The 61,024-nt window shown below is 37.5% G+C and overlaps 2 protein-coding genes across 2 annotated transcripts; both read left to right on the forward strand.

Moving 5' to 3' along the window:
• Positions 1 to 1,264: 1,264 nt before the first annotated feature.
• LOC108681777 lies at positions 1,265 to 11,868 on the forward strand. Its single transcript, XM_018170854.2, is given in 12 exon segments — positions 1,265 to 1,506; positions 1,826 to 3,708; positions 3,892 to 4,078; positions 4,804 to 4,905; positions 4,974 to 5,238; positions 5,566 to 5,749; positions 7,379 to 7,570; positions 8,035 to 8,124; positions 8,443 to 8,540; positions 8,798 to 8,930; positions 9,227 to 9,313; positions 9,562 to 11,868. Coding segments are annotated over 12 exon segments (4,029 nt in total). The 5' UTR covers positions 1,265 to 1,322; the 3' UTR covers positions 10,186 to 11,868.
• A 665-nt stretch (positions 11,869 to 12,533) lies between these two features.
• LOC108681766 (homeobox protein BarH-like 1) lies at positions 12,534 to 27,925 on the forward strand. The gene is made up of 2 exons (XM_018170837.2): positions 12,534 to 12,830; positions 25,125 to 27,925. The coding sequence occupies exon 2, from the start codon at positions 25,557 to 25,559 to the stop codon at positions 26,640 to 26,642; it is 1,086 nt and encodes a 361-aa protein (XP_018026326.1). The 5' UTR covers positions 12,534 to 12,830; positions 25,125 to 25,556; the 3' UTR covers positions 26,643 to 27,925.
• The last annotated feature ends 33,099 nt before the right edge of the window (positions 27,926 to 61,024 follow it).

Raw genomic sequence — 61,024 nt, forward strand, 5'->3', positions numbered from 1 at the left:
TTTTTTACAAACCTCTCATCAATTGGTAGTTAAATACCTGAATGAACACCAAAGATTGTGCTAATTCAACTAATATCGTTAACTATACTTGTTGGTTAGGGATTTCACATTACCTATTATTTGAGGCAGAAATAGTTTCAACGTCTTCGAACGCGTACCAGAAAGTTATTCAATTCACTTATACTAACAACAGAAACTTGCTCAAAACGCTACTGTATTCTTGATTGTCTAACTTTATTTGATGCTACCTTGAAAGTTTGCATGATGACAAGTTGACAACAAAGCCGACTGCAGTCTTTTTCAATTATTTGTGAAAAAAATGATAATAACGGCACCTTGTGTTGCGAATTGCTTGTCAAACTCCGCTCATGATGCAGACTTCAATTCTTGTTCCTTCCTTCCCACGATATGTTGAGTCCGTAACTTTAACAACTACTCGAAAATTTCCTCTCTCCCTATAGACCGAAGGAATTTCCCACGCAGCCCATTTCTAAAAGTTAGCTTCCTGTTCAGACTGATGCAACAACCTTCCAACCGACAGCTTTTCTTTAGCAAGCGATACATCTTGCGGCATCCTCGTTAATTACTCTGTCTTCCAGATCTCTGTGTTTAAACCTACAGCAAAATTTGTTTTACCTTTATTTGAAAGAAGCTATGTTTTCTAAAAATGCAAATTTTTTCACTTGTATGAAAGTTGTATTATGCGATCAAACACAGTCTATTAGTACTCTTATGTCTGTCAACGAACAAAGTATCCGTAAGCCTATTAAACCGGGTCAAAACGTATTTTATTTTACTTTGAAATTCCATCGAGCATCGCAGTATGATCAATGCTTCAATTTCGTTTGTAAGATTTTCTTAAATAAAAACTATGCGAAGAACTTGAGTTGATTTCGATGATTTCACAGACTATACCCGTAAATGAAAAAACGTCCACAACGTTTATCTTGCTTCAATTATTTCTAATAATTAATTACTCTGTCTTTCTAATTGAAATTGAGCGCAGTGATTTCTACAATTTATGTTTATGTTGGATTAACGGGTCCGTTATTCCTGGTACATTTGCTTTGAAGATAAAAAACAATTATTTTTTTTTTTGTTTCATATCATGTCTATTACTATGTAACTCTGACTAATTTTTTCAGTTTCTTCAATACAAATCACAGAGCATATTATTACCGTATTGATATCGGGATTAAAACAACGGTTTATTAATTGAAAAATATTAGTAAATCGTAAAATTTCTTCGAATTTTATTTTAAAGTTGAGTATTTATAAAATATAGTAGAATGAAAGATCCTTGAAAATCGAAGATTTTTGGAATGGATATGGAGCCGCACCCACCTCCTATGGTGACCCGACCCCATGTCAGCTCCACGTGTGGGGGGCTCACGCGCCCCCGATCTGTGGATGATCTGCTAAGAGGAAGTACAGATCAAAAGGAACAGGCTTGTGATCATCGAAGATCAGCCCTAGATGACCTCGCGGAGTCGGAAGTTTTTGTGGGTAAGATAATTTTTTTCCGTCGAGCATTATTGAAGATAATATAAAGCCTTTGGATTTGCAATTAGACTATTTAAATGATAATCACACTTAAACTCTGCTACAGCAGTGGCGTTGATAACTGAAATTAATTTGAATGCAGAGTTTCAATTATGTGGTCATGAAAGCTTTAGGCGGCAACACCGTTTCCGAGTCGTTATGAGTTGATAATTCATTGCCCTTTTCTTTCTATTATCCATTAATAAGTGCAAGCTTGTTTCTTCTTCATTGTAGTGCATTTTTTGATAAATAAACTGCTTACACAACTTCTTATGTATTCCAGGGAGCGAAGACGAAGAGGAAGGATTGGAGACCATAGCGTCTACGGCTGCAGTCGCTGCTCTGTCCTCCAGCAGTTATCACGACGACACTCGGCTGCCTCTGCGCGCAGTTAAAGAAGAGGTCGAGGCAGAGGCTGCCGAAGAAGCTGCAATGCGTCTCCAAATGACGGTATCTCGTCCTAGCAGAGCTGGGCCGTCTGGACCTGGAAATTTCGGCAGCTCCTCCAGTATTCCAGTCATGAGGGATTCCAGCACATCTCGTGACTCTGTGAACGCATATGTTGTGCGTAATGGAAGTGCACAATTCGCTGAAAGAATCTCTAAAGAGCGTAAGGAAAACGTAGCTGGTTACTATTTGAGTAAATGTGTTGATATTTCAGAAGAACACATGCCAAAGCATCCCTCCAAAATAATTAATGGTTCAAACGGTACTGGTATCAGTACCCCTTATAATGGCGAAGTTGATCTGACTGATGGAATCCCTAATTATGTGGACTATGTATCATCAGACGAGCTTGATAATATAGATCGCTCTCCATGCAGTGAAGGATCACCACTCTCAATTTCCCTAGCTTCATCTGTTGCCTCGAACATGTCCATCGATGACACTTCATCGTCACGTACCGACACCTCATCCTTCACTGACACCCAAGACACCGTCATTGTCACGAGCCTGAAAAATATCGCAAATAAATCGGCTCTTAAAAATTCTACCAATGGAAACCGCGCCAGCTCGTCGAAACCCCCATTAATTGTTAAAAGTCGTGCAAGCGAGTCAAACAAACCCTCGATTGCAGAACCAAACAAATCTGAAAGCAGGTTAATCAAAGCATCAGCAATATCACAACGATTTGATTCATCTTCAAAAATTCAACCGCGTGGAATCGCACGCACCGGCAAAAACAGTCCACGCCTGTCAGAAAAATCTCAACTTGACCTAAAACGGTCGGTGGGAAATTCTTCACATGATAGACGCCCTTGCCGAAATTCTGTTAATGCTGTCTCAAATGTGGCCTCACGCTCGAAAACGACGGAGTGCGAACTGAATAAAAAACCAAAGGCTGAGGTAAAATATGATTCTAACAGAGATTGTAAGCCGACTGATTATAGATTCGGGGCCCTAGAAAATAAGAAGATAGAGAACTCTCCGAGAGTCGATGCATATGAGAGCAACACGCTTGGGAGGAAGAAGAAAAAGCCTGATAAAGAAGTCAAGATCAATACTCACTCATGGCTGCTCAGCGATGGTCGGGAAGTGGAAAAGTATGGCACTATAGGCCGTAAAAAGAAAATACGTGAAGCGGGCGACGGCAAAGAGGAACCCCACACATCATTGAGCAAGGAAAGCAAAGATACTCTGGACACGTACGCGACTCTACCGCGACGTAAAGCTCGGGATATGACAGCGCGTTGGCGAGAACAAAACATGGTGCAAGGTTCGGACGCCTCTGTCGTAAATGTTCCTCGCATCAAAGTCTTGTGCTCAGATGAGAACGCCGAATTTAACCAAAAGCCTCTTCGTCGTTCCCGCTCGATAGGCAAAGGAGAAACGAGTCGCTGCGTTCAGTCTTCGTCGTCGCAATTGTGTCGATCTTCTGCCAGTTTTGCTCGATGCAGCCCTAGAGTGGTTCCTCGGGCAAGTCCTATTGCGTCCCCTCGTCTAGCGGTGGCAACTCAAACTCCTCGCAGTGAAAGGACTATAATATGCCTCGAGGTCTCCATACAGACGGCGCTCACAGGTCGAGAGGTCGCTGCTGCCATGCACGCCCTTGCAAAAGAGCGCTTCTCAGACGAACTTCACACGCATAGACAGAAAACGGAAATCATAAGAGAGTTGCCTCCACCTCAAAAGCCGCAAGAGACAAAAGTCAACTCAGCTGTACAGGTGATATTTTATGATCTTTCGTAGTTTCTAAGCTGTTAAACGGGACCGCATATTTGCGCAATTACTTCTATAGAACGTTATTTATTCTTATTGAAAATATTATCAATCGAGAATGCGAGACATACTTTCCATTTTTCATTGCATTAGGAAGTCAAAATGTTAACTATTGCTCTGTTATTGCAGGTGGACGCAGGTTGGGGGTCTTGTAATTGTGGTCTACGCCGAGAAGTAGCCCGGTCTGCCGAGGCTGAGGAACTGCACAGGCTACTGACGGAAGAACGTCTTGCTAAGGACGAGGTGCAAGGGGAACTCGATCGGACCAGTCAGAAGATCAAGGACATGCTTGCGTCTATGGAGGGCGTTGAGAAGGGTGAGTGAATAGAAATAGATTAGTAAATGATTAAACATAGAGGAATTTCTTTGAAAAAGAACATTTTACACTACGTAGTTGTAGCAGATGAGTAAATTTGTTCGAAATTCTAATAACAGCCGGAAACGGTACTACAATTACGAACAAATTGAGCTAGCGACCATCAGAAATGTTCACTATATACTGTAGGTATAAAATGAGCCCAAACTTGTTTATGAAATGTTCCATGGTAAGAAGTTATTAACGAATAATAATATGCATTTAAAAATTACTTTTTAAAGATAACACTTCTAAAGAATCCAGTGTCTCCGATGTTACACGTGTACAATGAATTTCTAATTTTGTTTTCATATATTAAAAAATATTTAATTTTTTAATTAAGCAAAATCAAATGTTCAAAATTATTTATTCTGTCAATTGATTCATGTGTTGTCTCCGACTTTACGCAAGTGTGCAAAATTTCAGATAGATTGGACAGGTAGAAGTGTGTTAAATATTGGTTATAAGATTTGTAGCAGACAGACAAGAAATGAAGTTAAAGGGAAGTGAGAAAACGCTCAAAACCGTCCCTTATTATCCAGTTTGACGTATTACTAAAAGTTTCCAGTTCGTTAAGCAAGTTCGTTGCCTAAAATATAATTGCTTTTAAATTCCGGCTTGCGAATTCCTGTCCAAATAAAAAGTCATACTGTAGTTGTCATATATTTGTCTTCTAATTTTTCCAGAATTCAACGAACGCTGCGATAGTCTCATGGTTCTCGAGAGTCAACTTCAGCATTCAACGCAGTTCAACACTCGATTGCAAGACAGATTGTCGAAGTGACAATGTATTTAAATTAGGCATTTATCTAATTTGGTGTAATATTTTTACGAACTGCCTAAATTAAAAATATAGGCTATTATATTCATGTCAATTTTCAGGAACTGACAATGTGCCAGGAGCGGGAACGTTTACTTCAGCAGCAAGTCGCCGAGCTCGAATCCGAGTCCCGTGAACTCGCCGAGTTTATGAGCTCCGAGAAAGAAGCGCTCACTGAGTGCCTGAGGGAGGCTGAGGCTGAGGGCAACCATCTGAGGCAGCTCTGTGAGGACCAAGAGGCGCAGATTCTCACCAGAGAACAGGAGGCTGCCACCCTCGTTAGACTAGCCGACGAGAGACGGTGAAGCTAGAAGATTTAGCTTCATTTCATTTAGTGAACATTAATTTTTTTCACAAGTTTGGTTTAGACTATTATCAGGTTATAAATGTTGAACGTTAATTACAGTTTCAACTGGGATTTTTTTCTTTTTAACCACTCATTAGAGATTGAATTATAGTTGCTACAATCGCCAGACTAATATAGAGACTGGTACGTTATTTTTCAAATCATTTTTTTAATAATACCTTCTGTTTGCTGATTGTTTGACCCGCTAAATCTATAAAAATGAATTTTCAGTAGAATTATCTTTTAGAAATCATTGATTTTCTAATTCTATTTCGGCTGCAGACGAGAAGTAGAGGCGCTGGAGTCGGAGCTGCAAGGTCTGCAAGGCCGCACCAGGGACATCATGGTGTGTCAGGGCGCTCAGGTCTCATCTGCCGCGGTCACGCTCTCCAACCTGGCTGTGCGTCTGCAGGCGCTCACATCACGCCTGCTGCACGACTACTGCGTCACCGAGACTGATCTCACGGTTAACTATTGTCACAGGCTGCAGTTGTGGTCAATAGGTTGAGTTGTGGTTAAAAGTTCAGTTGTAGTCAGTAGGTGGAGTTGTGGTCAATAGGTTGAGATGTGGTCAATAGGTTGAATTGTGGTGGTCACTGGTTTGAGTTGGTCAATGGATTGAGTTGTGGTCAATGGAACTGATAAGTTTATATCATGTTTCCACAGTCGGTATAATCGAGATTAGCTGTGATCATTTTTGGCGATAGTGATAATCTGTTGGGAGCTATGATCATCTGTAGAGTTGCGATAATAGGTTAGGCGTTTTGATTATCTGTAGGTGGTTGCGAAAATCTGCAGTGAGTTGCGATTATCTGTAGTGAGTTTTGGCGTGACTGTAGCACAGTGGTTAGCACAACTGTATGCGCAGTGATGAAGATACCGAGATGAGAGAAGCTAGCCGTGAGTTCGAGCCTCGAGGAGCTCAGCGCATTTCTCGGTGCCGCTGGTGCGCCGTCAAAGGTGGTGCTTCCAGCATGGCTTTAGATTGGTGTCCCTAAAGAAACTCGGGGTACTAGTTCCATGGGGGGATCTTTAGGAGGTCTTAGAGAGAGTTGTATCTTCTGAGACGTGTTATTAGTTATGCTCCTATTGTATTGTTGATAATGTTGTGATCAAGAGAAAGTGTTTCTCATTGAATGATTCAATCCTCCCGCATCCAATGTTTGAGTTCGTGTCGCTAAAGTTTTCATAAAAATGGACCGAAGCGTCTAACGTGCCTGCTTTAGTTAGATTAACAGCCAACCAGACGCAATAAGGTCTGCCTCTGGGTCAGCTAGTGTGCTCTAATAGATTAACGCTGTCAGTCGCGTCGTGCTGGTCAAGCCGCAAGGTACTTACACGAGTTGTCTGGAAATATATGCCCCGTGCTGATCTCGTCTCTGTTTGTTCCTCTCTGTAACTGCTCTGTCGAAATTTTCCTCAATCGACTTTTACTATTCAATTGACGATAGTTGGTGTATTTTAAAATGAAGCAAATGATCGTTTCTGAAGAACAAATTTCAATTGTTATAAATTTTAAACTAGATTTTATTCATCATGAGAACTCGCAAATTTGACTCTTCCTTTATGTGTCATGACGTAAGACTCATAAGTAAATACGCAGTATCGTTTTGCTGCACTCTGTTTGTTCTAGCGTTAACCATTTCCTTTTAAAAGTCGTGTCTAACTAGCCAATCATTGAGAACTAACTTTCTATGTTTGTAGTGTGCATAGTTGCATATGGTGTTTTGACGACCCCGAAAATATTATGAAAAATGTTCTCAAAATTTTATGTGTATTTTAATTGCCATATTCATTAAATTTCTATCAAATAATTTCCTTCGTTCTGCTGTGTGAACCATCCGTTGAAACGGTTGTAGTATTGGGCAATCAAGTTTAGGTTGACAAACATAGGTACTTATGAAATGTACAGTGAATTTTAGCCACAATAGTATGTGATTTAAGTCATTCCAATGGTGCGTCACTTTGCAGATTTTTTGTGAAATCGGAAGAAAAATCTTGCCAATTGTCTTATGGTATTTCAATATCTTACCATTTATATGTTTTGCTCCCTACATGTAATTTATATTTACGGTCAATTGTGTTCTGCCATCAGAATATCGTCACGCCATCAGAATCGGACAGCTCGAACTCCTCTTCCTCGACCACGTCTCCCGAGCACTGCCCCTCGTCTACCCTGACCCGCCCCCGTGTGTCCTCTCCTCGCAAGGGGCCTGCTTCCTTCATCCACGCCGTCCTTCACGCCCTTAGAGGAGGGCCCAATGCTAGGGGCTCCTCCGACAAGCAGGTGCTGAACTTGAGTCTTAAACTTTCTCTTCGAAAGAGATGGGAAATCTGGACTTTTCTAATAGTCTACGACTCTAGGATATCGTGAACGATTCATCTTAAAGAATATCTATTCAACCAACTGGAACAAATAAAAGGCCACTGCAATTTCATCATGAATTGAGTGCTCATGTGATAGAGAGATTTGTGAATAAAATCTATCAAGCTCGAGCTCGAGATTTGTCAATTTTCAGTTGGTGGTGGTGAGTTTTCCATTTAATTAATAAATTGCGTTCTTTGTGTTTGCCACCAAACATGCCACAAAAATTTAGGCGTGGTGATTTTTTACCATTCTAGCTTCTACGTGTCAACCATTGAGCATCATTTTTATTATCTAGTCAATGAATTGCGACTAATGTTTCGCTGTTTATGTTATACCCATTGTTTGCAAAACAGCTCTTGCTAACTTCTTTTTCATGTTTACAGCGAAACGATCCTAATCCACAAGATGGCTCCCAGGACAATGCCCTTGCGACTGAAACCAACGGTGAATCGTCGCCGTCGCTAGTGGACCAGGTAATTATATTGCTTGAAAAACTATATAATTTCTCTTCCTATTTTCATTATCGTAATACACTGAATCATCTCTTGACTTTAAGTTCAAAAATTTGGTTGTCATGATACAATTTTTTGTTTAACGATCAACCACTGACTTAGTTTTCCCTACTCAAAATGTTGGATGCTTTGAGAATGAATGTATAGAATTTCACGGTCATAAATGAATAACAATCTTCAACAGTGTGGGAGAATCGTTTCATAATTTTCATTATTGCGGTGGTTGAGGTAATTTACGCAGATGATAGTCCCCTGGTAATGTCGTTCGTATGTGTGCAGGTTGAAGAGGTTGACTTGTTACTATCCCGATTCTTGAAAGTTGTCTGCGTCCTCAAGAACGACTCCGATGCGACTCTTAACGAGCTTCAAGAGGAAAAGTACGTCGAAGCTATCGACTCAAGAGGAATAGGGCTGTCGAATTTCATCGCATTATCAAATATCTTATTATTTTATGAACATATAGGTTTATACTTGACCTCAATAAAGCCATGAAAGTTGAACGATTTTATCATGTGGATGAGAATCCTTGTTACTGCTAAAATGTAATAAATATGATGCTGCAAACCAAGATGATTCATGCATGCGGTTGGTTCATGCATGTTTCGTAAGTGCTGACGTTTCTATGTTGTTGCAGTGAGCGGCTGAGTCAGGAAGTGCGCAGTCAGCAGCAGCTGATCGAACAGCAGCAAGCTGACAACGAGGTGCTCGCCAGGCTCGAGACGCGCGCTCAGAGGGACCTCAAGGCGCTGTACAAAGCTACCGAGAAGGTGAAATTTCCCATTTCCCATGAAATTTCATTCTCAAATTTCCCCTAAGGAAAAATGCCTAGAGATGATTTCTCATAAAATTTTGTAATTGTCAGAAACAATGTCGCAACTCGTCGAGATTGTTTCCTCAAAGTTATCGCATTATCACGATTCACTAATGATACTTACAATGTTGTTACAATGTTTTGTATCTTGTTAATGTTTATAACTTTCAATATTTTTCTCTAAATCTTATCAGAAATTTGAGTCTGTTTTGATTTTTATCAGTTGAATATTCATGAAATTCTTTCCTTTAGTTGCAAGGGAGTGCGGATACCTCGTCTTCAGAAGGCGTCGCATCCACGAACGTCACTTCAGCGATGCTGCTGAAGGCTGCGTTGCAGGTATTATGCGGCTATATATCTATTAAACTTATTTGTAGAACGTTATAAGTTGTACATCTCGTTGGAAAGATCAAATATAACGATGATATTTGATTTGATACCTGAAGGCCATTCAAAAAATATGAGCATCAGTATTCAAGATAAATATTAGTCAAATCTTTATTATTTAATTCGTAGCATGTTTTCCAAATCTTATTACTTAACTTTGAAAATTGCATTCGAGCCATAACTCGATCATTACTTTCCAGACTCTGGAAGATTTGCCCGAGTTGGTGTCAAACCAGCCGCGACTGAAGCACCTGCTCAATAGTCTCCGCGCTCACTCTTCCCCCACGACCAAACCTCCACATTCGATCTGCTCATCAGCGAGCGGTGTTCTCGAGCTACGGATCAACGACTGCGACTCAAATAAAAGCGTTGATACGAAGAAAGTAAACGAGGCGATTTATGCGATCAGTGATAGAGATTCAAAATCTTGTGTTCAATCAAACGACGCCGTTCTGAAAGAACAAAAATCTGTCGATCACGAATCTCCGTTGAATGGAAGTGTGACCTCGCACCCTGACACATTAAACATCAATGTTAGTTTAGAAAATGGTACATCACGTACGAATTGTGTTCGAGAATATTTTGATCTTAACGCTAACCCTCCTTCCGATCCATCACAGTTGATAAGTAGCGATGTGACTGACAAACAAAATCCACCTGCTGAAAATAAACTGGTCTTGAGTCCTCTAATAGAGAATCCTTCTAATGGAATAACACCTCCTCGTAAACTTTCCCCTCCTAATGGACACACTTCACCTTTGCCTCAAAGGTCAGCTCTTAATTTGGCTCCTCAATTTTTGATTCAGGCGGAGACGCATCTGTAGGTAATGTCTGCTCCACTTATAAGGAAGCAATATTGTGCGACATTGCCGCCGCTGCAGGCCACACTTTTCATTGCAATTCTGCATCGCAAATAGAACCAAATACTTGGCATTTGAACGCCAAAATACAAATGTTGAAAATTTTATGCATTTAGCATTAGAAAAATTACATACAATTGTTGGACAGTTTTATGCTTACATAATTTTGTGGACGGATCTTGAATTTGGCGACTGGTTGAAATTTTGTGTCGGTGACTTGCAGTGTTCCTGTTGTGCGCTGCCAGCACATAATAAATATCGTGTACTGGTCCTACAAATCTACCAGCACTGCTACGTTGATAATCTACAGGAAACGATATGACATTCTGTCCCGCAGAACAGTAAAAAAATGCATAATTTTTTCTTTTCAAGCATAATGCGGTAACGGTCGTGCTCTCATTGGATATAATTTTATACGATACTCTACACTTTGATTTGAAGTGAACCTATTATCATTATGTAATCTACTAAGGAATCTCGAGCTGCAGTTATGATTGCCGATTTACATAAAAATAATGTCCTGCGTAATGATGAATGAACCCTCAATTCTCATGAAGCTTGAGATGCTAATTCGAATCACCTGAAGTCTATTTGCATCTTACAGGTTATGCCTCATGGATTTTCTTATTATAAAATTACAGAATATATAAATGTATAATTGTTCGTCTAAGCGCATTATCCATGTCTTAGAACCCTTTTGTGTTTCGAGTTAGTGCTCCTCTTCCTTGTAGTGCGGATAAACATTCCGAACGATTGTTTCGCAAATATTCAGCTAACTTGTATTCTATATCGAGGAATTTAACAAATTTTTCTTCAGTGTAGTCTTCATGTAGTTTAGAATTTACTCGTGGTAAGTGTTCACAATGATATTCGAATTAGAAATGACTTAATTGTCTATAGGAACATGGAAGTTTACACTGTCAAACTTTGAATCATTTGTCAAACTTCTCATTTTGTTAAAACTTTGCATCAAATCTTGATGTATTCAATTATATGTATGGAAAATCTGATTATCGTTCAAGCTAATATGAAAGTTTGTAGCTACTTAGTCGTTAATTAGTAAAATGAGTAACTATGGATAAGTGTATACTTTTGCTCTGCTCACAACGTTGCCAGAACTTATCCGAACTCTGTGATTGGTTGTCGCCTTCGCTAATAGCCATAAGTTAATCCATTGACCAAGTGATCCATGTTGAGTAGTGGGATGTAATGTAAAGTGATGACTGAAACGAATATTTTGGTTGTCTTGTCACTATTGCTCATGATTGTCTTCTGCGTCAGAATGTTATCTTTAGCAGCTTGCAATCGTTGGTTTGGTTTCTATTTTCGCATTGCAAAACTCGCAAACTGGACAATATATGTATTTGTTGAGTGAAATTGAAAGGGAGATTTTACTGTCCATTCATTTGTTATTATTTATCGACTCGTATAGCAACTGCTCTGGTAGACGCTTAGCAGCTCGGTTGCTGCAACTATGACAGCGTTTATGCTGAATTTCGTTTTCTGAAGCTTTAGTTCACCAAAGAAAATTGATCTAAGTACCATTCGTTACTTCTTATTTTTATCCTTTGGTTGTGATTTTATGATTCTTGGAATAATTTGAATTTTTGTTCGATAATGTGCACTAAGAATGGAAGTGATATATAATAGTTTGTTTCATTAACAACCTTTGGCTGCATTTTAAGTCTGATCTGAAAGTTCCCGTCTTCTTGGTTTACCAAATTTATAGCTGACTATGAAGGTTATCAAAAGATTTACCTATCTCCTGTGCATCATGAGCTTGCCTGATATGTCTCGTGCTTAAACTTGAATATTTTTTCCAACTTTGACTAAGATTGAAGTTTACCGTTCAAAAAGAAAATAATCAATTGTTAAGTATGAAGTCGCACTATGTATTTTCATGCAGAAACCATGTCTGTGAATACGTCAAATGAGAACACAGGTGCAGAAAACTGCGGATCTGATTTTCTTTATTATCTCGGATACACCTTTTCATGGTTTAATTAATACATAGTTCAACTATAACATCTCCTCACACCTCTTTATTTCACTGTGAACTGTTAATTAACTCATCGCTAGAATGGCCATGGGAGGTGTGACTTCTTCACACCCGAAATCTTAAAATCAATGAAAAAATCTTTACTAGAAAATATATTCAGTCGACTGCATTGCACAGTGTTGCTAGGTGCTCAGTGTGGTTTATCTTCACGTGAGCGAAGACTGCATTAGAGACTATCTATGAACAATGATTCGTTACATAACTTACAACCATGTTAGACCAGCTACATTTCTGCATCATGAAGTGCGTTGTCAGTGACCTGCTGTTTTCTATGAATTCAGATGGATTTCCCACTTCTAACAAATGAAAGAAATAGCTCTTAAACACTAATTAACTTTTCTCCCCGTGTCGTGTAGTAACCTAACTAACCTGGCCTAAGTCGTTCGGACTAATTTGTGTGTGCGCTGAAGTGAGACCTATCGAAACCTAATCGTTTTTTTTTAAGATGCTCAATAAGCTGGGTAAGAAAACCTATCCAAATTCTCGAGGTTTTATCAAGTACATCATCGACGACCAAACGAACTCATCGGGCAGCTGAAACACTTGATGAGTAAGTATTGAACTGAGCCAGTAAGGCGATTTTATTTCATGTAGTCGAAATTTCAAGGGATTTTAACTGTTATTACAATTAAGGTTTAAAATCTGGGCAACATGTCGTTCGTGAACTGTAGGGATCGTGCCGTGATCCTGGGAACGATTCAAATTATTATCGTCAGCATAGGTCATACCAGAGCAAATCTATTCAGAAGTTTATTTATTTTCATTTACTGCTTCACAAATATGAAATTATGTCAATATGATAAATCAATTCATATGGCTTCCAGTGAATTTGAATTTATTTCCGTTATTTATTTATTTATTTCAATTCACAAATAACAACGGAGTACCGTCACATCGTACCTGAGTCGTAGTCCAATAACAGGAATTTTTATATAGTCTACCTGTATTGACGCATCAAATTGTACAGCAGCAGCATAAGTAGAAGCTCCAGCATGCCCCAGTCGAATGTAAAAAGTAACCGTGACCGAAAAGCACACTGCGTTACTTATAACAAGAGGTCTGTTAGACAATGGTTTGAGGTAACACTAGGCCTAGGTTCCCTAATATACATTTTTATTCTTCGCTTCATCCGTGATATTGGTTAGAAGCAAAAATATTCGGCAGCAACCTTATCATAACGTCATTTAGATAATATATAAGCCTAACAACCTCGCCTAATCAATGAAGCCAGTCTGACGGAACACGTTTATCCAAATTCAATTAAATGCGGTGACTTGGTCACAGGTAGCTGCGCTAATTGCAAGTGTACTGCCAATGGCAGAAGTTCCTTACCTTATAATCTGGCCATGGTGCTTTTGGCCCATGTTTATTTCTTGCCTTCCCAGACGCCTTAGTAATCATATAAATTTGCGTTTGTTACATAATATGCGAGTCGTGCATCTATTGAAGGGGATCGCTTCCGTTCACGCTAATTCTGTTCCTTGAAAACTTCATTTTCCTGTTTTTGTCGTCGTTTCCTATTCTTTGTTAATTTGTACGGATGATTACGCCTCCATCTTTATCTTAAATTTGATTCTGGTTCATAAGGATAATTTTTCTTATAAATAAAAATTTCTCTTCACTTCATGCCGTACAGGTCGAATTTTTTATATCGTTAATCAGTACTGTGGCAAACGTTTTCACTTCATCCAAGTAGCCTTCGATTCGCGAAACGTCTTAGAATGGAACGTGGGCGTTTAAAAATTTATTTCAAGCTTTCATTTGTGATTTTTGGACGTCAAAAATTCTTTGATTACAGTTATTCCATGAAAATTAAAAACATTTTGCTCAGTTCAATTTCTCTCAAATGAACGAAACGCCTACAGCATGCTTGCCTAAAATCTGATTTGGCCTTGTTTTGGTTCACCTTTTTTGTCCGTTAATTTTATATAGTCACATTTTACTGAAATTTCTATGTTTCTTCAACATTATATTGATTAAAGCGGTTACTCGACTGTACTTTGTGCGTATCGAGTAAGCATGAGGTTGACCGCACAGTAAGCCAGCGTTGATACGCCTGCTTGCTACACCGCAATCGGAACTTCTTTACGGGCGCTCCTGAGGTCATAGACAAGTTTTTCCGAAGCCAGCACTGATGGCTCGTGGGCTTGTAGTAATGCTTTCGGCTGCCTTATTGCAGCTACCCAATTAATAAAACCCGACAAATTTTCCTCGGTTACAATGAGGACATCATCGCTTCATGGCATGATCGTTCTGGTCGTTAGTGTTCCAATTAAATGCGGTGATGAAATTTTATCAAAAATATTCTAATTAATTTCGAAGAAATAGGTGATGTTTGTTGCGAATTTGCCTGCAACTCGTATGAGATCCAAAGTTTCGTGAAATATGTTCCACTACGCAGCAGTTATATACTTGAAACTTATTTTTTATTAGCCAATATTCAATGCAAATATTTTTTGTTTGAAAAAATTGCCGTAAAAATGTTGCATGTGACTCTTTTTCTATTTTAAAGCAGCAAGCAATCACCATGGGTTGTCATTCTCTTCGGGGCTTACCTAACAATTCAACAATTTTCCCCTAAGGTAAATCATGTTAAGTAAATTAAATTGTTCCAACAAGTAAGTCTCACCATGTAATAATTTCAACCTAAGTTTTGTAAATTAGCTTCAACAAAAAGGTCATACATTCACCATTGAATCTAACAAGCATAACTCATCAATCTTACCTCGTACATATACCTTTACCACATATAAAAGCGCGAACTTCCTATTAACCACGCTGGCATATACACGCACACACACACATACATTCATCCATCAATAGAGCTCCCGGGTCGTAGAGATTTACCTGTACAATTGTTCCCTGCATCACCACAAAAATTTATCCTTTGATCGCACGACACGGTCGTTTTACCTGTGCGGTCACCGAATTTCACGCCTTTTTGAACAATTGGCTGTGGTGCGTGTCTATTCCAGAAGCGGCACAACACACTCGAACAAGGAGCAGATTTATCCACATATTTGTGCATGTGTGTTTAACAATGTTAGGATGTTACGTTGCCTCAGGTAAAACTGATCTTATTCCGTATAGAAAATATTGTCTACACTTTCTTTATGAAACGGATTTTGAGTAAAAAATATTCCAGTTAGAAGTGATAAAAATTACGTAATACTCTAGAGGGTGTCTACTTAAATGAATTCGTCTTTTAAACGTAACTTGAACGCTTAAAATAAACTTCGACAGCCATTTAGTTTTAAGGCTACCCGAAATTAGTTTTTCCTAACAGCATTTGAAAATAGTAAGACTATATGTTAGGTAGTTCAGGACAACTAAGCTTAGGAAAGAGACATGCTAAGTTCTATGTTTGAGCAGTGGTGCGTTTTTTTATCAATGTTTAGTGGTGCAACTACTGCTGAATTGATTAGTGAATGTACACGTTGGGTATGTATGGGAAGAGACTAGTACAGAGACGTCTTCTTATATTTTTAATGTCCTTGATACTGATTCCTTGTAAATTTCCAATTATACGACATATACGACATAATACGACATATACGACATAATACGACATAATCTCGAGTCAATGACTCCTATCATCGATATATTTTCTTCATTTTCTCAATTTACTCACTTATATTAGTCAGGTTGAATTGTCCATCGGTATAACCGATATATTTCTCCCTGTTCTTTCGTCTCATTTGATTCGATCAGTTTTGCAATTACAGGACCTAAAATATATACTGGAGTATATCCCTAACCAAAGTATAAAAATTATGCTGATTCAGACTTCATTTTCATATGGGTTTGGTACGAAATTAGGCGATCTTACTTACTCACACACATTTTCGTTCGTTTCAAACAATTTTTGTATAAAATTGGTTTATTTTTGTATAAAATTGTTTCGAATTGTTACAAAACTGATATTCAAATTAAAATACAGTATTTATTTATCTTAGATACTTGATAGAAACGTTTATTTTCAACTAAAAGATTGTTAATTAAGCCGCTGTAAGATTAGTTTCCATCATTCTATCTCTATTGAATGGAATGCAAACATTTCTTTGGACAAAATTTTGAAGAGATGCAGGGTCGAAACTCGGAAAATCCAACTTGCCAATATGGCGGCTTCCTAAACTACGTGACGAAGAAAAATTGAGTGAAACCTTTAGATCATTCAGTTTGTTCTAAACAGATGGTTTAAATACCGTAGGGTATTATATTTTGTCCAAAAGAAAAGTCAACAGCTATTAACAAAATTCTACAGAGTTTTGTTGAGGATGACACAGGAGATTAGTCTTATATTGTAGCTTCCATAACTGAACAGCGGTCATGTGGATAATTAATTAATTTATTTCAATGGCACTCCTACCGTCGAAAAATTAACTGTATGACCCTATAAGGACGATTTAAGACTTCCTTAGGTACACGTGGTGGCTTATTTCTCGTCCACGATCGTTGGGTTTAGCTTGAAAAGCTGTCAATTATTGGAAGACGGAGTTAGGAATTTGAAACTATTTAATATAGCACGGCCCCCAGTATACGGGGCCTCTATAGTGGCCACCACTGCAGCTTTCAAACACTGACCGCCACTAGTTACGAGCTACTGCTTTATGCATACGGGCTACTGACACTGGAAAGGCAGAGTGCCCGACACGTCAGTATCATAAAACTAATTGGCGGTTAAAATTTGAAAGTTGTAGTGGCCGCCATTACTGACCCCGCGTATTATTAAAGGCCGTTTGGAGGGCGCAATTTGATGGCTCCACTTCACTATTGAGTGCATGTGCTCTTCAGCGTATTTGAGCAACTTATAAGTAAATATTTTTATCAATCTGTGATCTTGATCATTCGGCTACTTTACGCATCTTAATTAGTGTCTTGGGGTATCATGTTTAAATATATCTGACACAGATTCATGCCTCAAGTTTTTAACGTTTTTTTTTTTGAACGGAAAGTGCAATTCGTATATCTACATGTAGAAATAGTGCATGGTAGCATATGATACAGCCTCGTACAGGAGTTGTGTAGTTAATTGAGAGTGCGATAGCAAACTACATATGTACCGGCCGAGAGGATGGTGTTCTCCATGTATGGTAAAATGTATGGTGTTCTCCAGGAAAACCGTTGTCATGAAAGGAGCTCCTGTTCACGAAAACGTTGACGGGGCCAATATTGCTCGTCTTGATCTTGATCGGCTTGTATATGCCGCAATTGTTTTTTACTGGCAAGTAGGCTTACACATGAAGTAAGTATTAGCAGCCATTATTTTCTCGATCGACGCCGGCAGTGTGTCCTTAGAAGCCGATGTGAAGTCTGTGCTCAGCCATCTGCCCCACCCCAGCTTGTTTTTGACGAAATTACCTTCAAAAACTCGTATCTGTACATTCGCTTTATACTCTTAATTCTGGCCCTTAAAATGCAACCTAGGAAAAAACTAAACCCTGATTAATAGTGACTTCTATCAGTTTCAAAACATTAGTTCGTCCCTTCATTTAATAGGTTTAATCGGCACGGCGAACATTCCACATTATTTCCTAATTTTGGGATATTTCCTTGTACAATTGGATATCATTTAAACCCGACTTAACTTAATTGGATATCATCTAAACCCCACTCCATATTATTTCATAATTTCTGGATATTTCCATGTACAATTGGATATCATCTAAACCCCACTTAAGGTTCTTCTTAGTACGATAGTCTTTCGAAACGAGACATAATTCACAACATTCATCCCACTTGGCATGGGTAGAAGAAGAGCGGCATAAACATTCAACGCGGCTGCATCAGCACTACTGGTCGCCTATTGGCGAATAAAAACAAACATGTTTGTTTCTATCATCCGCGTCTCGTTGCTTTCGGACGTGGCGCGTCGATGGATTTTTTCAACCCTTTTCTTTTTGCTTCACAGTATGTGACACGAACCCTAATCGTCTGTTACTTCGGTTGATTAGAACATTCAGAGTAGATCAGTCATTGTCTAGAATTTCAAAGCAGAGAAAGCGCCGAGTCAATTCGCCATATTTTCATTGATAACGTTTCTATAAGACAAGCTCGATCCATCATAATTTCGACATTTTTAACTGGGGGAATAGCTCTTTACTGTCGTTTTTTTAATAAAATAGTAACGTCAGTATTCGACTGGTATTCGTAAAGTTTTTTCTACTGTAGTTTTTCTAATGATAAATCGTATGTACTAGATTGGTCAGTTAACGTAACAGGATTACACTGAAGCGTAAGCCCCATCGTGCAGTCGAATTAGGATTCACGATAGGAAGTTACCTGACAGGCTTACATGGTTTTTGGAACGTATGTAAGGAAAATTTAATTCAATGGTTCGCACTTCTAGAAGACCAGTGCAGTTCTATCACTAAATGTCGTGTAGTTTTGCTTGTATTTCATATTCATTCAATTTTTTTTGCTAAATGTGGTCTCATTTTTGGAAGAGATCGCTGAAAAAACTTCACTTATCGGTGCATTCATTAAGGATGAATAAAATTTGACCTTCCCTGCCTGTTTTGCTTGGTAAACAAGCATTTAGTAGGTGACTGAAGTCATAGACTATATTAAAGGCTATTTAGAAGCAGGAAAAGAGAAAGAACGATAAAAAGTCACCTAGCAAGCAATCAACGTCCAGGTACCATAACGCAGTACCGGTATGATTACATTATTACTAATATGAAAAAATGGCTAGAATCTCCACATAATTTAATTGAGGTAATTAAATCAATTTAAAAAATTCGAAAACGTATGTTGGTTCCTTGAAGCGTAATCTCCACTAGATAATTCACTATAATGCTAATAATGAAAATATCCCTAACATTTTTCCTAACAAAACGATTATGATCTTCAAACCAAATGAATATAATTTTGTCATAGTGACACACATTTAAGAAACACGTTTGCGTAAGTAATCTAAAATATCGCTGAGGCGTCCTTCTTCAATAATTTCAAATTAGATATCAGCTCCAATCTGGTAAGTTTACCGGATAGCTCGTGTATACAAGCGCTAAGGTAGAGGAGCTATGAACCGTGTCTAAAACTCATCTATCACGGTATTGGTTTTATTTGGCATGACGCTCTCCAATTTATAAAGGCATCAAGACCCTTATGAACACAAACATGCTAATTGTCTTCCCTAAGGATTTATTTTTTTTTCGACCTCTTTGTGTCACAAGGCTGTGCCTGTGTTGTACACTGTACACTGCACAGTCAAAGTCATTCATTTATCTTCTGTTTCCATGCGTTCGTTACTCATCGATTTGCAAAAACCTACTCATCTAAATGAATCATACTTGCAAGCGTTAGGAAAGATCACAATAATTGGACGGACAAACTATAAACTAAACTAGCAAATTATAGAGTACTGTTTTTAACATTTTTTTCGTGTGACTGTTCCTGAAATAACTAAATTCTTTGTTAAGTTAGCTGCTTTTATGTTGGCGTGGATCCTCAATAAGCCGCTAGATAAGAAACTCTACGTGAGGCTCACGTTAATCTTGTCTCCGGCAAGTTTAGCTAATTCATCTTAAAATTTGCTATGGCCAACGCCGCTCAGGTACTAAGACTTCATAAAAAAATGAATTCGATGACAGACAAAGACACGAAAAGTAATTCGTGTTTCCAGTAGATGAAGGAATATTTCAGGCGCATAATAATTTTAACTGAAAATTAAATCAGTTCAAGATAGGGGAATAGTTTATGGAATAGATTCAACATCGGATCGTCTTTTGGATTTTGTTTTAATATTCTATTGAATATTAACAGTATTAATATCCAAATTAAATTATTAAAAATTATGGTAAACGACTTATAACCCTCATTGAGGAAATTTATTGAGCGCAACGTTTATCTAACATGCAATCCTTGCTGATATTGAATGCCATATTTATTCCCGATTCAAGTTTCATCCTGACTTAATTGTCAACGTCGCTTCTACTGTAATGCATCGCACGGATTATCCAATTTTCCGTAGTCTGCTCCCTCTTTGTAAACTACCCTATAATGGGACAAGCCGTGTCACGCGGTTACCGACTTTCAAGTCCTGCGTACCGGTAACTAATTCAGGACTGAACATGTCTAAAAAAAGTGAATATGTCTAAAAAATTTGCCTTTCCTCCGGAACTACAATCTGCCTGTAGGTAAACTTATCTGGAAATCAGTCTCAATTAAACTTTCTCGCACTTTTTTCTGTTCAAGTCAAAGCCTTGTTAATGTGGTCAAAAGTCTGATTGCTTACACCAGAATATTAATTGATTGCTTTGAGATAAGGAAACATTACCAGTATAAGATCAAATCCCTCTCCAAATACCAAACGATTCCCCTACAAGCAAAAACTTCTACTGCATTGTGACTCATCAATAATAGTTTCGTTAAATTTTTCGAAATAATCTTACTTTTGAAATGAGTTTGACTCCATTCTGAAGCACTAATCATACTTTCGTCAATTATTCTCTGCTTCACTGGAACCTACGTAAGGGAGTTAGCAATGTGCAAAATGCTGGATAGTGTGAATTATTATTTAATGAATAAGACACCAAAAACATTTTACAGGAATTTTCGCCTCCATAATCTTAATATTTAAAATTTTCAAATCAGTATTATAAATGGGGCAAAGATAGCGTTCTTAATTTACTTACAATGGAATCAACGTATAGGGGCGTTGACAATGTGCACAATGGTGGATAGAGTGAATTATTATTTAATGAATAAGACACCAAAAACATTTTACAAGAATTTTTGCTGCCATAATCTTAATATTTAATATATTCTCATCACTATTATAATTGGCGGCAGAGATAGCGCGTTTCTTAATTTACTTACACGAGACCCTAAAAAATTTTTTAGTATCATAAGCTAGACTCATATCTAGTGGTAATACCGTGAACTAATGTTTAAAACGGGAGCGCTGCCGTAGCCCAAAAATTTGACTCTTATATAAATCAGCCCAAAAGCCAATGCCAACCCTCTACATGCAATAGAAATTGTCAGTCTAATACCTATGCAGCTGTTCTTACTTGCCTCATTTCGCCGCACCAGCTTGAAACAAGCAATGCCTCATCCCACAAACTGATACTACAAACGGATTACGCCCAATAGCTCCTACACCAATGATTTAAGCCCATACCATCACTTCTTACAAATGCCGTAAGCCACAGAATTTTATAAACAGAAAGTGGGTGGCCCAGTGGTTACAGTTCTTAAATAGTACCAAGAGTGGAGCAGAGGTGCGGGATCGATCCCAGCTCTGTGCGCCAGTTTCTGGTCAGAATCGGCGAGGTGGTCGCGGGCTGTGAGTTGTGTGTTCGACACATGCAACAAGCTGTGAATGTTCTGCGATGTTAAGAATCGGCGACAGGCCTACGGCCTAATAAACGCTGAAACCGCTATTTTATTATAATATTATATATCTATATCATGGCTTCATTTTCCGAGTCAAGATATTACTTATGAACAGATTTATGTTAAGAATATATTGTATGATATGAGTAGACACGTGTACACTAGGTGCAACGCACGGGCGTCAAGCGCCTCACCGTCCCTCTGTGCAGCGTCTACGTACGCTTCTTGTGGGCAACGAAGCGATTGACGAGCTAGCGATTCACAGTCGTCCTGCCTCATGCAACACAAATGCTGCACGCAGTGGACGGCTGTCTGTGATTCAGCAGTGTTTTTGCACACGCTGGTCCTTAACAACAATTGGTCCACTAACGCCACACTCGTTTGGACTCGCTCTCTAGTAGAGAGGCTAATATTGATCTCTATATAGACCACGAATGCCTGTGGAGAGTTCAAAGAAGTATAAAAATCGAAGTGTAAAAGAACAAGCTCCTGTGAAAATAGTTGAAATTTCAAGAAGCTTTTATGTACAAGTCACCTTTGCCGAGGTTCGCTAGAAAATTCATACGTTGCCTTTGCAATTCCGTCATAAAATCAAGCTAAAACGAGAATCAACGAAATCAGGCGCAGGTGCTGAGCTAGAGTACACACCATTTTTTCGCCCAAATACGGCAACGCCTACATCTTTTCTTCACAGCAACACTCTATGAAAATGGCATAGAGCTCCGATTCGGAAACAATCATCCCCACTGACGTCTAACTAGAAACTAAACTTCGAAACGCGCGGTCGCGAGCTCCCGCGTAAAAAAATAAGTGTGAACGGCTGTGGGCGTCAGGCGCTGCAGCAAGCGCTTGACACTCGCCTCACCGCCCATATCGTTGCCCCTAGTGTAAACGGGCCTTTGGGCGTTGCTCATCTCTTGCTGCAATTACTTGTAAAACAATTCACGTGGATAAACCGAACGTCCCAGAATACAACTACGACGTGAATGCGAGTCGGTCTTTGTTTACAGATATTCGGCAGTCGTAAGTGGGCTAGAAACCTGACTTCGTTTTATTTAATGACTCCAGAACTATGACTTCGGGACCAGCCGTGTTTGCCTGCATTCTTAATACTGCACGTGATGAAAATTATGATTTTGTAAAACGGTTTGGTCCGATAACCTCCTGTATGCAATTTCTTCCGAACTTGCCAGCTCGTGCACCGGTGCTTAAAATGCTGACAATGCATGACACTTGGTGCAAGGTTTAGTGACGCCAGTGCTTAGGATAGTTACAGTTACACTTGCTGCACTGATTGGTGACGCCACTGCTTAGGATAGGGACAGTTGCACTTGGTGCAAGGTTTAGTAACGCCAGTGCTTAGGATAGTGACAGTTACGCTTGGTGCAAGGTTTGGCGATTCTCCTGACGCTGCTCACGTTTTATTGCTTAAATTTTGTGGCACAATCGTTCACACTTTTAACGCCATTTTAAATAACCTTATTTCCATGCTATTTTGCCAAAAGTTTAAGTAGTGAACTAAGAAGTGACTATAAGAGGTTGACACGAGATGACCAAGAGGTGGGAAACCATTTTTCTTCCGATATTTATTCATTTCATTAATTCTTTATCCTTTCCTTCTACATTGATGATTCATTTTTCATCCTTTATCAAGACATTCCTTATTCATAAGTTTTTATTAATAAATAAAGGTTTACTATTATTTCTTGATAACTTAATTATTAATTAATTAATTGAGTAATTACCCATTATTTATTCATTCCGTTACCAATTTTTGTCAATTGTTATATCAATTCTTTATCCATTCTCGTTCCTTATTAATCTATTTTGTATGTATTTTCAAATATATTTCTATCCATTATCCATTCATTCATCATCCATTTTTGCCGTTGTTTATCAATAATTCTGTTTGCAAGTACATGAAAATATTGTTTCTTCATTCTGCATCAATTCTTTAGGGGGAGTTTAGTGTCCATGCTGTGTTCATTCCTCATTAATTATTCATCCCTCATCCATTTATCCATTATTTATTATTTGTTTGTTTTATTTTTTTATGAATTTTAGCTATTTCAGTAAGGGTTTCAAGTATTCTTGTAAGCTTTCCTGCATTTTTTGTACATTTTTCATCGTCTTTCATTGTTTGTTAACAAAGTACCCTCGGACCCTCAGTATACCACATCGCAAGTACCCTCGGACCCTCAGTATACCACATCGCAAGTACCCCCGTACCCTCAGTATACCGCATCACAAGGACCCGTGCCCTCAGTATACCGCATCACAAGTACCTGTACCCTCAGTACATCACATAACGATGAAAATCCTACAAAATTTTAGACAAATAAAAATGGCACAAAACAAAACCAATAATTTTTTTGTATTAATTCTTATTGCGTTCATTATTTTAGTCCATAAGGCTTTAGAGTAGAATTGTACAGAAAGCTTCACTTGTAACACTTCAATACGTTACCAATTATCGATCCTAGATTGATAATTTTAAGCACGTTTAATTGTGCACGCTTTCAGCTGTTATTATCCATATCATATCCATATTCCATATCATATCCATATCCATATTCGTGCCACGATCATGAATTCCGATTCCCGTTCATGCCATTCATGGAAGACCACAGGAATCTGGAATCGGGTTTTACGGATCTGCTGTGCGGTATAAATCCTCGTGAGTGGGAATGTGTATTACGATAAAGGCAATAATCGCTCCGAGGGCACTTTTTTATAACGCTGATCATCAGCACGTAATAAAAATGACCATTTTACAGCCCGGATGTGTGCATTAGTCTTGACTTGATTGGAATGATTGAAATTTAACAGTGCCATCGAACACCTGATTATAGGATGCGTCTTGATTGCCAAATGAAGGTTCTTCTCTATTTTTAGGCTCAATAATTCATTTCAATTTCAGCGTGAGCGTCTACATTCCCATCGTCTACAAATTCATTGAGCGTGAGCGTCTACATACTTTGTTTACAAAATTTATTTTCAGATAATAATTAGCGACGAATTTTAGTGTATAATGTATCAATGCCACAGTTCTAGCCCACCAACTGTGCTGCAAATTTAAATTCATCTTTTAAACTCAATTCAATCAACTAAACTTCTTTCTCTTGAAACAAAATCACTTTGTTCGCAGGCTCTTTTATAACCTCGAACAGTCATTTTTTTCCCCGTTATTCGGTACATTATTTAATTTTTTGTTTATAAGTCTTGACGTACGTGTGTATAGGAGATCATATATTTGAATATTCTTAACTAATCCCGTAGAGTTTTTCTACTCGTCATAGCGTGGATTAACCAATTAACCAATAAATACTAATTATTTTTCTGTGAGAAAATATGTATTATGGTGATCAATATTTTCCTTTTGTTCTTTTTAATTTGTCGTTCATTATAGTTAACAGATGCAATTGCATTTGAGATTTACATCTAACATCATCATAATGCAGTTGTAAGTTCCGCTCTGAAATAAATTTTTATTATTTTTCAGAAAATATCTCGTATCCAGTTAGCCTTAATATTCTGCTAGTACAAAGAACGCCCTCCACAAAATGATTTGAGGACGCTACATAGAAAAGAAAAGAGCAAGCAATCTATCATGAGCGAAGAGGCAGCACGCTCCGAGTGAAGAGAATCTCTTCGAGTCCCGCGAGGGAGGAGGGACGTAAACTTTCGAGGAGGAGCGTCGGGAATTTCCAAAGCCGATCGTCTGGTGTGAGGCGGGCTTTTGGCTTCAGGTCCTACCTTCATTGGAGGATCTTCGGGACAATAGCCCTAATACGTCCTATATAAGTTTGCTCAATCTCAAGTTCCGACAGCAGTTGATTCTGAAAGCCCAGAGGTAACAGTTCAAGTGATCTGTGGTGAAGAATTCTTTGAGACAATCTCAGGTGTGTGACCAGTGCTTACCCACATTGTATCAATGTCATCCAGTATGATGTATCCTGCACTCTTGCAACAAATCATCACTCATCAAATGCAGAACACGTTCCGAGTACCACAGTTTTCGTGGGTGCATCCGCCACCCACAATGACACAACCTAGTCCGCCATCATCTCCACCTACTTCTTGTGCCACTGGATGTCCATGGACTCCGAGAACTCATCATTCCCGCGTTCCATCCTTCACCATCGATGCAATTCTAGGACACCAAAACACCTCTCACAAAAGCCCCGTAAGCCCAGAAGTTCGTAAGAAAATCCCTGGTCACGATATGCGAATTTCTGCTCGACCTTCTCCTTATCCCTGCAACCCCGTGGAGGCCGTCGCATCTCCCGCCGTTACCTCAGGACCAACTTCCAGCCCCGGTAAAGCCAGTAAATCAAAGCGCATCAGGACGATCTTCACCGCCGAGCAACTCGAAAGACTCGAGGCCGAATTTTCACGTCAGCAATATATGGTTGGACCAGAGCGAGTGTTTTTGGCTAATTCTTTACAGTTAAGCGAGGCTCAGGTCAAAGTTTGGTTCCAGAACCGGCGTATCAAGTGGCGAAAACAGTTCATTGAAAAGCAACACGGCCGCTTCTCGAGCGTTTACTCCGATGGTCATGACCGTGAGTGTTCACGTAGTCCTATCTCGTCTCCAGAGCAGTTGGATATCACGTCTACTGACGTGTCTGACTGCGCTGATGAAGTTTTAACACAAATGGAAAAAGTTCCTGAAAGGATTAAGTTGGAAAAGTCTCCCACATCGCCTACCTCTCTGCCGCGGTCTAGAAGCCCTTCACCTCTGTCTCTGCCATCAGCTCCTTCATCATCCATTTCCCCTTCATCATCAGTGACAAGCAGACTGAGCGTTGAAATTTCAGAAAGTCCAGCAAAAGCCAAGCCAGAAATTAACTTTCCGTTGAAAAAAACTTACGAAGAATCCAGTTCTGTCGATAAGCTCAACAACAACAACAACAATGTCCTTCCTTCTCGTTTTGCCCAAGTCTATTCGTCTGAGCAAAGTCACCTTCAGACGGGTAAAGAGAATCCTTCACAAGTTCAGGCATCCTGCAGTCCATAATCCCTTGAGTGTGAATTTCCTTGTATGTGAATAGTTTGTAAATAGCAGGTGTCGTTTAATTAATTAATATCTTCTCAATTTAATTTCTAAGTAATATTTACAGTTTAGTTCATTTCTCAATTTGTACGTTAACGAATGATTAAAAATTTTTCTCAACTGTGACCTGATCATTCTAAGAAAAATTAAATTCTATACCTATTTTTAGAATTCAGCTGATGATCCAAATTAGCTTAAATTAATAAATGATTCAGTCTCAAAATAAAAATCTAAAGTGACGCGCACACCTGGGTAAATTGAAAATACTATGCATGATATTAAATTGATCGACGATATTTCAATTTAAAATTATATCGTTCTTAAGTTGAAGATATCAAAATGTCTAGCTGTTATATATAGTGCGTCTTCGTCTATCATTTCTTTGGCTTAATAAGATGAAAATAATGGTAAATCATGGAAAAGGTAAAAAATTTGATGTAAGTCAAAGTCTAATATTTCGATATTTTGTAAGTTAATTCAAACATGTGTAAAGACTTCAACATTTTTGTAACATGACTCGAAGAATTCAATTTAAACTTCATGACGAACAGCGAGAGACTATTGATTGATTATATCTTCAATGTTTTTTTTTTTATATTTCAGCTCAAAGTTTTTCGTGTCGCGTTGCATTTAGAAAAATGATCCATAGGCGATTTTTCATTGATATAAATTTGTAAAAATACTAAGAGAGATCATCAGTCGAGATTAGGTTTGTATTATTATTGGACAATGTTGTAGTTTTTAGTGTGTGTGTACAGCATTGCATAAATTGGGCATTTGACTTAATTGACACGCACGTGAGGATATGCCATGTCCTAATTTCAGTAAACAATTATTCCTAAGTTTCTACTTTTTAAGCAATAATTTTTCTGTGAGTAACTTTAGAGAAAATATTTTTAAAAGGCATCAAGATAATGTAAAAAGATGCCAACAAATTAGAAATTTTAAACAGATATCTTCAGGATTTTTAACTTGAAGCAACCGAATATTATACGTAATATTTCCTTTGTGTTGAGCTTTGTTGTAAAATGCGGTAGAACATTATACTGAAAATGTACAGTAATTTGCTGTCATCATTTCGTTGTGGGCAAACTATAACAAAATTTCTTCCGAGAGTTTCAGTATAGTTAGTCATAGTGTTCGATGCTAGTCAGGGGCTTGTACAAATAAAATAAGTAAGAACGATTTGTGTTTTGTTCAAAAACATAATATATAATTGTACAATAAAATGTCACAATTCAAACTTGCATCTAGTGTTTCTATCACCTTTGTGAACTAGTTTGATAAGATTTTTCGTATGGCCGCATTCCAGTATATACGCTATTCTGACGGATAGGAGATTAATTACTGTTGAAGTATTCGTCAGTGAAAGAAGACGAAGTAATCAAAGTGAAAGAGATAACATTGTTGAGACAATAATCCTTTATCATATATAATGATTCCATTAACTGCATTACTATCAAATAAAAATAAAAATATATAATTCAAGTATTCGATAGTCCATGTAGTCTATCAACGTCCGTACTCCACAGAAAAACAAAGTCATTTCCAAATTTTTTAATTCATTATTTCTTTGACAAAGCACTAAAACTTGATCTTAGAACATCAACGCATTTGAAATCACCCGTAGGTATTGATTTATTACCCCGCCCTGTCTACGTATATACCCGGCCGTATAACGGTTTATGTTTTTGTTAGATCGTCCACTGATCCATTTGATTAGTCAAGAAATAACGAGAAAACAACCACGCTAAGTCCCGAACTTTCGGCATCATCTTAATTGGTTTATTGTTAGTTCGTTTTCTACTAAATTCGAGGCTTGAACAGCAATATATTGCGATTGAGAACAAGAGTTTAATGTGTTTTGTGTTCAGTTTAAAGCATGGATTGAACTCCAAGTCGAAACCTAATGTGGCTGATTTACATATGAGATTTACTGTCGAAAGATAAATAAAAAGTAATTTCTGGGCACAGTTTTGAATTTTTTTCTTAGTTCATATATAGTGGCTTTTTGTTTCCAGCAAGAAAACGGTTAGGAAATAAGTTGAATTATTAGCGGTTCCATTTACTCGATATTCATAAATCCTGAAAAAATTTTCTATTGAAAGCTGATAGCAAGAAATTATTCAAACTATTGGTTATCATACGAGATATTAAACAAATGAACTACTATCCACCTATTTGAACAATATTGACCTCTATCGCTCACTCGACTGATGAGAACTTGGCCACGATAATACATACATATTCTATACACAAAAAATTGAAATTAATTATGGATATAACTTGCTTGGGGAAATATATTCAATATGCTCAATGATAGATTCCTCTTAATTTATTGGCCGCGACCGTCATTAACACATGAAGTCTTGTGGTGAAATACAGCAAATTTTAAGAATAAGCAGAATTGCACAGAAAATAAGTCACTAAACTTGAGTATTGTGTCATTTCGAATTCTACATTACGTAGACTGAAATTCCCAAGCATAAATTTTTGTAAAAAATTTAGCAGACGAGTTTTGTAAAAAATTTAGCAGACTCAATGTAGACGAGTTGTATGAATTACAACGTAACTATATCGACGTAAACAGCACAATTAATCTATTGGAGTTTATAGCCAATCCTTTCTAGAATTCAAACTTTTAACTAACAAGAAAAAGAATGATCTTCAAAAATATATTTTCTACTCAATTCTGCTGATGCTGCTGAACCTTTATTTCATTTTTCAAAAATTATTTCGTACGTTCAATATGAATTTCAAAACTTGAATACGACAAAATTATCTTGCATGTTTTCGTGCTCCCTGAAAAGACGTGCATAATGCATATCGTAGCCAGGTATGCGTGCGCCCTGAAAAGACGTGCATATCGTAGTCATGTATAACGAAAACTAAGCGCATGGGGGTAGAGATGACAATGAAACAAAGTTTAGTTTCCTTAGTTTATCTTTTCTTTATTAATTCAGTTAACTGCAACTTTATTAAAGCATAGACGTGTGTAGCTTGGTATGGCTGCGAGAACGGATATTGGTCCGGGAAGTTCCCGACTTAAGAGCGACGTGCTAGGTCTGCAGCCATTAGACCCCAGCAGTTTTGTTCAGTGCTGCCAAATAAATATAAATATGTATTTAAAACAATAAATCTCCATAATGATAACGAGATATACTATAGATATTTAGATGTAAAGATAATAGATAGATCTATTATCTCTATAGAAATTAGTATTATCCGTTTAATTTCTCCGTATATATTAAATATATTGATCAATTCAACAATTATGGACCAAGTTTAATGTAGGTTTAGGTCAATTATCACTTTTTAGTAATTTGGAGGGCACAGCCATCTATCAATTGAAAAGATATAGCATGCCAGCATGCAATGAAATAAATTCAATTAAATTTATATTGTATCTATTGAAATTAAATATTTATTATAGTATAATTATCTAAATTGAGTAGGGGCAACATCTGTATTCTAATTTGAGGTCAGAGGACAGAGTATAGCTATGGTGCACATAAAAGACTGAAGCATGTGCAATCTGCTGAAGCAAGAGCATGGTGCACATAAAAGACTGAAGCTGGTGCAATCTGCTGAAGCAAATGCGTGGTGTACATAAAAGATTGAAGCTGGTGCAATCTGCTGAAGCATGCAAGTGCGTGGTCCAACAAGGGCTCAAGAGATGTTGCGGACGTGGAGAACTTAACACATCATGACTCCCATCACATGCGACGACAAAGCAGTATCCGAACTCCGGTCATAGCGTCTTGGGATACTCTGGCAAAAAAATCGACAGCCGCAGGAGGTCTGATCACGGGATAAGGTGCTGGAGAGGACTGAAGATGGTTAGCCGAGTGACTATAGAAGTTCAGTTCCATTCAATTGGAATCCCGAAACCGCAAGCCTCTAATTCTAATACCTCAAAATCGATAGAGTGGAGCCAGGCAATTAATGTAGTTAAACTGTTACTCGGTACAGAAATTTATGATAGCCCAAAAAATCAGAGTTTTAGGGCTATTTTTAGCTTAGGCTACTAACGATAACTACGAAAGCCTGAAATTAAATTTTAATGAGAACCTTAATACTATACTATTTTCAATAAGGTATGCGTGCTCACTGATAAAACTTGCACCATGTAGCCAGGTATGCGTACTCACTGATAAGACGTGCATATCGTAGCCAGGTATGCGTGCTTCTAATAAGACGTGCATATCGTAGCATGGTACGCGTTCTCCCTAATAAAACGTGCATATTATAGTCAGGTATGCGTACTCACTGATAAGACGTGAATATCGTAGCCAGGTATGCGTGCTTCTGATAAGACGTGCATACCGTAGCTAGGTATGCGTGTTCCCTGATAAGACGTGCATATCGTAGTCAGGTATGCGTACTCCCTGATAAGACGTGCATATCGTAGCCAGGTATGCGTGCTCCCTGATATGACGATCATATCGTAGCCATGCAGGTATGCGTACTCCCTGATAAAACGTGAATATCGTAGGCAGGTATGCGTGCTCCCTTATAAGACAAGCATATCGTAGCCATGTATGCGTGTGGTCTGATAAGACGTGCATATCGTATAATCGTAGCCAGGTATGCGTGTGGTCTGATAAGACGTGTATATCGTAGCCAGGAATGCGTGTGGTCAGCCTGATAAGACGTGCATATCGTAGTCAGGTATGCGTGCGCTCTTTTAAAACGTGCATATCGTAGTCAAGTATGCGTGAGAATCATGGTGAACCAACGTCATAATACCACGATTTCACCACAAAACACGCTCTTCGGTGAAATTGAAAGTGTCTCAGTCGGGATGGCGTGACAAATGGTTTCTAAATAGATGATTTTAGTGCGATCGGTCGCACGATATGTCAAAATTTGTAAACGCAAAATACCCAAAATTGGCTACACGTGGTTTAAGTTCTAAGCACTTTTTGAGCGGATATAATCGTTTAGTTTCACGCAGAAAACAATGCGGCGGTACTAAGTTGTGTATTAACCTGTCACAAGTCCTGTCGATGAAGGTTAACAAATAGCATCGTATTCCAGACGCGGTAAACAAGCTCTGTTAGACCTAAAACCTTGATTTCACTTTCGTTTGCGACTTAAAAGTGACCACTAACCACACGGTGCTGGACCAGGGCTGTGTGAATCTTTCTCTGATCAAAAATTAACTTCACTTTTAGTGTTTTTTCTTACCCTGGGCAAACATCACGGAAAATTCAACTCATTTTTTATGCATAATTTTTAATTTATCTAGCATACGTTGATATTCTAGTATTAAATTCATTGGTGAATTGAAGTGCATCAGCCATGAGCTCAATAAAGACTATATAATTCAGGCGACGTGCATTATTGGCCAAAAAAAATTTGATTAAAAACTCGGCGAAGTTATTTATAAATTTCCCACATCAATCGTTTCTATTGAACAAAAACTAAATTTATTTACAAAGATTTTAAAATTAATGATAGCAGTTTTACAATTATTTATTGTCGACATAAAAAATATCTGAGCCTGCACCCATTTTAATAATTTTTGTCATCATTCTAATATTCAGACTATTACCTCAATAAACAAGTGGAGTTAGAGCGAACCAATTTAGTAAAGAATCTTATAGCAGCTAGATAGTTCCGACTGGTACGTATAATGGCTGCTGGCCGATTAGCTATGCTCTTAATGTAAATACTGAATACCGTCGTTACAAAGAGCATGTAGTGAAGAAATAAATATATATAAAAAGAAATATTGAAGATTCCCTAACTTTGTATATGTATAAAAGTATTCTACAGGGCAGTCAGTCAATTATATTAGCTTTCAAGTTTTGTAATCTTCCAATCCCCGATCACAAAAAAATATTTACAGAAAATTTTGCTGGATTATTAATCGGAATTTATTTGGGCCTTTGAAACGTTTTTAGATAATCCTGATTTGTGGTTTTGAATTATATGGTATCTCCCATTCCCTCTCCCTTTCCCTCTTTTAACATCGTCATTATTGGTTGGGGGCCGCCTCCTGCACAGTTGCTTCGAAAACTTTTTCAGCCTCGCCTCCTCTTAGTTAAGTTTACGTGCAGTGTTGAAACTGATTTTTATGTGAAACTGAATCTTTAAAACTAATTGGGTGTTTATGCTTAAATATTTTGTTGTTATACGTTGATATTCTACCTCTTTTTATAGTTAGTCTTCCCATTGTCTCCACTTTCGGTATTCCTTTCCATTTTGCTTCTCGATGTTCACTCATACACTCAATTGACATCTGTGAAGTTAGGCAGAAGTTGTTCTTTAACACAAGTTTCATTGAAGACCAGAGAGTATTTCTTATTTACAATTTTCTTATTGTTTTTCTCTATTGAGCGAATCAGGCTTTTGGTGGAATTGGAAAGTTCAAATATAGGGTTTCCGAAAGCCAATTTATTAGAATTTACGACGTTTCGAATACGCAATATTCATTAACAACTATAGGTGAAAAGTTATTTACAAGGCTTAATATTTAAATTTGGAAATGACTTTAGTACATACAAAGGGTATTGTTGGTGTAGTTCGGCAGAAGTTTTCTTTAATGCAGGCTTCATTGAAGACCAAAGAGTATTTCTTACTGCCAATTTTCTTATTGTTTTTATCTATTCGGTGAATCAGGCTTTTGATAGAATTTGAAAATGCCGTTATAAGGTTTGCGAAGGAACATTTTATTATAATTTACGATATAATGCAACTACATTCATTATTAAGTAGTGGAAGAGTTTTGTAACACTTGAATTTGAAATTTTGAAATGACGTCAGTAACAACTATGAATTATATTTTGGATACAGATTGAAAATCAGAGCTTGAATTACGAGTACAGTTGCAACGTCCTGGCGAATCCATAAATATTATTTACAACTATTCATGCCACAAAGAAGGTTAATTAAAGACTTATTCAGAATGTATATTACATCGATTTGACCAGCACGACTTTGAGCCGCTGTCTAACAAGCCACCTCCAGACCGAAGGACCGAAGAGCCACATGAGAGCTAGAGACTCTTCTTCGAGAGAGGCCCAAATAATGCAAAGCAATAAGAAAATCGTCAATAAGATATGTTGTCTGGTCTTCAATTTATATGATATAATGCTCTTTTCCTCTCTTCTAAAATCATATATAAACTGTTTTAATATTGAGTTAATAAAATATTATAATATACTGGTTATATTATATTCTATATATTATATTCTATATATTATATTCTGTTCTATTAATCGATATCATATATAATGTTCTTTCACTTTCTTCTCAAATAATATGGATACTTTCAAAGCCTATAATTGATTATTAGAGCCATTTTATCACAGTTGCTTACAATTTCACCCTCACTATATACTCTTCCCAGACACTCTCTCCCACTCTCCCGACTCCATTCCCGCGGCAGTGCCGCCATTCGCGGGGTTTTTTAAGCGTCGCCGCACAGCTCATTTGGCCATTAATTAGAAGCCCGTTAATTAAACGGCTTCATCCAGCGCCACCAGAGCTGCTGGACTCACGTCTAATTCCATCACGTAAATCTAAGCCGAAATTCCTCTTGAATAAACGTTGCTTATAACATATCTACCCTCTTCTTCAAGTGTTGTATATAAGTTCGTTTTTTGTTAAAGTGGTATTTTTAAAGTTTCTATTGTTTACGTTAAACTCTATCTTATTGCCAAAATCCCCGACCGCTTACACCAACCGGTTATTATAACGTTTCAAGCGTCACGCTAGATGTAAACCTTCAAGCGTTATAAAAGCTTGTAAAAAATTGTACAACGTATGTATATACCCCTATTATACGTCGCGTATTTGGACCTTACGTATACCTTCAAGAATACCTTTCTGTAATTGTGTCATACCGTGACGGCAAAACTATGGCACACAATTGCAGTCAAACTGAGGCTCACAATTACGATTGTACTCGCTGATCCAAAGAATTCAATGTTCATAAAATCAACATGCCAGGAATTTAAAAGTAAAGAAAATAGCCAAAAAGTTCACCATTTCTTATATGAGAAAACGTTTCGGAGTCCAGCTCCATCGTCAGTTCAAACCTAGAACACATGTACAACAATTAGTAGCCTAAAATTCACATTCAAACAATTCACCTAAACTTGAGGACATTAGAACTAAAATCGAAGATAACAGAAATAAAAAAGAGACGCAGATTGGCTGATTGGCTGATTTTTAACGCTTTGATTTGAAAATATTTACTCATACGAAAGAAATCATTTTTCTAGCTATTCGCAAAAATATATTAACTTCATTATTCTGAAATTTCAGTTAAATTTCGTCCTAAATTAAAAGTCTAAGAGGGATCCAAACCTCCGTCAAATGTTCCCTTGGAATTGTTACAGAAATTTGTTATTTACGCAGAGACGCAGAAGTGCCACTAGTGGTTTCACCAGAGCTCATAAACTTGCAGAGTTGCCACTAATGATATTATCAGAGATCCTTTACGTGCAGAGCTGCCACTATTGGTTTCATCACAGCTTATTAACGTGCAGAGCTGTAACTATAGTGATATCATCACAGCTCCTTAATTAACGTGCAGCACTGTAACTAGTGATATCCTCAGAGCTAATTAACGTCATCTAATTGGTTGCAGCTCGCCCCACTTAAATGCTCTAATTTCGCTAGCAAACGACTCGCTTGCGATCTTCATTCCGTGCTAACTGAGGCAGTCAAGGTGCATTTTCTCGACCAGTTACTTTCAATTAGAAAGTTCAGGCATTTTATTCAATGTGACCTGTGTTTTCTACTCATAACAAACTCCTGGATAATTCGAGAATCCATTAAGCAAGTTCTATGTTTCATTAAACTATAGTTCTAATTTATTAAGTTTACTTATTAAGTATTAACAAAACATGCCTAGAGTCGAAATAGATGCTGTCGTGGTAAATTTCAAATTTTTATCTAAATTAATAAAATTTGTTCACTTTTCACCGATCGTAAATTCTTTACTATTTAAAGCAGCGCAACTGAAATCTAAAATATATTGATACCTAATTGATATATATATTGTTACTTGATAATATATTGATATATTGATACAATCGTGCACACTTGTACACTTTTTTTTACCTGAGTATTCCTATAAGAGTTTTCCTAAGAGTTTGCTCTTTAAAGTAAGAAGTAAGAGCACCTCTTACCCCCACCAACACCGTCCACGGTAAGTTGATAATAATGAGGGGAGGCATGTGCTAATTATACGCACGAGGCTTCGGTTACACGCTCAGTACGCAAGCGTATTAAATATAGAAGTAAATCCCCCATGTCGCTCTCCAGTGCCGGGGAAGTTCATTCACGTAAGTTTTTAGTTTCTATATATTTTCAACGAAAAACTTCTACAGTAATTTTTTGTAAATTTATATAAAAAAATTTATGCATTCATTCCAAGTTCGTTTTCTGATATTGATAAAAAACGATTGTATGCTAACATAATATGATAAAAGATTGTATACAAACTAACTCTGTCACCTTTGTTAAATTTTTTTTTAATCAAAAATTATGCTTGAAAGTTATATTAACTTCATCAATGATTTGCTTGAATTTCATATTCTTTTTATAAATACTGTCACGTACATTCTAACATTTTATTAAAAGCAAATTCAGCGCACTGCGCTAACTAAAATTTGATGCACGTGTTTTCATAATCGTCCTTGTAAAACGCGAAAAAAATCCTCGACATGAACGCGTGCGATGAACACAAGACAAACACTATCGCGACATCAGCCCGTAAGGCGGCGCGTGCGTCGCTGTTTCATTACAACGCTTCTACACGTGACCTTGTCTAATTCCGGACGGGATTAAAATTCCGGTTGTGTGCATACATTTTCTGGCGGATGGGGTGGAGTGACACCCGTAAATCGTTCCCTCACTTCACACTCTTATTTTATTTTCTTATGTTCCTCTTATTGAACTTTAATGTCAGCTCGTAAAAGTCGCCCTTCTAGAGGGTTACTTTAATCGAAGAAAAAGAAGTTTAAGTTGGCGGTCCGCCTGAGTTGGCGATATTTGGTCGGCCAGTCATTTGGAAAATTCTCTACATTTGAGCGAAACATAAGAAATTTATTTATTTAGGTTTGATTAGGCGGAAGCCATTATTTAAGTGTAATTTTAAAAGTTCATCAACTATAATTTCATCAATTTTTATCCCTAATTAAAAAAAAAAACATCGCAGAAATAATTATAGTTGCACGCTAAATGGTTGTATTGATCAAGTTATAACTACCGTGACGTTATAACTATTGATGTAAAGTTATAACTATTGATGTAAAAAAAAAGTTTTTACATCAATAGATGTTTTATCAAGACCAAGCAGGCACCAGCTGAAGGCAATACCTAGTAGATCTCAGCAGGTACAGACGATGTAGGGGCACCACATCAGCGCCCGCAGCTCGGTCGGCTCATTTCAACTTTGCGCTGAAGAACTTGCCGACGACTCGTTTAAAATTGGATCATCAAAGAACATTCCTCGGCCAGCCCTCGAAACTTAAGGACGACGATGGCGTGTTCATTTCGGTGGACGGTTTTGCAGCGAAGAACGTCGTCGTCCCTACAGCTGGACGCCAGCGCTGTACGTGAGATACCAAATTAAAGGTTACAGATGAAGATAAATTAATTAAAAAATTAGTGAAAAAAATGGAAAAGTAAAACAATTAAGAAAAATTTGAAATATAAGAAAAACTTGAAATAGAAGATGTCACATGAAGATGAGGAGAAAAATGAAAAGAAAGATGGAATAACGGGAGAAGACAATAATGGATGGGGCTTGGAAATAATAAAATAATGGACGGTTTCTAGTGGGAAGTAAGTAACAGACAGCAGATAAGGGCAAGAAAATAACGAGTGGGAGGCGGGAGGGCTAAAAAATAACAGTTGAACGGTTGGTATCGATATCAACACTAGCATCACCGCGCTCGTTAATGGATTTAATTCATATGACGGAAGTTGACCGAAATATTGTTAGCGATTTCCTCATTTTTAAATTCTATTCGGGAACAAAGATATAAATTAAGGTAAAGTTCTTTTTATCCATTTATTAATATTGACCCAAGATATTGTTGACGCATCGTTTATTTATTGTTAAAATTCATCCTCAAAAACTTAATGTTATCAGAACGGAGTAGAATTAAGTGAACCCGCCTGCTATACAGCTGGCACCCCGTAACAATAGCGTTACGGCAGCTGGCACCTCGTAACATGAGCGTTACGGGAGTTGGCACCCCGTAACGAGAGCGTTGCGGCAGCTGGCACCCCGTAACAAGAACGTTACGGCAGCTGGCACCCCGTAACAAGAACGATGCGGCAGCTGGCACCCCGAAACATGAGCGTTACGGCAGCTGGCACCCCGTAACAAGAGCGTTACGGCAGCTGGCACCCCGTAACAAGAGCGTTACGGCAGCTTGCGCCCCGTAACAAGAGCGTTATGGCAGCTGGCACCCCGTAACAAGAACGTTACGGCAGCTGGCACCCCGTAACAAGAGCCACAAATAACTGACGCCGTCAGACAATTGAAGACTAAATGGCCGGCCTGGAATTTAATTTACTTTGTGGCTTGGCGTTCCAGAAGAGGAAGGGGGAGGAAGGGGCGTGAAGGGGAAGAGAGAAGAGGGGAAGGGATGGGGGGAAAGGGCCTCATGATGTTAATTGAAAGGTACGACACTGCCGGGCTGTCATGATTTGGCCCTGCAGCATTGCTGTTCCCTCCTTTTATTGCCGCTTTTATTTCCACAGGGAAATATTAATCTTATAACATATAATAATTATTGTATATTGCCTCTGTTCCATATTCTATTAGTTATTAACTTGAAATTAAAATTTTTCGTATGTTAACTTTATATTCGTTGCTTTCATACCACTTGACCACCGCCCGGAACCTCTTCAATATATGCACGAATATTATAATCGGCAACAACACTTGAATGATAAATCAATACTAAAATTATCGTCTATTAATTGTTCCTATATTAACAACCTGCTGCAGGTCATCCTGCTTGTCCCTTAACTTCAACCTGCTGCAGGTCATCCTGCTTGTCCCTTAACTACAACCTGCTGCAGGCCATCCTGCTTGTCCCTTAACTACAACCTGCTGCAGGTCATCCTGCTTGTCCCTTAACAACAACCTGCTGCAGGTCAACGTTTTAGGCCACTGCGACAATCAGGCTGTGCTAGTGCATTGAATTGGTTAATTGAAAGAAAAAAGTGTCAAGGTGTTTTGTCTAAATTTTAATGCTTATTTTTGTGACGATTTTTGGGCTATTCATTCTCTTGTATTGATTGTGTTACATCGATTTTCAATTTCTAATTGTTGAAAAAGAAATTCATTCCGCCCATCAAATATTGTTCCATTAATTTCTAGAAATAAAAATGGAAGTTGCTTTGTTCACAACATTTCCGTCGCCGGCATTTAGCTGCTCTTCATAGAGTAAAATTATTAATTATAAATAAATCCCTGTCAAGATGAGGACGCGTTCAAAATTTTTGCACTTTACACCGCACTCCACTCATGAATGAAAGTTTTTGAACAAAAAATAGATTAGCCTTCTTTGCATTCATTTATTCATTCATTTCATTATTTTTTGAATTAGTTTTCGCCGTCATGGGCTCAACTTCAGTGGGAAGAACGCGAAAATTTTGGAAAATTTTCCATGAAGATTTTAATATATTTTTGTGCGGGCTCGTGAGGAGGATCTCAGAGGCATAATTTTGGCGGAGGCTTCTTTGAAGACGAGGTTGTTCTTTCGGCCTCACAAAGTTTATATTGGGCCATCGATTACAGGAAGATGGCTGGACGGAAGGGGCGGGAAAGAATGTAAGACGCAGGTCGCTGCAGGCAACGAAAGAATGTAAGACGCAGGTCGCTGCAGGCAACGAAAGAATGTAAGACGCAGGTCGCTGCTGGCAACGAAAGAATGTAAGACGCAGGTCGCTGCAGGCAAAGGAAAAAAGAATGAAGAATTTAAATGTGCGGACATGTAATGTGCATGCATGTAGTGCGCATTTAATGCGCTGGTAATGGGCAATTGTTCATAAATGTTTTATGAATGTTTAAACTTTAAAGCTACAGAAACTTTGCAAATATGGTCGTTCTTTATTAAACAATTTCACATAACTTCATAATTTAGAGGATATATACAAGTTGTAAATCTCGTGAATATGATTGAATTCGACGAGTACAATTCTTCATACTATATGCAGCCGGTGCTTGATAAATAACATATTTTATAGCAATGAAAAAAAAACGTACATATTTCGGCTATTCATGATAATTTGATGGAGAATGTTTTGAACAAAGGAAATAATTAGAATAATTCAGTGTAAGGCTTAATTATTGTACCCGTTTTCGTGTCTTTAGTTAGATAAAGTCTAAGCTCGTGTCTATCAGATATACAATTTCTTTAAGTACATTATCTTTTTTTCGCTCTATTGACCGACAGAATGGAGTTTATGCTAGATAATAGAAAGAAGTACAATTATATGGTAGAATAGATTACGATACATGAAAGGTTACGATTCATAACATGGCAATAGATTACGGTTCATAAACATGGCTCAGCGAGATAAGAAGTAGGTATTGTTACTACTGTATTGGCAGAGCTATATCTGTGGACAGTTATTGGAACATATCTTTACTTTTAATTCAAATGTGTTAATATGCATGACAAGATCTTTCCAGTTTAATTTTCCCCAAACAAGAGGGCACAAGGATGATCTGATCTTCGTTGATCTAATTACCCACAGGAATTTTATCAATGTCTCCTACAAATCTTTTTCTATCAATCAAACGTAGATCAGACGAATTTAATTTATTCAGATTAGATTTATTTATCAATGTGAATCCCTGACTGAAAAATTTGTTAGCGTGTCGTGAACAAATAATTTTTCTGTTCGGTGACGACACAAGTCAGCCGAAAATCTAGTATTTCAATTTAATCTAACTTTGCTGTGATTTAATTTTTCACTTTCTCTTGGACACAAATTTCTATGAAAAATAATAAAAAGAACGATGAATTTTTGCGGACATAAACTTCTTGTTTAATAAATTAAATTTTTACCTAATTAAACTTCTTATTTTATAATAAAAAATTCTTGCTTCGACAATATAGTTTTTATCCCAATTTTTATAAAAAAACGTTAGTGTTTTTGTGAACAAATTTTATTTATATGAACGAATTTAACCTGAAAAGAGATGTAAAATTTTTTTGCTGAAAGCCCGTGACTGATTGTGTGCTGATGGCATCATACCGAAAATAGAGTTCATTTGACATCTTCCAACATTCATGTAAATAACATCCTTGCACTTCCACATGCTTGCAAATGACATCCTTGCATTTTCGCATGATTGTATTTCCGCATACTTGCAAATAATTCAATATTGCACCACACTAAAAATCGCTCAATGTTTCTTCATTTTTAATATCGTAAAACCTTCTGCTAGTCGTCGAGTGGCGGCTGACCCAACGATACTCTTCATTATGATGTTGTAGATAATTGATGCAATTTTTTTTTTGTTTTCTGAAACAAATATTTCCCTAATTCTATAGACATTCCTCAGCTTGATGTTTACTGATATCTCTCAACCGTAAAATAAGGGCCATCATCCTTCATTAACTCGTACTTCCCTCTGCGGGGAAATTAACATTGCATTATACTGTATATGCGGTTAACGATTAAGTCCTGCACATAATGTGCTACATTGTACAGTTGTACGATAAACAATATTTACTCATACCTCGTACATGTGTGCTTCACTGCAACGTTTTACCGATGACAGCTAAACATATGCTCGCTCTCTAATTATGAAAATTTTCCCAAAAAAACTTATTGTGCTCCCGAAATACCAATTAAAGACATCGCGAGCCTTCGAGAAACGAAACCTCTTCAAGCCGGGCAATTAGCTAGCGATGTTTGTGCTATTGCGAAAAATTTATATAGATTGTTGCCTATAATAATGATCAGTATTAGAGGTCAAGCATTAAACAATACGCGAGACTTCCTTCGTCGCCGTTTACGCATACGTGCCGATTCGTTGTGGCATTCCACGCGCATTCATGTTACCGCAGTCCACGTGAAGTATCTTTAACGTATTTCGCGCGCATTCAAGTTCTCCACGCGCACCCGTTGAAACGCACGCGTACAATTTTAAGACCTAACCCCATAAAGGCTCTTGATAACAGAGCGCTTAACAACATTTGGCAACCTAAATTCAACGTTCGTGCCCGCACAAAGTGAGTTTCAGTTATTAAAAAAAATAAGTAGAATTTTTTTAATTTATTGTGAGTTTTATTTTTTCTCGTCATCTTTTTTTGCCTTCAGTTTGACGCATCTTGGGCCTGACCATCATATTTCTCATTACCTCTGTAGTAAAACTTAATCTTTATATCTTTTAATATTCTTATTAACAAACCTCAAGCTATTAAACCACAAGTAAGAATCTGCGGATTCATCGGCATGCCCACTTGCCGCGGCGTCTTCCGTTCCTGCGGTCTCATGTCCCATTCCTGGTCCTCATTCCCGAAATCACGATTCCCATTCCTGTGGTTGCAAGGAGGTACTGAAGAGCAGCAATATTACCGTTGCTAATGCAGGGAAACGCGTTTAAAAAACGCTGATGCTCATCATTCTCATTAGCTTTATTAGTCGTGAAATTTTAGCCGGAAAATATTTAGTGTCCCTTATAGGACGCGAATTCATCGATGCGGTGAAGAAACAATGTCATATAATGGGAGTCGTAAAATGATTTCCCAGCAACGGCTTTGATTGATGGCAAGAAATTGTTCATGGGTTGCATTTGTATTCGAAATAAATTAATTGTTGACATGTGAAAATCATCGGAAAGTGTATAAGTTAAAAAAATAACGCATTTCTGTTCGCGAACGTAAAACTTGTTACATTTTTTTAGTCGAGAAGCATGTTATTCACGCCCAATCAAATGCTATTATGCGAAGAGATTTCTGATACGCTAATTAAAAGCCTAAGCGAGACCTGAGATAATAAGTATGCATTGTCATCTGCCCCCAAACTAAATCGCTTTAATCGCTTTCCTCATGCATCTTATATAAAGACGTTTCGTCGAGCGACTAAAGATGTTTAACTGCAGTAGTGAAAGCGGGAAATATTGTACGAATGAGATAAATTTTGTAATATAAAGATTTATTAAGGGTCTGATATAAGAAATGCTGCTAAAAAGTGATGGAGTTCTGATGAAATGAAAAACTAAAAATAATAATCAATTAAAATATATATAATTTCGGCACGATTGTGCTACACTCAGTAGTCAAGCATAAACCTTCGTGAAAGAACTTAATTCTTGATAGATTTATACTTACACTAACTAAATCTTTACGAGTATAATTAACTAAGTAATAAGACAAACAAATAAGAGCTAACAGCATCAAATTTAAATCATAACTTTGCACGGTCTTATTGACACACCTTCGAGTAGTTATTTACAAACTCCGTGAATTGAACCATTGAACATAGATTATGCTTATTATGAACAATTATTATGAGTAGAATATATGAGTGAATCATACACGGTAGCCTCAGCGCGGGGGTTCGAACGCTTTGAAGAGCTGCAATAAAAGCGATGCGGCGGCTGGAGCCCCTCTTGCCGGGAATGATGGGACATAACAGCGAGGGATGTTTGGGGGAGTAAATATTCAAATTAAGTGATAAAATAATTTTAAGAGACATGGAAAGTTATTTACACTTTAACTTGGACGGAAATTTTGAGATCACGAGTTTAATTTTCTAAATATGACCCTAAAGTGGCAGAAAAATAATAAGTAATTCGGAGTATGAAATTGAAAACCGCTAAGGTGCAGTGCTGGAGAAACCCAGACAATATTATCTATAATATTATATGTTCATTTCCTCTGTAAATATGATTCATGTTATGTACATTGGTACAAATAATTTACACAAACGTTATAGATCGTGATGCTTATCACACTACTGCACATACAAGAACATTTTTCATAACCTACTTATTCTAAGGGAAAATTAGCTAGAATTAACTATCATATTGCAATAAAATAATGTAAAGGTTTAAACAAAGTGAATGTCATCCGACGAGATCATTCGCATTTTAACTTTGTATAGCCGAATCATACACCCAGCCATGCTTAACGAGGCTGAGGTTTTTATTAAGAAAAAAAAACATTATGGTTTCCAATAACATTTATTGGGAAAAATTCACGCGACAGGCTTCGTTTTAACGCTTTCTTGTCATTAACGATATTTTTCTCGCAGTTTCGTCCAACTCTCGCGCAGAACTGCGGGGTGAAATGATCAATATCTCCGACTAATGAAATGACACTACGCGGATCCTAGGGAGATTTTAATCTGGATTGTCACAACAGGACGAGTTTCATCTCAATAACGCGGGCTTGCGCAACATGAAAGGCCTTCCCAGGACGATTAATAACCGAACATCACACGCTCCATTACACATCACGACGACGTACTCATCTAACATCGTCATCCTGTGCTCCTTCACTTGCTCGAGATCTTTATTTACTGAACGCTTACTTCTGGAACACTGAATGCGAACTGTTCGAAGACCTTCATTGCAAATGAGGTAAATTATAAGTTTTTTGAGAACAGAATGCTTTGTTCCCAAGTCCGTGGTGCGAGATACGAATGGTATGATGACTCAAGATTGAAACTTCGCTCATTCTGTTAGCTTCTAATTTCCATTCCACAAACAAATTATCTTCATATGCGTGGAAATCTCATGTACATGCTAACTTGGCCATTTCATACTAATTAAGGGTTAGAAAACTAAATCAATTTTGAACAAATCCCAAATTTGGTATCAAAAAGCACTACGTACAAAAAAGATTAAATATTAAAAAAATATCATTGGTTGAATGAATGGTTTTCTAAGAAATGTAAATCATTCCTACACAACTTAAAAAAGTCAAGTTCATAATTCAAGTATCAGAAATAATTCAGAATCCGAGCACTATAAGTCCTCGTAACATATCATAGCAATAACCTATCCATGATTTTTATGATTAACACAAGTAAAAACAATTAAGCTTTTGCAAGCTTTAGACACACCACTTGAGCTGACGAGGAGCAGACCCAGTACGTGGACGAGCTGAAGGTCTCGTGTGGACTCTGACGAAGCTAATTGAATGCGATGCAAGGCTTTGACGTGGACTTTATTGGCGTTAGTTGGACGAGGCGTTAGCGCGGGGCGAGAGTCTCGCAGCCTGTCGAGACGCAGGCTAAAGGGAGAGTAACTTGACCGGGACTAAGTTCTGAAGTTGGCGTTTGTACCACCTATGAGGAATTCACTGTCAACAAATAATATTATAGTTCATAGTAATATCATAGTTCTGGGTAATATAGTTCGATCTCGGTAAAATTAAAATCACCGAATAGAAATATTTTTGTAGTTTTTAAGCCGACATGATGCGAGAGATTATATCTCTTAGGGTACATCGAAGGGAACAATATAGTATGAAATAAAATATTAACAACGCTGTGGCTCGATATATGCATCCGATATAATTTCATTTGGTTAAATGGCATCGTCTTCAAGAATGATCGCCTTGAACGCCTAACCTCCTTATGCCTGCCAGAATTGAACCACGTATCCGAGCTCGAAAAATCGTGCATAAGGTTCCTCTGTGAAGGAAAACTTTCAAAGAACGACCAGGCGGCATTCCATGTCGCCAACACTCTTATTCCACTGACTTCGGCATGCAAGAACCGATTCGAAATTCTTCGATGATGAAAAGCGATTCTTGACGCGTTTCATGATCAGGATTCGGATCCGGAGGAATTTTTTTCGTGAATACGAACGAATATCTGTTCCTTTGTTACCGTGTCCATCCAGTTCAATTATCTGGGTTGGATAATTTTCCATCAATAGGATTTTATATTTCTTTCGAATTGCTGCAAAGCATGTCTCAGTATTCGTCAATGATTATTTGACGAGTAATAATTACTTTATTTTTTATTTTTATCTCAAATGGAAAATAATCTAACAACACTTAAATTTCTTTGTTGTCGACAGAATTGTTTCAATCCGTCTTGAAACAGATTGAAAATTAAAATTAGACGAAAAAGAAAGACGAAATAAAAAATCAATCAAAACAAATTTGATTAATTCAGGCGAGCATGTGAACGTGACAATTAATCGGGTTTTCTAAATAATCATCAAGATTTAATCATCATAACCAACATCAATTCTCCTCATCGGTCAACATTTTGTCAAGTTAAACGGACGTTCAAAACTTACAGGTCCTTCCTCATCGATCGTTCCTTGGATCTCTTAGTGTGTGCGGTGATCAAACAACAACAGCAACAACAATGGCAATAAAAACAGCAACAACAATGGCAAAAAACCCCGGCAATAACAATGGTAACAACAACAGCAAGATCAAGGCAATTCGCGTACTCTGCGGGGGTGCCAACCACCATTGGCTGGAGTGAACGTGAAACTCGATTCATTTCAATGGTGAGCATAGTGAACTTTGGTTCTTGTGTTGCTAAATGATATGAATATCAATTTAGTATCAATACCCTTAAAATTGATAAGGAAATATGCCCATATGCGTAAGGCTACAAATAATTTTTGGATCTTGGATTGCCTAAAACGATAGCCTCGCAATTCGCAATGAGTTAAAACGATAGAAAACTGACGTAAGGAGGAGGATTTTTTAATCATTTGTGCCCTCCATTACATAGAAAATCACGGTCGACGTGACTGCGGTCATTCAGCGGTCGGCAGCCGTTATTTCTTTTCGATTTCGTCGCGCCGTACGATCGCTTGATCGCTCTTGCATCGATAAAGCGTGGACGGTGAGCCGGGCATTGTTGAAGGGAATGCCTGCTGTGCGTTCTATAGATACCTGCCAGGTGGCTAATAGCACGTCCAATTGCTCTCATTGCCATTCAATGGACTGAATTAATTACAATAAGTGACTGCACCAGCGCCAAATGATATCGTGGCTATTGCTTACTAATGAAAGCTATGATTGCTTGGCTTCTGAGCGATGGATCATACGTCAAGTGATGTACGATCTTTTGATTGGTTGAAAATACGTTAACATGATAAATGGGTGCTGATTTAAAGCATAGTTTGAGACATTGAAATACATTGAACTCATGTTTGGAACGCGCAACTGTAGGTGATGGAGGTTACATGTTAATCTGCTGCATTACAAAAGCATTCATGCAATGAATATTAAATTATTTCCCTAACATTCGCCTCGTTGTAGTCTCTGTTATACAACGCAAGCATTCACGATAACAAATTTGATTGATTCAGGCGAGCATGTGTACGTTATGCATCAAATATTGGGGTCATATTTAGATAAAACCTTATGGATTAAAAAGTTTACTAATATTAAAGCAGTGGTTCCCAAAGTGGGCGATATCGCCCCCCTAGGGGCGATGGAAAGATTTTGGGGGGCGGTAAGGAAGAAGAGGGCGTTTGGGGGGCGATAGGAGGGCGGTAGTCCGAAGTCGAAGTCAGAAGTTCGAACGTTTGCTTGACGATTTGTACAAAACACGTGCAGCACATCATGACTCCCAGCGATGGTTTTTTCACCCAGATCTGTTTTTTAACCTCTCCTGGGTTTACGTCTCGGACAAATTAACGGCCGGACTCGCGGCCGATCTCACGGCCAATTTCCGATTAAATGTTCAAGTAATATCTCTCAAACTAATGAACTTAACTCGATGAAACTTGGTACACGTATTCATTAGGACTTAACGGTAATGTTAAGCTCGTGATTTTTTTTTTAATTTTGCCTTCATTTGTTTTTGTCATAGTTATATGGCAATACGGGCCGAAATTCACAGTACCGGGTAATCATGAATTTTTCCAAACTATTGAGCAGATTCGAACGAAATTTTGAATTTACAGTCCTAACTACCGAACGTTAATGTTTACCTCATGAAAATTTATTCGATTGTGCCTTTGTTCGCGAGTTTTTTTCCATTTCACCTTCATTTGTGATTTAAACAGTAACACGTTCTTAAATTCGCATTAATCAAGAAATTCCTTCCAAAACTACTGAATGGATTTGAACGAAACTTAGTATTTAAATACCTAACCTCAGCAACGGTGATGTTTAGCTCGCTACAATTTTTTCGTTTTACCTTCGTTTGCGAGTTATACGGCTATAAATATACGGATATTCGTAAACGGCTCTTAGTTAAACCGGCCGGTAGAAAAGCCGGTCGTTCCTTCTATATCTGTATAACTCGCGAACGAAAGCAAAATAGAAAAATTGTCGCGAGCTAAACATCACCGTTGAGAGGTTAGGTATTTATATACAAAGTTTCGTTGAAATCTGTTAGGTAGTTTAGAAGAAATTTCTTGATCGCCGCGAATTTAAGCGACAAATTATCCGGCGATACGGGCCCAATATAAGGAAGTGTGAAATCAATAATGTCTGTGAAATAAAAAAAAACTCGCAAACAAAGGGAAAATCGAAAATTTTTAAAAGCCAAAAAAATCACCGCTTGGTAGTTAGGAATGCATATTCAAAATTTCGTTCAAATCTGTTCAGTAGTTTGGAAGAAATTCTTTGATCACTGCGAATTGCGTGAGTTATATTGCGATCACTCGCAATATAACTCACGAATGAAGATGAAATAATTTCTGAAATAATTCGACAGTGTAATTTTTTCGATGGTAACACCATATAATGATAGTTCATAATGACGGCAGGTATCCTTAATTAAAGTTTACCCTGGCCTCGAGTAATAATAAATCACTGTTAAATATGGCGAAATGATCAAGTGAGGTAGCCTGCGTGGCAGTTAAGTCATTAAGTTCTACGCAGCCGAAGTTGAGGCTATCTTAACTTTTCTAATTTCAGATGAGAACTTGATTAATTTGCACCGAATTATGGCCACTTCGAGCTCTTCCAACCCTTCTATTTATATAACAATTTTGCATAGAATTTTATTGCGAATATACCAAGTACAAGTTTATACCAAGATTGTACAGACAAATGAGCGAAAAATCAAATTCGGATCGTATAGCAAATAGATCCAGGATCTATTTAATCGATGTGAATTATCTATATATATTTGAAATTAAAATAAATGCTTGAAGCTCATTATAAAAATTGGAATCTATACATAATTTAAAAGCTGTATTGCAAGAATTACAAATCAAACAAAACGCTTAAAAGACTCGCGTTACAATGAATAACTTTTTACCTATAAACTCAACAATTTAGGCTTTAGAACAAAATGAACGCATTTTACATCACGAAAACGCAGGCGTAGAACTCGCGTGCATTTCATGCTGTCGCTGTATTAATTAGAAACTGGAAGCGGAATTATAATGAAGTTCATGCCTCCCACCGAGAACCTGCCTGCGTCGTGATCTTTCAAACCTTCTGACTTCTATTACTAACAAACATTATGAACACTTGCTAGCCCTACTATCACATTACATTTAATGAGTTTCAAATTTATAACTTTTCCTGGTATTGCTCTTCTGATTTTGTAATTGTTGAGCCCTTGAAAATGCAATAACATGGCTATTGTATTTCATATTAAATGTCAACAACTGTCACGATGTTGCTTAATAACGGGATGCTATTTCATGATGTTGGCAACTGTGCGAAATAATACTTTGTAATAATTCGACCTACCATGTTTCGATACATAACAGATTATAATTGTACATAATTTATATTTTGATCATTTTCATTAGATATCAAATATTTCAACATTATTTTTCTTGACTTGGGAAATTAAATGCAGTAATTTAGCCCTGAAAAAAGACCTGCATGGTCGTGGACGCCATTAGAACAAAGCCCAGCGCTGACATCAGCATGAGACTGCACATGAAGATTAATCTGGAAGATTCGAGGCCCCACTGCGCTAGTCGTGCGGGGCTGTCGCCGGCAGCCCGCGGGAGCGCCTGCCCTTACGCAAACATTCCGGCGCGCGCACGAAATAATTTAGTTACCCAGGTACTTTTTTTATTCAGGTATCCAGCCAGTTTACTTCGAGCAAAAAGGCAGCCGGCCTCATTAGAAGGTGAAAAATGAATCAGTTAGAGAGAAAACTAATTTAAATAAGTATTCGTTGAGTAACGTTTTGCACCGTTTTTTTGTCAGCGGAACTCAAATTGCTTTTCTTCATGCATATATGAGATATTATATTTTATATATGCATTCGTTTTATAAGTTATATAATTCTATATAAAATATTTTATATGTTTATAATGCAAAATATACTGGTTGGGGTTATTTTTCTTAAAAACGGATGTTCAATGTACTACTTCGATTCGCAAAAATATATTCATTTGAATTTGCTTCCGAATAAAATAACAAATGACCAGTGCGAGTTATTTCGCAATGTATGAAAGAAGAGTGCTCACTTGAAACTTCAAAATCAAACAAAGCAAATATTTTCAAATAGCATTAATGGTAGTATAATCTATTCACATCAGCCTAAACAGGCGCTCAAAGTATCAACGACAAGCCAATTTGCGTAACGCTTGACATCATCGTAATCATTCGCGTCACCACACGCACCCTATAAAATCACGAACACTTATGAACGCCTTGCTCCACTAATCATCCCCGGCACATCCATTAAGGCCAATAGCTGTCCACGGCCGCTTGAAAGTGTTAATTCATTTCTTGTATGCATGAGCGCCTCCATATTTTCCAAGTAATTAGGCTGATACGAGAGCCCTTCGTCAACCCCTCCTCGCTGTTATATTGGCCGGTTGCCCGTCGCCGTCGATGAGGGGAAACATTTTTAAATTCCCACCTGCTGAGGCTACAACAACGAGCTGGTCCGAAAGTGATGCAGTCATCGAGCATCAATATTTATTAAAACTTCAACGATTTCTGCTGCTAAACAACTAAAAACTTTCTTGCATGCTCACAATCGTAAAAAATATTAAAAAAATTGTGAGCATTCAAAAATATTTAAATGTAATCGTAAAACATATTCATGAAATATTTTCCATTAGGTGAATTTATAATAGGCTCCAACATTGTATACGTGATCTTCAATTCCAGTTTCAAATCCGCCACCAAATTTGAATTCATAAAAAACGCTAGCCGAAAGCAATAAGAAATTAATGTTGCTTTCTAGCGCAATGGGGTGACAAAATCGTCGGCTTAGCCTCGCCTTTGTGTTAGGCTCCCACAGAAGACGTTGAATGGCCGATGATAAGCGCGCATTTGCATTGATTGATGCGAGCGGATCGTACACTAGATCAATCAATGGGCTAAGTATTATAAGTAGCTTTTAACACCATGCATCTCTTGAACGAACTTATGATCCTGGGCGAACGGCAATAAATTGGCAGTGGGCGCTAATGAGATGGCCGAGCTGTCCCTGTGTGGGACGTAATGAGATTGGCGGGCCATACATTAAGTCATCTTGGAGCGCAGGTCTCGATGGTGCTCGGTCAAGAGGATCATTTCAATTCAATGCTCGGGTGACAGAAATGTTCACGAACCTCCATGGTTACATTTTTTGAAATTTGGCTAACTTCTTGGTGGCAGAAATTACCTCAATTTATTTGAAATTTTATAGAAAATGTATAATTAAATATAATTTATTGTCTTTAAAACACATCATGAAACTTTGTTAAAATAGATCTGAACCTTGTTCAGATCCTTGAATACCGTTGTTTACACAACGGGTATCCAAATAGAAAATTTTAAATTTATATTCTATTTCTTTACTTTACATAGTCGTTTTAATCTGTTATATACGGTAACTTCTGAGATTATTTTAGCGTAGACGAGTAGTGCGCTTGAAGCTGATAATATATGATAATATTTATGCGCCCGTGGAACAGACAGGATGAACACGTACTGAATTACTCATCCGGCTAGTGGTACATTGCAGCGCGTAGGATTAAATGTATTCAATGTTCAGCTCACAATGATTAGCACAGCAAGAAAAAGTCATATCACGTCCGCGAGAAACGCAGTCTTGCGTAACTGCCTCATCGGATGTCGCTTCATCCCACCGAACAGATGCCTATTTAATAATTGATAAAATAGGCATCTTAATTGAATCAATAATTCAGCCAATTCAATTTACGTACTTAGTTTATTCTGCTTGTTGTGAAAGAGAAGTTGTAAAAATTAATGCTTGTTATTCCATCTTTAACGACATAGTTAGCTTTGTATCGTGTTTCCGCGTGAATATTCTTATGTTAGTATCATGCACTACGTGAACGTTATTTCACTTTTATTGCCGATGCCTCTAATAAACCTTCTAGGTTCTTTCTACTCGTACAGTTACGTGCACCCAAATTTTAGTAAATTTTATGTAAAATTACTAGCTCTAATATATTTGACACTTAACTGCATACAATTTTTTTCCCAAACTATATTATGTTGCAGGCACTTCATCACTAATCTATGCTGCCGAGTAAGTAATGGCGTAGTTTAGTTGAAAATCACGAATTCGCGATAGAACACTTTTTTTACACTTACCAGAAAACTGTATTTCATTCTCAAACACAGAAAAATTTTTTCGCCTATTTTTCATGGGCATTGAGTCTCACTTCACGCAAATAAGCTTCAGTGCCCACTGAAGTAATTCAAGAACAACTCATTCACCTCAGCTCCAGCAAACATTTGAATATGAAGCGGAAGTTATTGGGAACACCCCACGCTTTCATTGTTCTACTAATTCTCCAACTGTTTGTGCATATTTGTGCTGGGTGGTGTCCACCAGATTATCACACTTAATCCGTTCGCGGCTTACACTCTCGGCTTGTGTATTGATTTGTTTGCGGGCGTCGTTGGGCAAGTACAAAAGATCAGTCAATGTGCTTTGTCAGCTCAATTTTCGAAGTCGCGCACGGGCTAAATTCTGATTTATTTCCCGCTTGGTTATGAGCTTTAATTGCCTAACAAACAAGGTCGGCTACATCAGCATGAAGCCGCAAACCCTCTTATTAAAATCTAAAGGCAAGATTTTCCTAGCAAGTATTCAAATCCTTATACCATCCAAATAATGAGATAAGTATTGAACGACGGAAACTTTATGATAAAAACTATTATATGCGAATCGAACTAAACTCACCTGTAATTTTTGACAATATTTTAATTTAAAAATACACACGCTATATAGTAGACTGATGAAAGCTATAACCAGCCCAAGACATTGAGTGCACGCCTAATAAAGTGATGGAAGGAATCTCACGGCTATCCAGTGTCGTGCCCAGCACTGATTGGGTAAGCTCGTCTCGGCAGATCAAATTCACTACTATGTTATAGGAAGCACTCTTTGTGAGTCATTCATAACAAAATTCGTTCATTAATTCTATCATTTTCAAAGACGTCAAAACCAACAAATTTATATTTTGATTAAATATTTTCAGCCATTTTGTATGTTCAACATAGGAAGCTAAGTTTTATTCAATGGATATTTATAAGAAATAAAAAAATCATCGCTATTTACGGATCAATTAGTTTATTTAAGTTGTGCACGCGTACATTACTTTTTGTCATATCTATAATTAGGACAACGTATCACTTAAATAATTTTTTTTGTCTATTCGCTTATTATTGTGGCTGCATCATCTTTCGTCATAAATACCAATCCATCAGACCACAAATGTGTACCGTTTCGAACTATATTGAACTGCAAATGAATGTTATACAACATGCTGAAGTAGTATCATAGCATATGTTCTGCCGTAATCACATTCGAGCCATTTTTTTTGCCACTTACATAGTGAAGATAAAAGGTTTATATTTTATATTTCCTGTCTTGGTTCGACAACAGGGCGATCAAAGTCTGATGTAAGATTTGGTGTCAAATTCTAGAACCTGATCGAGATTGCGGCGCGGCTTCACGCGGAACTCCGAGGCCAACAAAAACTATTCCTGTTATGGGATTGGTTACGTGATAGCTTCCGTTGTGAATTATTTATATATTTAAACACAAGATGATAACCATGCAAGCATGCTAGGGGAAGTAAGTGAATTTTCCACTGCGCATTGCTTTTGATGAGAAAGGAACTCAGAAGCCGGAAAAGTGCCTGCATGAGAACTTGCATCAGACTTCGTTCCATTTCGAGGTTTGATTTGCTGATGATTTGTTGATGCTTATATATACGGTGAATCTTATATTTTGGACTTGGGATTGCTTTATTGAAGCAATTGATTGCTTCAAGAAATAGTTCGAATTTTATCGGTAAATTTGTTCCACTGAGATCCCACAATCAACTCTAAAAAAGGATCAGTTGACAATTAAATTTTTTTTCGATATCCATGAAGCGCGAATGTAGTCTTAGACATTTCATCTTCTAAAGAATATTAGCGAATAAACATCTCGATAATATGTCATCTCCCTTTCATCATATTTACGAACAAACCTCCAGCCTAATCAAGCGTCAAATTAAACAAGTTCGAGGGATCCGCAGTGGACAAACAATGCATTGTTATCCTGTGTTCTAATCCCCATAATATTATTTTCCAATGAGGCTTTCCCGACACAGCTCGTCCAGAGCGGACAGGCAGACTCAAGCGCCCGACTGAGCGTGAAGGTTCGCATCAGCCTCGCCGCAAGACGTCCGCTTCATATCCATGACGTGTTCGTTGCAGGCTGAAATTCTGAAGCTGAACTCAATTTATTGTGGTATTTAAGTCCACATGTAGACACGGATGTATAGACGAGCACTTTATACGGTTTATATAGTTGTGTAATGAAAGCTCCACGAACAATTTATTTGGCAACCGAAATGTTCGTCATCTTTGGGGAAAGGTGAATGTTCGTCATCTTTGGGTTTTTAATCAAAATATATATCTATGGTATTTAAAAGTTTAGTAATAAATAAAATTATTTTCTGATTGAGTTCATTTGCTCTAATTAATCTTTAGGGTAAATCAACTAAGGAGCTAGTTACTGTAGTTGAGGTGAGTGACTGCAGTAACAATGTAATAAAATCAATTTAGCGGGCCTAGGTATTGCGTAGACTAATTGTTCTCTAATGGAAAGAAGACCCTGCGTCGTGGGCTCTGTACATGGATGTCGTCTTTGCGCTGTGCGACGACGACATTAACGTTGACAATATTTATAACCAAATTATAGTCAAAGAATCGCGCGATCCACGAGGTTATATTGCGCTGTGAAATATGCTGTAACTGTAGCACTGAGTGGTGTGAAATATGCTGTAACTGTAAATACAGTGAGCAGACTATGGTACACTAATGAGTAATTTTTCCCAAGTCGCAAATGCTCCCAATATCGAAAATTTCAGCCCAATTGTTTGCAATGAACAGTATCAGCCCAATTGTTCCCAGTGAATAATATCAGCCCAATTGTTCCCACTGAATAATATCAACCCAACTGTTCCCAATGAACAATATCAGCCAATTGTTCCCAATGAACAATATCAACCCAACAGTTCCAATTAAACAATATCAGCCCAATTGGTCCCAATGAACAATATCAGCCCAACTCTTCCCAATGAACAATATCAGCCCAACTGTTCCCAATGAACAATATCAGCCCAATTGTTCCCAATGAGCATTATCATTTATTTATTCATATTGTGCTAAATACAAAATGCAATTGTTGTATATTGTACTGGAATCTTGTAGTTTGCGGCTCCCACACGGCAGCACAGGTTTAGGGTTACATGCTTGATTAACCTGAGCTTCAGGTTTACAAAGACTGAGCCCACGTCCCAATCTCGTCACCGCTACCAACAACACTCGACCATGTCCTCATTTTGCCCGTAAATTCTTTCACACTCTAGACTAAAAAAATATATTTATATATATTTTTTAAGTGTAATAAAATTTCGATGTAAACACTTTAAATAGCTGACAAATTTTCACCCAATTTTTTCTTCTATCATTCATGCTTATAACTTTGAACAATATTTGAAAATAAATTAATATAGAAATGATTAGCCGTTCTGTATCAATGCAATTAACAATGCCATGCAGAAAAATGCTCATTTCTTATTTGTCTCGCAATTCATAGTTTTTTATGGCTGATGTGAATAAAATTTGGCTATCAAATTTTGAACCGTGATTACACGAGACAATAGTTGTAATATTTGGGGTTGCTTTCATCGATCGCAAATAAACTTTAGGCATATATTCGAATTTTTAATATAATAAAATTCATTCATCCTAGATCATTCATTGTCGTGAATGTGCATAACTCAATGAGACTCGCGTTGTATTACGGTTCCAACTATACGACGACCTATACGTTATAGTTGGAACCGTTGACTTTATCACAGCATCATTCTTTCATCAAAAACTAGCAACCTTCCGAGCCTTCATCAAAAAACAACTAAAAACAACTAAAACTAAAAACAACTAAAAACAGCCTTCCGTGTGCGCCGGACCCACATTAAAAAAAATTAGAAAACTTTCCGAGGCTTCGATCTTACAGTGCGACAATTGGTGTATCGTGGCATTCACATATGCCATAAATAAGGCGCTTGTGGCCAGTACCAGATGCCGATTGATAAATTTCCGATGGATAAATTGACGACGGATAAATTACAGTTGGTTAAATTACAGTTGGTTAAATTGCTTGTGGATAAATTGTTGTAAAACTCGGCATAAATCGATTTATGCCGACTGACTTGCCGACTGACTTGCCATCTATCTCTGCCATCAAACGTAACCATCGGATATATATTTTTTGACATACTGCAGTATGTTTACATATATAGGAGAGAGCCGAATTAACATTCCATATGCAGAACCGAACTTACCAAACTTTTAAAAATAACTTTAGTCAAAGCCCACTGAATCCCATTGTAATTCATATATTTCCATTAAAATTTTGTTTGGATGAATGGTAAAAAAAAATTATGATTTTTTTTCTCCTTTTTGAATTAATTTCGATGACTTCGATGTTATTTGAAGTTAATGAAAGCTACGAAACTATCACTAACTATACCAACGTAAAAACCTTTCTCTTTAGGATCTTATCTTAACAATTTCTCCATGTACAACTACTTTGTTTTCGCCAATTAATTTAATTACGAATAATATTCGACAAAAAATATCCTCCTTAAACATTGTTCTACCCCTATTCGAGATGTTTTTCAGGGCATAATAGTTTTTTGTGAATTTTTATCAATGGATAATACGAAGCAAGACTCCTAATTCTAGCCCTATACGCGTGTAAAATATGCATGCTATTCTGAAAGACACCGTTTTCTTCCTGGTTTACAATAATAAATTCTTTTTGCTTGTGTAAGCTATAATTAATAACGTCACTTATTTTTGACATACTGCAGTATGTTTACATATATAGGAGAGAGCCGAATTAACATTCCATATGCAGAACCGAACTTACCAAACTTTTAAAAATAACATTATTAGGCAAAGCCCACTGAATCCCATTGTAATTCATATATTTCCATTAAAATTTTGTTTGGATGAATGGTAAAAAAAAATTATGATTTTTTTTCTCCTTTTTGAATTAATTTCGATGACTTCGATGTTATTTGAAGTTAATGAAAGCTACGAAACTATCACTAACTATACCAACGTAAAAACCTTTCTCTTTAGGATCTTATCTTAACAATTTCTCCATGTACAACTACTTTGTTTTCGCCAATTAATTTAATTACGAATAATATTCGACAAAAAATATCCTCCTTAAACATTGTTCTACCCCTATTCGAGATGTTTTTCAGGGCATAATAGTTCTTTGTGAATTTTCATCAATGGATAATACGAACCAAGACTCTTAATTCTAGCCCTACGCGTGTAAAATATGAATCTTATTCTGAAAGACACCGTTTTCTTCCTGGTTTACAATAATAAATTCTTTTTGCTTGTGTAAGCTATAATTAATAACGTCACTTTATGCGCATGTGCATATTCAACGATGTTCAACGATGCATGCATGCATGTGTGATCGAAGGACTTAAGATAATTTATGATAAGCTCATATCTGAGTTATTATTATTATTATTTGCGCAATGATCGCCCGTTCCCATATGGTTCTATTGTTGATCTACCTGATCTCCACCTTTCCTTCTCATTCAAAAAATTTCAATTAATATGTTGTACAAAGTAATTAACTACTTCAAAATAGTTATCCGCATCATGGCCTAATCTCGATTTATCTTTCTTTTTCATAATAAGCTATATATGCATGTATTATAATGAACAACGAAGTAATCAATGCCTACTGGCCGCTACTGTTCAATATATAACCGTTATAAATAAATAATAGATATTATAAATAAATATAAATAATTAGATAAAAATTAGTAAAATTCAGATCATTGAGTGTAACGAGAAATTGAGAAACCTACCTCTACAAAAACGGGCATTGAACCGTATACATGCCTGCAGTCGTTGATGCATTGGTCTGTAAAATCCGTTTTGACAGTTCAGGATTAAGGCAAGGACGGATAAGCTTGTCAAGTTTTGACTTTTCTTCGTCGTGTAATTGACGTCAGAATTAATACAATACTTGGTACTAAACTTTAAGCACGTTAATCCTCAGAAGCGTAGCAAACTCAATTAGAATTACTGCCTGAGCTCCAGATTCAATTGAAGTTTAAACAACATCCACAGTGCCTGTCAATTCAGTTTGCATATTTATTGATTAAATATTTACGTAAAGAGCCTTTGAATGCAAGTTACGACATCAATGGTAGCATTTTGCAAATTATTTATCTCATATCCTTGTATCACACCTTGTATTTTTGACAAGGCGACTTTCATAAAAATCTTTTGATGAATGTCTAAAAATATCCAGTAAAATTAAAAAAAACAATAGCATCATGTGACAGGCAATGTATCTCTACGTACTCATTAACCATCTTCAGAAAACGGCGTCTGTTCCGCCAGGTTATTTTATTGAGCCGAGTGCGTTCGGTATGTGCAGCAGCGCCCTCTCTCGGCGTAGAAGCCGTTTTTTTTGTTCCGCAACTCAAACTAAAGGAACGTCGTCCGGATCCGGCAAGACCCCGGTGAAAGTCATCGAGAACCAATCCCGTGTCGCATCCGAGCCCGGATCCGCCTTTTCCTCTTGCCGTCAGCCAATGGGCGTGAGGCATTTGTTCAATACTCCTGATGATAATGAAGCGGTCCAGCTAGAAAATGGGTAAAAGACACGCCGAGGATTGGCTGGCTCTTCACAAACTAGAGAGTATACCGACAAGACCCTCAAGATCGCATCGTGAACTGAATAGAGACATGTGCAGTCGCTCGCTGCACTGGACCAAATATTGTCACTGCTATTGGACGACCATATGCCTCCTGCCTTTTATGTCTAACGCAATCATTGCTACGAGGAAATCAAATTACAGAGGGGGGCACTTGTCAGCTTCGGATGGTGTCTCTCTAGCTCGACACACGAGAACACGTTAAAGTCAAGGGGAAACATGCAAGACTAATGCAAAGACGACATTTACTTCAGCAAGCGGTTGTCGTGCATTTTGTTTTTGTCAAATGCCAAAAGCTTGCGGGATTTGTTACTTGCGGAGATAACGAGGGGAATAGATTATGATTACAAATTGTTCGTGACAGCCAAGTTTGATATAAAAATTTTATTGAGTTGTGCACGTGAGTAAAAGCCAATATTAGTAAACACTCATGATGGAGGATAATTTGTCTTAATTAATTTCACATTGGGACATCGCTAAGATTAAGCCTACAAATTTAGAAGTTAGGTTTATGTATATACAGAGTAATAAGCACTGCATTTACCTCCTTAATTGCACCGTCTACTAAAGTTGTTGTTTTTTCTCGTAAGTATAAAGACTAGCGTTTTCTCTCTCGGCATGTCGCAAAGGCTGCTAAGAGGGAGCAAGTCGCCTCAAGGGACCCACTCATATATCCTATAATGTTTCTTATCTTCTGGGACCCATGCACTCATATCCTAATGTTCCGAATTCCAACATGGCCGAAAATGTCAGGGAAGAGGAGGCTACATGCAGGAGACTCGTGAAGCCATTTAACCGGTCTCACTTAAGGCTCGCAGCCTATATATAGCTACTGGGTTATGATAACAAAATTTCAAGCAAATTACGTACCATCAAAAAATTATCGGCTTTGGTGTTAGATACTATATAACTACGACACTAATTGATATATAAGGACATCGCCAACCTGACAATACTTGCATTAGAGTAGAAAAAATTGTGATATCATACAATAAAAACAGCCAGTCTTAATTAAGAAACTCATAAATCTCGGAGAATAATGCAAAATTTTGCTTAGCTTAATTTCGCTATCAATTATCAATTCTCGTTCTTAATTGTATTTGCATTTTACAATAAGTATATCATGGAAAATTATTCGCGCTTATTCCATTATCAGACATTTGCTTTCACTAATGTCACTTAATATTTTAGTCAGGAATTACATACTGCGCGGTTATTCTTTTGCCTTCATCTACAATTTATTAATTTCGACTCGCTTGACTCCCTTATGTTCCTTATTTGGGAATGGTGAAACATTCTGGTGGAAAAAACAAGTGCCCTAATTACACATTCATTCTCACCCTATTTAGCTGTGAATTAGACAAATGCTAACTTAGTACACATTAACTTACACCTTTGAGTTGCCTCTTGCTAATAAAGCAAGTTTAATGCATCACGTGTGACCGACTATTTCGGCCAGACCCTTGCCTCCTGTGGAGGTAAGAGGAGACGATGTATTCAGCACGCTAGCGAATGCATTGGTCACGGTGGCGGGAGGTACTTCAGAGTGTGGTAAACATTATTGATATGATACAGCAGTGACTGCCGAGGTCTCGCAGCTGCACAATCCTTCCTTAAATTTACCAAGAACCGATTATATAGGTATATTGATACTAGCGGTATATGGATGGACATATTGGTGCCCCTATTAATGCTTGGTATAACACAAGCAACTTTAGGAAGGTCTTAATATTGGTCAAATGATCAGTTTTAAGATCTCTTGCATGAATACTAGAATACATACTATACTATACTATACTGTATTGTACTGTACTGTACTGTACTGTACTGTACTGTACTGTACTGTACGGTACGGTACTGTACTGTACTGTACTGTACTGTACTGTACTGTACTGTACTGTACGAGAGACTGTACTGTACGAATTCATAGATGAACCTACCTAGCTGCAGTGCCGTCTTACTCGGTCAGCTTAACTTTTAAATCTCACTTGAATCCATAATATAATCCGCGCGGTAAGAATACATGATGATAAAAACTACTCTTCATAAAGCCGCACTAGATTTTTGCCACTCGGCCTAAAGCCACGCTGGTTTAGGCCTCTATATAAAGGCGGCGTTATAAGTCAAGCCACGCACGATTCGGTGCGGTATGGAGGTGGTCGCAGCAACAGCGCAATATCACTAGGCTCACCACAATAAACACTCATAAACATTC

The sequence above is a fragment of the Hyalella azteca genome, unplaced genomic scaffold, assembly GCF_000764305.2.
Source record: "Hyalella azteca isolate HAZT.00-mixed unplaced genomic scaffold, Hazt_2.0.2 contig15776, whole genome shotgun sequence".
Classification (NCBI taxonomy): Eukaryota; Metazoa; Arthropoda; class Malacostraca; order Amphipoda; family Hyalellidae; genus Hyalella; species Hyalella azteca.

Coding starts and splice junctions, on each gene's coding strand:
- LOC108681766 (XM_018170837.2), top strand. CDS start 25,557: ATGTCATCCAGTATGATGTATCCTGCACTCTTGCAACAAATCATCACT.